This window comes from Sapajus apella, unplaced genomic scaffold (assembly GCF_009761245.1).
Source record: "Sapajus apella isolate SASKATOON/1434 unplaced genomic scaffold, GSC_monkey_1.0 scaffold28, whole genome shotgun sequence".
NCBI classification, from domain to species: domain Eukaryota; kingdom Metazoa; phylum Chordata; class Mammalia; order Primates; family Cebidae; genus Sapajus; species Sapajus apella.
In genome coordinates, this window is record NW_022436968.1 from 13,117,516 (window position 1) to 13,189,604 (window position 72,089).

Consider the following 72,089-nt stretch of genomic DNA (forward strand, 5'->3'; position numbering starts at 1 on the left):
AGACATGACATTTGTAATTTGCTTAAGGTCATACAGTTATTTTATATATCTGTATCATATTCATCTTATTTATCTCCCATTGTGGTACTATGGGGTAATTTTCCTACTCTACAGACAAGGAAATTGAGTTTCAGAAGTAGTATGTTCTTAAAAGAATAATGGATTTGAAACTAGGTCCACCTCTTTAAAAACTTCTTGCAGTTTTCCCCATACCAAGTGAGATTCTAGCACATAATCTCTACTTTCCAAATTATATGAAAAGGATATCTTCATTTTTTCTCAAAGAATAAGAGGCAGTTGCCGAAGAGGGAGTAAGGTAACAAGTAATGTTAAAGAATTACCATTCTATTGCCCCGCAGTGTTTCCAGACTTATCTTTCCCTAACCCTTTCTAGACCTTATATGTATCCAAATTAAACTACCACAATTTGTAGACCGCACCCCAACCAGCCTCAGTTTCTTAGTTTAGTCACTTCTGTCCTAGAATTCTTTTCATCTTATTTCTGTTTGCTAAAAACCTATTCATCCTGGAAAGTCTACTTCATGAACCATTCCCCTTGCGTGGATACTCCTTATTTCCCCAAATTAGGTAAAACATTGCCCACTTCATATTCTCAAGTTCTTTGCTGGTCCTTGACCAACAAAGGTTCCATGCAACACGTAGGAAGCTTGTGCTGAAACATGCATGCTTCATAGCCTTGTTCTTCTAAGTGTCGGTTGTGGGACCTAAGAAAACTTACTCAAACTGTGAGCCTCAGTTTCCTTAATTACAGAGGGAAGAAAATAATTCCTACTGAGATAACATCTACCCTGCAGAGATGTTAATATGATTATGATACCTCCATCAGTGATAATGTGAAAAGAAAATGAATGTATTATTTCTCACTGTTAAAGATAAAGTTATAGATAACGTCCATAGTTGGTGTATTCATTCTTAGGTAATGTTTTGGCATTAAACATACCAGCTAGTCCAATAATACCCAAGCTTGAGTTCACTAAAGAAACAGAATATCTGAACTCTTATTCAGTGTCAAGCTTTCCCCATTCCCAGAATGGAGGCCCAAGGTGGAGTGGGGATGTGCCTGGTTTCTTAAGAATTTTGTAACTCTGCCTCCTCCTGCACCATAGCAGCCACAGCTCTGGCTTCTCCAAAGTCAGACTAAGGAAAGAAGGACCAGAGTAAGGAGCTGGGTTATGCAAAGGAGCTGATGAAATGTGGCTTTGGTGCTCTCTGGACTGCAGATCATTGCTAACTCTTGGTTGGACACTTTTGTTGCTCCTTCAGAGCGGCTCGCTAAAGATCTGCAATGCAGTTTCTTTGACCTTGGCAATGCCTTCTGGGCACCCGGTAACACACTATTTTTTCATGTATATAACCCACTGAGGTAGTTGTTTAAGAGTTTCTGTTTTCAGATAACCCCAAGTCAACTCACTTTTGCAGGGTTAGGAGAGGAGAGGGTCTCTTTTTATTTTTAACTTTTTTTTCTGGGAACCAATTTGAATGAAAGTGCAGCCTACTTCCAGTGTCGCAGTGGATTCCTTTTATATCTCTTGGCTTTAGACTTTTCAGACTTAAGTAAACACTACTGTCCATTTCCGTTAATTTCCAGGATACAGATATCAAAATCTCCTCAGAGTCCTCATGAAGCCCCACTCATTGGCTTGAAGAATCCTGCTAGTTCCATGAGGAGGGGGAGAGAAGACCATTTAAACTTCACACAAAAACCTTTGTTCTCCAAGTTTCCCCTCTCACACTAGCTGGGGTACATGACCATGCTGACAGAGCCATCTTGTTATCCCTTAGCAAATTATGCACAGGCAGTCTAGCACCCCACTTTAGCTTATGAGGCATTGGGTAGGAGGAGGGAATTATTCCTTGGAATCTATTATATTGTTCCTTATCTTTGTGCCTCATTTGAAAAACCTGCTGCACAGATAATGGACCTAAGGTGCAGCTGAACCATGAATGTGAACGTCATCAGGAACCAAGGATGCTTTTCTTTGTCTTTGCCTCTTTGGGGCCAAATACTACCTTAACTCTGCTCACAATCCATTCTGTTTCTCTGTGCACATATAAAAAATGGCCACCCCAAGTTTCTAGCATTATATTTTGGAATATATCTGGTTTGCTCCCACAAATCAGCAGAAACTGACTAGCTGGAATCCTGATTCATAATTTCTAAAGATGGTATTGTTTAAATGCAGTGAAAAAAAATCATAGATATGAAACGAATCCTGAAAGTGCGTAGAACAGGTAAGTGAGTCATAAGTGAGTTTACAGAAAGGCCCCTGCCCTGCTTCCAACCCAGGTGGGGAGAAGGGTGGGTTGGACAGTAAGCTGCATGATAAAAATGCTCAAATACCTCTTATGTATGGAGAGAAACAACTTTTCTTCACTCTTGGCCTGGAATTCTAATTGGAGGCAGCCTCAAAGAGTACTCCATATCCGACTAGGGTGGGCACCATATAGTGGAGATGGCATAGGGTTTATTTAAACACGGAAGACTTATCACAGTGCTTGTGTTCCAGTAACCCTTATTTTACTTAATAATGGCTCCAACATGCAAGAGTAGTGATGCTGGCTATTTGGATATGCCAAAGAGGAGCCATAAAGTGCATCCTTTAAGTGAAAAGGTAGAAGTTCTTGACTTAAAAAAACAAAGGCAAAAATTATATGCTAAAGTTGCTAAGATCTGCATTAAAAAGGAATCTTCCATCCATGAAAGTGGGAAGGAAAAGGAAATTTGTGCTCATTTTGCTGTCTCACTTCAAATTGTGAAAGTTATTAAAGTTATTACTGCATTGTGTGATAAGTGCATAGTTAAGTTGGAAAAGACATGAAATTTGTGTGCAGAAGACATGAACAGAAATGTGTTCTGATTGACAGCCATCAGGTTCTTTTCTATTCACAATTTTAGGCATCTACTAGGAGTCTTGGAATACATCCCCTGAGGACAAGGGGGAACTACTATATTAGGAAGAAAACCTTTAAAGTAGCCAGAGTTGAAGGGTAGGGAGTGGAATTCATATCATTTACATCTTATATCATTACATCTTGAGACATTCCTAGAGAGTAGTTATACCACTTCAGAACCTTGCATGAAACAATGGTGCCTTCATTTAGAAAGCATCTCTTTTAAACCTCCACAATACTCAAATTGGAATTAGAGGTCACACTATTCTAACTAATCTAAAGTCAAAAAGTCTCTTTTAGCATCTGGAACAATTTACACAAAAGTAACCTGTCACTAAACCATATGAGTATTCACAGATTTTTTTTTTTTAATTTAAAATTGAATAATGTTATTTCTTATGGGTAATTAAACTTTTTGCACTTTTAGAGTCTTTGATTTAATATTTTGTTTTTCTAAATGTTTTATTGGTTTATAATTGAATGATAGTGTTTGGCATTTATATTTTTATAAATTATGATTTATATTATGTAATATAGTCATAACTTTTGTATTTAAAATTCATTAAGCAGTTAGTTTCATTAACCATTTTATTTAAAGACTTCTGAATGCACTTTAAAAATTTTTTTAAATCAATGCTGGTTCACAATTTTGCATGAAATAATTGCCAAAATAATTGATATTATAATTGTACTGCCTTATTGGAATTATAATTCAGAAGAATCACCCTGTGCTTCTCAGTTTGAGAGAAAATATGATTAATTACATCAGCACATTAAAAGGGAAAATCCCAAAGTTGAAAACACACAAAATGTTGATTCTTTAAGGGTATATAGCTTTGTTTCAACTTACTATTTTCTATTAATTAAGGAATTAATATTTTCAAATTAAAATTTTCAACTTACTATTTTCTATTATTTATTATAATTCTGAAAAAGAAATTGTTAATTTGTAGAAAGCTGACAGAAATTCAAATAATTTTTGTTCAATAACATTTCAAATTAATTTTACACTATAGAGATAGAAATAGTTTTTTTCTGATAGAAAAGAGTAAAACCCAAGATTTTAAATTTTAGTGTAATGAACTTATTCCAGTATTTTTTCCAGTTATTATCATATTTCTGCTTGTCCTGTGCATTTTGCAATTAGCTTTACTATCCCTCTAGTTTCTTCAGTTATTAATTCAGTCTTTGACATTTGTTGATTTTATATTTGAGTCATGCTTTTAATTTTTTGAAATTTATGCTTTGATAAGCACCAAATACAAATGGATACAATGAGCAAGTTGAGTTTTAGAGAAATACAAAAATCTCATTTCTGCACATTCACTTCATAATGAATCAATTAAATACCCACCTCATTTGTGTTGTAGGATCAGTCAAACGGCATAGAATCAACAGATTGTCATCTTTTCGTACTATTCCTTGGGTTTCTGCCCCAACAGTGTCTAAACACTGGACACAGTCTCACTACCTGATCCCCGAGAAAAGTACTGTAGCCCATCCCTGACACCTCTATCCATGGTTTTGCCTTTTGCAATTTCAGTTACCTATGGTAAATGGTGATTCAAAACTATTAAATGGAAATCTCCAGAAATAATTAACAAGTTTTAAATTGTGTGCCATTCTGAGGAGCATGAGGAAATCTCAAGATGTCTCTCTCTGTCCTGCCCACCATGTGAACCTTTCCTTTGTACAGAGTATCCACTCTGTACGCTGCCTGCCAATTAGTCACTGATGTTGTCCGCTCCAGACATCCAACCATCAACATTGCCATGGCTCCATGATGCAAGATCACCCAAAAGCAGATGATCCAATTGTAGCCTAACTCTATGTCAGAGTGCCTACATCATTTATCTCATTTCATCTCATCACATAGGCATTTATCATCTCACGTCATCACAAGAAAGGTGAGTACAGTAAGATATTTGTGAGAGAGATCCCATTCACATAAATTTTATTGCAGTATATTGGCATAATTGTTCTATTTTATTATTAGTTATCATTGTTAACTTCTTACTTGCCTAATTTGTAAACCAAGCTTTAACATAGGTGTCTAAGTACAGGAAAAATCATAGCATATATGGGGGTCAGTACTATCTGGGATTTCAGGCATCCTCAAGACCTCTTGTATTATATCTCCCATGAATAAGGGGGGACAATGCTGTGCACAGATCTTTTTCAATGTATGCTGATCACTGATGATCATTTTAGGAAAGCAGTTGGACATTTAAAAAATAATGGTAAAACTACAAATGTAAGAAAGCCCCCAAAATTCTTTTGTCCCTTGTCTTTTATCTAGAGTCCCTAGCTTCCTTCTAATCCAGTGAAAGGAAGTTCTGTTAGATTGTTTACTTTTAAATGAACCTTGAAGTTCACAAAAGATTGTCCCTTCATCTCCCTGAGAACTATCTTAAACATAGGATGTGTGGTCTTCTCTCTACAGGAAGTTCTTTTTCTGTAAGAGTAATCTCAGTTGAACAGAGAGTGTCTCATCTGAGAATACCCAGCCTATACCATAACTGATTCTCCAGAGACCCTGCATATAAAGGTTGTTGCTGCTATCTGATAGGTGGTGGTTTTTCTCAAATAATAGTCAAAAGTTGAAGGTCAGAGTGGAGTGCTGTGGAGCGCCTAGTCTAGGACAGCAGCCTATTTTTCTTTGGTGTTGGAAAATCAGTTCTGCATCACATTCCTGAGGCAAGCAAGTGTAAGGCTTGGTCTTTGTCTTCTAAGTGGACTGAGAAAAATACTAGGAAAACAAACGTAAACTAATATGAAAAAATGTTATCCTGCCATAGTTAATCAGAAATAAAGCCCTGACATTCACTCTGTAATTCAGTACAAAAGTAGACTAATTAAATGATAAGGAGCTAAAAATTAAGATTCCACCATCAGTCAACATTAGGTCTTTAGTTAATAAATGGAGCAAATTGGGTTTGTTTCTTTGTAAGTAAATATCTTTGAATCCAGCAAAAGTGACTGGTTGTTCAAACAGTCGAAAGCCACTTATATAGAACATGCATAGAATTGTTAACTCACAGTGACAAATTCCACGTATGTCCCTGTGAAGCTTGGGAAACACAAACAAGGAAAGCTCATTCACATTTTTAGGTTTTCATAAACAAGGTTGACAAAGAAAAAGATGGGCTGCTGATGTTTTTCCATTTCATCTTATGAACATTTCACTCTGGAAATTATCACCAGAGCTAAGGTGTTTAGGTTTGCCATAATAAGACTGTTTCGTGAAGAATGTGGCTCGACTGGTACTTAGTTACTCTTGACACTGCAAATGCATGCTGAGCAGGGGAGACGTACTCCACACAGGGTCCGAGACAATTCCAAATATGTACCTCCTGCAACACCACCTTCCAGTTCGCAAATGCCAAATGCAAAAGGAAATGTTCCAGATGTATTTAGGCTCCAATTCACCTCCTCAAACTCAACATCACTGAAGTGAATAATAGAAAACACAGAATAATCCTTCATCACTATTCAAACAGGATTCTGTCAATATTTAATGTTTCTACCAACCACATTTGGTAAGATATGTGCTTCCTACTTTATTTTCCATGATCCTTGAACTGTTCCTAATCTAAGCAGTTAAAATGGTAACCTCTTTGATCTGAGATTTATGGTCAAAGATACTTATGTAATCTTTCAACTATACCATACTTAGTAAAACAATATAATCTCCATGATCACGGGAAAGAGTACTACTGTGGTAAACAAAAGCGTAACGTTGTTATCTGACAAAAGCAGCGCACATCTGTTCTGAAGCATTAGGCATAGTTCTAGCTGATGCATTTTAAGAAATACAAAATAGGCCGGGCGCGGTGTCTCAAGCCTGTAATCCCAGCACTTTGGGATGCCGAGGCGGGTGGATCATGAGGTCAAGAGATCAAGACCATCCTGGTCAACATGGTGAAACCCCGTCTCTACTAAAACTACAAAAAATTAGCTGGGCATGGTGGCGCGTGCCTGTAGTCCCAGCTACTCAGGAGGCTGAGGCAGGAGAATTGCCTGAACCGAGGACACGGAGGTTGCGGTGAGCCGAGATCGGGCCATTGCACTCCAGCCTGGGTAGCAAGAGCGAAGCTCCGTCTCAAAAAAAAAAAAAAAAAAAAAGAAATACAAAATAAAGCCAGAAAATAGATACAGAGGAATCATAAACTGTAAAGGGGATGTTGATAATAGGTAGTGGTTTGGAAGAAACTACATTCTGAGAGAAAAAAAAAGTCTAGTGTTTTTCAATCTCAATCAGAGTGACAGTTTATTTGAAGACCTTAAAACCTGCCAAAGTAATGAATTGGAAGCAACACCTTGTTCCTCAAATCCCAGTCATATTAGAAATAAGAAATGCTGTTTGAAGACAGAAACATAAAGATTTAAGACACATAAAGGAGAATGTTTTACCCAAGCAAGGTAACGCATAATCTGATGCTACACAACAGTAGCGTGAGTTGGCCTGCTTCCAAACTCTAAACATTTGAAGATCCAAAGCCTTCTTTGTTTTATATTGTTTCCTCTACCTTCAGTTCAAGTTAATAAATTCTTTAAAAATCCTTGTAGATTTCATACATATCAATTAATAATCAACTCCATTAGACAAAAACCAAATTTGCAAAGTTCTTCAAGTTAAGCCCTTATCTATTTGGGTCTTCTTGAGACTGCTATGGGAATATAACCTTAGGAGTCTTGGGCACTTGGACACCCAATTATCTAACAGAGAAGAGGTGGAGAGGCAGCCTTAAGATTCTTAAAAATACTTTTTTCTGTTTGAAATGTTTTGTGAGACACCCTTTCAAACCTTTTTTAAGTATTAACAAAAATCTTATAGATCCACCCTTGATTTTATCTTTTCCAGAGCCATTTTTAATTTAGTACTTGTTTTTAAAGGATCTGAGTATAAGACACAATTGTATTTCAAACCTGGCAAATTCTGACTCTTTTATATTTAAAGGTTATTTTTAGCTCATCTCTCTTGTCTCACGTTTTATCATAGGTGATAAAAAAATCAGGTGGCATTTTGAATATTCTGCCTGGAAATCTTAACTAGATCTTTGAGTTTAACAGTTACAGTTCCACTTTGCCACATTACCACAAATGATTATGTTAGCAAATTCTGTGCCATCATCCAACAAGGATTCCCTTTTTCTTTAGCTTCCAATACCATTGTCCTCACTTTCCTTTAAACCTTCACTGAGAGCCTCCTCAAGGCCTTTCAGGTTGCCACTAACCCTCTGCTTAAGAGCCTTTGGCTTTCACTAGGTATCTCTTCAAAGCCATTCTGGCTTCTTCCCGCAGTCCAGACCCAAAGCCAATGCCAAATATAGGGTTTTGTTATGGCAGCATCCTACTTCTAGATACCAAAATTTGTAACAGGTATGGGCAGATAAAGTATCCTGAAATCTTAGTGTCTTGAAGCAACAACAATCATTCATTTTATTCATGAATCCTCAATTCAGGCAGTGCTTAACAGGAACAACCTGTTTCAACTCAACATGATATCACCTGGGGTGGCTTGACTAGCAGTGGAAAATCTACATTCATAATAACTTTCTCATGTGATTGGCAATTTGGTGCTGTCTGTTGGCTGGGAGATCCCCCAGGGCCAAAGGCCAGAAGCTTCTGTCTTCCCAAACATTTTCCCAGTATTTTCCATCTAGTTCAACTTCATTTAACAAATATTTATAGAACACTTACTACATGCCAAACACTGTGCTAGGTATATGATAGTATGTAAGGCATGTTTCTGTCTTATTATAATTGGGAAGACTAAATGGTTAATTGAAATATAGTGTAAGAATGAAAAAAAATTAAAAGATAAGTACTACACACATATGAAAATAAATAGAATTGAACCACTGACACAATGTACAAAAATTAACTCAAAATGGATAAAAGACATACATTTAAGAGCTAAAATTACAAAGTTCTTAGACAATAAAGTAAGTGTAAATCTTAATGACCTGGGCTAAGCAATGGTTTCTTAGCTATGACACCAAGACCAGGCCTCTTCCCAGGCTTCTTAGTCTTTCTGACAGCATGGTGGCTGGGTTCCAAGACCAAGAATTCAGAGAATCAGATAAAAGTGCATGCCATTTTTTATGTTTTAACCTTGAAAGTCACAGGTCATTACCTTCACCACACTCTTATGTTCAAAGCAGTCACAGAAAGCAACTGGTTGCAAGAGGAGAAAGATATAGACTGCGGTTCTCAAATGAGGAAATTGCAAACTTTTAGAAGACTATTTGGGATAGAAGATATTTTTGGACCCATCTTTAAAAAATATAATCTGCCACATTAAGTAAACAAAGACTTGCATAGATACAGTAATTTATAGGATATATTTTTTATCACTGATGTCAAAATTATGGAAAAGAATTAAACACTTCATAATATAGCTCTTTTTCCTCTCTGACAGTAAACAAAATATATCTAGATAGATTATAGAGCTGAGTTTGGAAATCCTTATGTTCATAAAGTGGACATACTCTTATAAAACATTATCATACTAAAATTTAAATGATTACATATCTCAATTAGAATAACCTGTTGTTTTTAATAACGGGGGAAAAGTCAATATTTTTCATCTGGTTCAACTCCGTTTAACAAATATTTATAGAACACTCACTACATGCCAAACACTATGCTAGCAATATGATAGCATATAAGGCATGTTTCTGTCTTATTATAATTGGGAAGACTAACTGTTTAATTTCAGTATAGTATAAGAATAAAAAAATTAAAATATATGTATTACACACACATGAAAATAAATAGAATTAAACCAGTAGCTGACACCATGTACAAAAACTAACTCAAAATGAATAAAAGACATAAATTTAAGAGCTAAAATTACAAAATTCTTAAGACAATAGAGTAAGAGTAAATCTTTATGACCTGGGCTAAGCAATGGTTTCTTAGCTATAACACCAAAATGCAGAAGCAACAAAAGACAAAAATAGGTCAATTAAATTTCATCCAAACTAAAAGCTTTCATGTTTCAAAGCACGCCATCAAGAAGGTGAAAAGACAACCCACGAAATAGGAGAGAAATGTTTCAAATCCTATATTTAAGGAACTTGCACCTAGAAAATTTAAAGACTTCACATAACTCAATAATAGGAAGACAAATAACTCACTTTAAAAACAATGGTTAAAAGATCTACATTTCTCTGAAGAAGATATATAAATGGCCAATAAATGCACGAAAAGATGCTCACCATCTTTTAGAGAAATGCACTTGAAAACCACAATGAGCTACCACCTCACACCTACTAGGATGGCTAGACTTAAAAAATGACTTTTACAAGTTTAGCAAGGATGTAGAAATACCTAACCCTATATGCCACTGGTGGAGATGTAAAGCTGTTCAGTCACTTTAGAAGACAACCCTCAAAACGTTAAACATAGAGTTAGTTACCATATGACCCAGCAAATCCACTCCTAGCTGTCTACACAAAAGGAATGAAAACAGATGTTTTTAGAAAAATTGCACATAAATATTCATAGCAGCATTATTTATAATAGACAAAAAACGAAAAGGACCCAAATGTCTACCAGCTGATACATAAATAAACAAAATGAGGGCATATCCATATAATGTGGGCATATCAATATAAGGAAATATTATTTGGCAATAAAAAGAACAAAGTACTGAGGCATGCTACAACATGATAAGCTGTGCAAACATTATGCTAAGTGAAGAAGCCAGTCACAAAAGTCACACGTGGTATGATTCCATTTATGTAAAATGTCCAGAATAGACAAGTCTATAGAGACAGAAAGCAGATTAGTAGCTACCTAGGGCTACGGTGGGTGTGGGTTGAGGAGAAATAAGGAGTGACTTGTAGTGGGTACTGGGAGTTTTAGAAGGTAATAAAATGGTTTAAAATTAATCGTGATGATGGTTGCAGAACTCTATAAACATACTAAAGACCATCGATTTGTATGTATTATTAAATGGGTGAATTTTATGATATGTGGATTGTAATTTCAGTAAAGCTAATATGCGTCTAAACACACATATGCACACTTTATGCACATACACACATTTAAGTGTATGTACCAGGTACATTGGAAGCACAGACAAAGTGGTGATTTCTGCTTGGTGGGTCACAAAAAGCTTCATGGAAAAATTGATGTTTGAAGTATGGGTGGCATTGGAGAAAAAGGAAAGGACTTTCAAGCAGAGAGGGCAAAACTAGCAAATACAGGGACGCATAGAGCAGCATGGTTGAGCATGGCTGAAGCACAGCTGCATATCGAGGGCTTCAAGAAATGAGGCTTGGAGAAAGGAAAGGGATGCATTTGGCTGGGCGCAGTGGCTCACACCTGTAATCTCAGCACTTTGGGAGGCTGAGGAGGGTGGATTGCTTAAGCCCAAAAGTTTGAGACCAGTCTGGGCAACATAATGAGACACTGTCTCAACAAAAATAATACAAAAATTAGCTGTGTGTTTTGACATGGCTGTAGTCCCAGCTACCTGGGAGTCTGAGATGGATGGATTACCTGAGTCTGGGAGGTCAAGGCATCAGTGAGCTGTGATTGCACCACTGCACTCCAGCCTGGAAACAGAGTGAGACCCTGTCTCAATAAAAAGGAAAAAAAAGAAAGGGATGCATTTGGACTTTAACTTGAAAAGAATGAGACATCCATGGATGACTCTGAGCAATAAGAGTGAGGAGGTGACAGGATCATATTTGCGTTTAGAACAATCACTCTAACAAAATGGAAAAATACGGACTAGAGGCAAACTCTGGTAGGCAGAAAGGCCCAGGTGGGAAATAATGCCGTAATTCGAGGAAGAAGTAAGAGGGTGGAAACTAAGACATTAATAGTAGAGACAATTGGATATGAAAGAATTATTATACAATCTCAGGATTTGGTGAAAAGAAGCCAAGTACCTGGCATATAATAGACAATAAATATTTGCTTAGTGGAATTGGATCTTAGTGGAACTTTTACTTAGCTATTTCAACAGGAGGAAAATGTAAAAAGTAACCTAAAATGGCTGATGCTTCAGATGGCATGATCTTTGTATATAATATCTTTTTGAAGCGAAAGAAATGATGTACAGTATAATCTATAAATGTACTTTCATGTACTTAGAGTCTGTAGAGAGGGGCTCAAGTATACAAAACCACTCACACATTTCTTCTCGAGGAGAAGCCAAATATATATTTTAGTAACAAAATAACCACCAAACCAGGGGGTTTTTATGGATGTTGTGAAGCTTTCTTTATAGGTGTTTATAGATCAGCACTGTTAATTAAAAGCCTCTTTATTTTTAAGGGGATAGCTATGAAGTTTCTCACCATCAACCATAAAAATAGATGGACCAAGAAGAAGCACTTGCTGCATACAGAACGTTTTTCTAGCTTTGTACCAGAATATTTTGGAGATGCCTAAATGTTCCTTGTTTGAATAAGAAACAAAAAGTTGGCAGTGGCTGTCACTCCTCCTCTTCTTTTTCTTGCTTGTAATGACATGCCAACTTCATGAAATACAGATGTCCATACTTCCTGGCTCTCTGTCTCTTAAGATACACAAGTCATAGTTAAGTAAATGTTCCTCCCTCAGCAATCACCTGACCCAGAGCTGTGCATTCTTCCCTCTAGCAGGAAGATGCTGCCTGTTCCACGGTAGTGTCTTAAAAATTGTTGTCCAAATTTTCTGCACTATCTAGCCATTGAATATTTATTCAACTTTAGATTGTATGTCTTTCAGAGCTAAATCAAGTTGAAAATCACTTGGCTATCAAACATCCATTAGAATTCTAATATTCTGAAGAGGAGAACCTTTCAAAATTAAATATTACAATGACCTCTGGATAGAGTATATTTTATTTGTAATGTTTCTATGTTGATAACAAATGAAACCATTTAATTCTGAGTGCTAGCAAGTATAAATGGCTTAATTTGTCAGAAAGTTTGTTCTCAACTTTAAAAAAACTCATCTTCACCAGCTTAGAAAATTTTAAAAGGCTCTTTTCTATAGTTTGCATTTCAAAAGAATATTTCCCAAATAAAAAAAAAAACCACAAAACCGAATAAAAACAAAATGCCCATACATATATGTATACATTCACACATGCAAACACACACACAACACATACTCTGATAACTGCCCATTCCTCGCTGAGAATCACTATGCTAGAAGGTTTTTAAAAGCTCAGTTCAATTGTTTGTTAATTAATTTTTAAAAATAAGAAACAGAGAACAGAAACAAGATAATCCTGAGAGTGTTCGTATAAAGACATTGTTATTTAAAAAAAAAATACTAAAGGGCTACAAGTAACCAAACTAAAAATGCCAGTTTTCTGAAGCCCCAAATCCTTTAAGTAAATAATACAAGATGATGTATTTCATCATTGGCAACTACTGTAATTAATGATGCCAATTAATGGTGCCAACTAAGTGTATGCTTCAAAATAGTTGGAGAGACTTCTGAAAAATATATCTCCCATTGAACTTTTCCTAAATTAAATAAAGATTAGGCAGGACTAATTACACGATTTTTACATGTAATGGTTTAACATAAAGTTGGAATAAAATTAACTGTATTTTCACCCATGTTTGACTCAGATAACCAATACAGTGTGTTATCTTGATATTTTAATATACTGCTAGATATTTTGTATTTTTCTTCTATTATTATCTCTTGCTAATAGCTAATATTTGTGGAACTCTTACCATATACTAGGCAGCTAACTAAATATTCTTGTGGTGTTACACCTTGTTAATCTCCCCCAATAAACCAAAGAGGTAGCTACAATTGTTACTTCTTATTTTACAGGAAGGTGAGAGTTAGGTATGAAAGTGGCAGTGCTAGGTCTGGAATTGAGGCCTATCTGCCTCTAAATTGAACCCCTCAATGTTTATATTTTTCCACTCCCTTCAGTTATGTATATTTTCAACAATATTTTTTTTAAAACAAAGTAAACACAGATGTCTTTAGTGTTTAGCAAGCTCAGTACAGAGACTCAAACACAACCTAAACTCTCAAGGGAATTTCTTGAAGGAAAAGAAGAAAAGAGCAGAAAGATAATGCTGAAATTGAGACCACGCTATTAAAAAAAAAATACATATTTCCTGAGAGTGCCAGTGGTTAGAATTTTTTTATCATAGACAAATTTTTCTCATGAAAAGGTCTAAATTTAGGCTAATGCTAATTCTCCCAGCTGCCTCTTCCTCTTTTCCCTTTGCTTTTGTTATTAACTGGAAAATATAAGTATTTTAGAGAAACTTGTTTTGCAGCCAGCTTTGCCATAATGCAGCTAATCCATTAACCAAGAAATAATATAAATGGACTGTTAGGCACAAATTCAAAACCTTTAGGAGGTTAACCCTGTTTGGGAAAAATAGCTCTAAAATCCTGAGTAATGATCACAACTGTATACTATAATCCATGTACACTTTCTGATGATGAATTAAGTTTCCTACAATGCTTCTATGCCCCTCTAAAAATAATTTCTGCCATACGATGTATCCAGAATCCAGGGAATTATGGGCCATTTCATTCATTTCCCCTTCCTATTTCTGTTTCCTATAGAGCAGAACGGACCAACCAAAGACATCTAGAGAATTAATACCTACTCTAAAAAATGGTTTAGGAATATACCTAATGGAATCATAATGTTATTTGCGTTTTGCTTTCAGCTTTTTATACAATTGAAAAACAATAATAACAATAAGTTATATCAAAATAAAAACTCACTTTTGTGAATTTTGAAAGATGACTCAAATGCTAGTAAAATTAGGAAATTAGTAAATGGTATAATCAGGTCATTTAAAAATTAATTTTGTCATTTCCTTATACTCAATAGTTGTTTATTAAATGTTGGTCGAATAAGTAATTGTGGCAAGATTTCAAAATAGAAAAATAAAAATATGAATGCTCAATATTTGTCATTAAAATGCATGTCTGTTTCTAAAAGGCAGTGGGGGGACAGTTTGGGTCCACACTCTGTTCCTACTATGATTCAACCAAGGTAGATCTAGATGAGTTTATTTAAGTGGGGGCATTTTAGCAGACAGCAAGAGAGCTTTCCAGTGTTAGAGAAAAAAAGAAGATAGGACAGCAAAATGTCTGTCTCAAGCACTTCCACCCACAAGTTCCATAGGGGTGTGCCTGAAAGCAAAAACGACCAAAGATTCTTTCACAAGGGATTCATGTGAGAAAGCTGGGTTATAAGCAGTGCTGCTATGCTACCAATGTAGTGAGGGGTGATTCAGCAAGAGAAGCACTCTCTCTGCTTCCATACAGTTGCAGTGTGCTATCATCCTAACCTAGGCCAATTGATGACCCCAGTGCAAGAGCAGGGGAGCACTGGAACCCTCAATAGAGAGAGCAAGAGAAGAGTAAAGGAGTTAGAATTGACCTATTAGGACTGTCGTGAAGATGTATGAATAACTCTCTGGGAGCCCCAATATTAATGGATGAGATTTAGGAGAGGAAACTATCTTTCAGCACATGATGGAAAAAAAGAAAAATATATCAGTAGTCATTAATGCATTCCCATTTGTCATCACAGACTAAAGAAGACTGGGTGAACACATCATTTTATTGTAATGTCTTTATCTTACAGACATCAATAGGTTAATAACAACATAAGTCCTTTTTGACTAAACATAAATCAAGACATTCACAACTGAGATTCAACTGATGACCCTGGTGATTCTACCAAGAACAGTCTCTGCCCAGAGACAGAGTTCTAAAGATATTTGTGAATCTACTCATCAGATATCTGCTTTATAACACTTCAGAGGCTTTTTTTGTTGTTTTTTTTCACCTTGCACTGCTGAAATTATTTGAGATGTACTGAAACAAAACCATGAATCATCAGTACATGGATTTACTAAACAATGAACTAAATTTACTAAACAATTTACTAAACAATTAACTCAGGAACACAAATAACAAATTAGTGTGTTGTGCAGAGGTGAAATATGACTCTCTCCGAAAGGAATGATAAGCTCCTTCAGACTCCAATGGCTATAAATAAATTCCATATCGCAGACCCGATCTCTTTCTGCAGCATCTCTAGACTAATTCTTCATTGGGTCTCATTCTGGTTCTTGACTGGTTGACTCTCGAAGCATTCAGACAGTCTCTGCATTTTCTCAATATCCAGTCTACACAATATAAGGACCTATTACCCATTGCCATCAACAGCAATCAGCATTTTTGTTTTTTCTTTTACTGTGATCATTGTTGTCACACAGCCTTCCTTGGCCATTGTATAATTCCACAATGCCATAGGTGGGCCCTCTTTTGGTCTCTTTTCTATGTGCTTTGCTTACATTTGTTCTTCATTTTGAATTTTGGCTATAATGAAAAGTCTTTTGAAGTGGCCTCTAAGATGACATCCCCTTGGAGATTAAAATACTTTTCCTGCTTAACAAATTCCTTCCTGTGAAGCATCTAGCAGACAGGTAGTTAAGACCTACTATCCTAAGTCCTTGCTACTCAAGTGCAGTTCGTGGCAGCACCATCAACCTCACCTAGGAGCTTCTTGAAATGCAGAAATTAAATCTTTATTGTGCTGCAAAGAACACAATAGGTTGAAAAGGTCAGTCCTGGATCTGTAAGTTCATGTTCCATCTTTCCCATTTAATGCTTCAACTTGTCAACTCATCTACCTGTCACTTATCTTTACCGATCACCACTATCACCATAACAGCTAACACTTATTTGAGCTGTGCCAAGTGCTGTGCTAAGTTCATTTACATTCTTCGCTAACAACTGAGAAATAGGCACAAATACCACCACTACTGAGTGAGCAAATAAGCTCGTTGTTCACAAAAATTTAGTCTTTCTCCTTTGGGTGTGCAAAAAAAAAAAACCCTTGTGAGGAAAACAGACTCTTTGTCTGATATGCATTATCTTTTAATATATTTGTAACTCTCTGCTGAGCACTGACATTTTGTATGCAAGTCGTTACTTATGATTTATGACAGTATTACTTATTACACTGACACTCTGTATGTAGACTGTTACTCAATATGAGTAATAGAACATCGATTGTGGAAATGAGAACAAAAGAGAAAAGGCCTCATTCAATAGCAATAAATAGAAAAAACTGTATAGGAGTTATTAATTAGATATGACATTTTAACATTTAGAATGCAATTAGAATAAATGCTAATTAAATGTTTTCAATATGAATAAGATTCTAAGTCATGCTTCAAAACATAGACCCTCAGCTTCAATTAAAAGGTGATAGAATGTTTCCTCTTCCCACTTCCTAGAAGTGCTGTAATTTCCTTCTTTCCAGGAGAGGAAAAATTCTAAGAGAACATATACTTCAGTTTTGCTTAATTCCTTCCTTAAGACCACAGTCCCATTTGTACAGGTGAAGAACATGGGCAATACAGCATTTCTCCAGAAACTGCCCCAACTTACTTTCTCTTTACATTCTTTTATATACACTTCACTGCATTCTCATTTTCCTCTGGAAAGGCTGAACATGGCCAGCTGAGCAAATATTCCTAACCGAGATAATGCACTCTTAAATGTACTGAAATTCAACTGAATATATTTAGAGGAAAAGTACTTCATATCTGAAATGTACTTCAAAATCTGCCTATTTTTCTCATGGTGTATCATTCACAGCAAATCCAAACACGAAAATCACCATTTCAAGATTCTTTCTCTTCTGGGCTTTGCGCAAGCTCTTAGCACAATACGTACAAACTATGAACTTGGCATTAAAAAAAATTGCTTTCAATATGTACACAGTAATTCAAACTCAATCTATGTATTCTTCATAACTTTTGCTAATGTTCTTGACTACCTGAATCCCAGCCTTTGCATTTCCCATTACTTAAGACTTTACTCAAATCACATCCTTGGTAGACTTCTCTGACCACCCAGACTATAGTCTCTCAAATTATTTTAATTACTCTTTGATACTTCTAAACCTACCCATAAATTAAAAGATGCCTTCACTTTCTTTTTTTTAGACCTTTTCATTTTTCATTTCCACATAGCAGCCAGCACAGTAGCTTGAATATGATAGTTTTCAAATATTAAGTCTACAATAAAATGGGGAGAAGGAACTAAAACTCTGATAGTTGTTGAGATTCCTTTCATTCATATACTATGTAGGTAATTTGAGCACTGTCTCAGCCTATTATCACAACTGTTATATTTCTAATTTTGATTATCAAAATCTGGGTATCTTGTATTGTCAAAAATGAACTAAAAGTGACTTCAAAATTGAATAGTTAAAATAATTGATTACTATATATTAATTTGGTTGACAGATGTTATTACTGCTTTTATTGAACAGTTAAATAATATTTTAATATCTATTATTTGTATTTTAATAGCATATTTTTAAAGAGAAGTTTTATTTGTCCTCAGATGGTAATTATTATGACCACAGAACTAGAGAAGCCAAAGAGGCCTCAATTGTTCCCTCTTTCCAGGGTGGTCTACTCCTAAACTGCATCTTTTAAAGCATCATAGACACTTCCCTAGGAAAAGACAGTATCACCCTATTGGGTTACAAGGTGCAATTCTTTTGGACCTCATTTATTACCTATCAAATCTAATTCAAAATTTTCATGTTGCAGTTTAAGAAACCACTAAAAACATTTTAGGCAAAATAAATACTTTATTGTTTTAATTTTTTTTTAAAGAAATCAGCCTTTGTGTGATATTTCAAACATTTACAAGCCTTTTAGATTCTTTCAAAGAACACTGTTAACAACTCAACCACTTTTGATTAATATATCACACACAAAGAAACACAATAGGAGTTGAAAAATTATAATTGCTAGACGAATAATTCTAATAACATTTGGTGGTTACTTTACACATTTATTTAACACATATAAAACCGAATAGGAAAACATTTTCCTTTTTTTTTTCCATAAAAACAAATAGCTTTCACTGGTTAAAACTGAACTAAAATCATTTTATGTATGGAAGAGAACAAATCTAAATTACTTCCATTTTGAAAAAACAAACACCAGCTTATTCATTTCTATTCATTCAAGTCATGGGTTCCATTATTTGGATGATACTCTACTATTTAGTCTAAAAGACAGAAGAAGAAACATCTCCATATAATAAAGAAGTCTGGACAATGCAAAAACTGAAAGTACATAGTGTTTAACATAAGGCACATTTCGAAAAGAAAAATACTACATAAGAAATGATAAAATTACATTTGTCTTGAGTAAAGCAACAAGGCTTACAGTGTAAGAACATTAAGTAGTTGCAAGTAACCTCATATAATTCTATCCTACTGCTATTAGTAACCTCTTTAAGAATTAAGAGCAATTTTTTTTTTTTTTAAACAACAGAACAGTTTTTCTTCTTGGTAGTGACATTAAGTAACAGCAGTGGAGGGAAAAATTGGTTGCTTCAAGCTCTCAAAAAATGAATCAGTTATTGCACAGTAAATACCTCATAGAGGTCAGTGTTTTAAGAAGCTAGTATGAAGAAATATGTTATTTATATGTTGGATAAGTCTGGAAGTCTTCAAGTTTTATAATTAATTCTAATAGGGAATCAAATGAAAAATATTGACATACAAATAAATATTAGGCTTTTCAAACTGCTACAGTTTTTGATAGTTTAGAAAAGAAATAGCAAAGTGCCTAAGTTTCTATGTATGTTTTTTTAAAAGATACACTTGAAGAAATACACATTGTACACTGTATACAGCAGCCCAGTTCAGCAGCAAGTATCTTCTAAAGCACAAGTAACACCTCCACCAGTGCCTATCATTGGTAACTCCAGTATTACACAGCTAATAGGATCCATGCCAACCTTAAAAAAGAAAAGAGAAGTCAACTTTAAAGCTCTTTCAAATACTCTTATTAAAAGCTTCTTTAAAGGGGGATGAGAATTTTATGCAAATATAGATGCATACAAACATGATTATTCTGTAACCTCGATGCATCTTCCTGAGTTAATTCTTTTATCTGTGGCTTTAAAAAGTTAATTCCTATTAATTGCTTTATGACATAATTTATTAAAATACTTTCCAATTTCCTATACCTAAAATTGTATATTATACCTTTCAAAGTACATTTGTTTCTCATGTTTTATTCAATGAGTATTTTAGTTCTATTAAAAGTATTATTCTGCTCAACTGTATTATTTCTTTTTGCATTCACCAAGAATTATTATTCATATATATTATATAAAATGAAATTGGAGCTAAAGCAGGGGGATCACTTGAGGCTTGGAGTTCAAGACTAGCATGGGCAGCACGGCAAGACCTCATCTCTATAAAAAGTTTTTTTTAATGTAATTAGAGCTATGAGATAAAATGAAAGTAATTCATTTTACTAAGTAAGAAACGTAAGACAGTTTTTTGAAATAAATAATTATTAGAAATAAATCTATGGGATATGTTTCTTTAAAAGATAAAAATAATTAGGAAAGATACTTAGACATTGTGATTAATTCACAAAATCTTGTTCTTTAAAACTGTACATTTGAAATACTATTAAAATCAAAATAAGGTTCAGGTTTGAAGGTTCAATTCCAGGATTTGTTACTATAATGAAATTTTAGTAAAATGACCCAATATAAGCAATTCTTGAAGATTTGTATTAAGGGATTTGACTTATAGTTCAAATAGGCTTGGGTGAAGTTTTCACACTGTAAAATAACATATTACATACTTTCTAAAACTCAAAATTTAACTAGAGAGCCAGACCTGCATACTAACAAAACAAAGAATAAAATACCAATTACTAATTTACATTAGCTCAACGAAGAAATTCAGAAAAACTTACCTATAATTTGTTTAACGATTATCTTGCTTAGAATTAGATGCTTTACTTGAAGATACTGCTGCCAAAAGTCCACTTACAATTTCCCGTCTGATTTCCCCAACGATAGACTCTTTAATCTAGATTGGAAAAACAATAAATAAAAATTTACCAACATGAATGTAATCCATTTTTTCCTTTTTTTTTTTTTTTAAAAAAAAAACAAATAGCATTCAATTTCTTAATTTCACCTTCATGTGAATCTCCCTGTAATACAGAGAGAAAGTGGGGAATTGAGTCCATCTATCCTCCAGCCCAGATCAGACTCTGAGGGCTGGTCTAGAATTATTCAGCTAACTAGATTACCAGTATCACAATTCATAAGGTGAGGATATTAGAAAATGTTATTTCATAAATTAAAAAACTTGTAGTAAATAAAGACTTTACTTCACGTCAAAAAGATAATCTGGAAGGACTTCTTAAATGCTTTTAGTATTGTCTACCTTTGTAAGGTAATCAGCAGATACACAAGTCTTCTCATTGCTGAGAAAATCCTTTAGAGGAAAAATAACATACAGGTATACTGCCTGTTTATACCAACTGACAGCAAAGTATCTAAAGACAGTATATATTGTTCTAACGTAATACATACATTTTAAATGGGAAAAAGAAATTATTTAGTAAAATTTATTTTAAAACATGAAAAATATCCTCAAAACAACCATACTCTAAAAAGTAACTTTTTCTTTAGTTGCATGGTATGATTGCCACCTGTCTCCAGCTTTTGTTTACCATATACACATAGGTTATGAGGATATACATCTCATTTTATTGTTGGAAAAGGCAAATAGACCTGAGGCAATGATAATTCCATCAGGATTTTCTTTTCCAGATGATGTCTAAACACTTACATAGATATGCCTATCTCTACGTTTTCTCTCTAATGACAAAGCATCACTTTTAAATAGCCCTTTGTGGAAGCTATAAATGTGTATTTCCTGAAATAAAATGATTATGTGTTTCCAAATAAGCATTCGAGATACTCTCAACAAGCTTTTAAAAATTTTACATTTCCAGTTTCCTGTCAGTCAAATTATTTCCTAAAATGTTCCTAAGTACATCTCAAACACATCTTAACTGAAATCTTTCCAAAAATGGCGCTGTATTTGTCCATCATGCAAGATTGGTACACAATACATAGTTATACATAGTTATTCAAAGAAACAAAACACACATTAGCTACCAACCAACCATCTGTACTAGAATATATTTAAATAATATAAGCTTTTCACTTTACCTTTTATCAGTATTTCTAAACTTCAAATATCAGAAGATTTTTGAAGCACATGGCACTTCAGATTTACTTTTCAAACAAGTATGGGTTAGATACAAGTATTATAAAAACCAGAATTTTAGTCACAATATATAAAAACAAATAAAATATACTGAATTAGAACCACTGCAAATCCATATGCACAAAACAATGAGTATAGTCTTTCCAGTCCTGCTACCAATGCAATATGGCCATCTTACTACATCTCATTATTCTTCATCATTAAAAAAACAAATTAGCCAACATGTATTCTTGACAAACCAAAAATGTGTGCCAACCTTTTTTGGGAGTACAGACATTACTGGAGTAAAGTGCTCTACTATCAAGCATGTCATAATTTCAATGGACACAAAATGAACACTGTTTCATAAAATATCTTATTTATTTATTAATTTTCTTGAGACAGAGTCTCCTTCTGTCGCCCAGACTGAAATGCAATGGCACAATCTCAGCTCACTGCAACCTCTGCCTCCCAGGTTCAGGCAATTCTCCTGCCTCAGCCTCCCGAGTGGCTGTGATTACCACCATACCCGGCTAATTTTTGTATTTTTAGCAGAGACAGGGTTTCGCCATGTTGGCCAGGTGGGTCTTGAACTCCTGACCTCAGTTAATCTGCCCGCCTCAACCTCCCAAAGTGTTGGGATTACAGGTGTGGACCACCGCACCCAGCCAGTTTCATAAAATATTAAGGAAAACTAATTTATTAATTCATTAATGGCATAAAAACAGAAAAAAAAATTGATAAATGAGAAACTAGTATGGGATAGAATTCCCAGAGAATGGCAGCTTTTACGTGGTATGTCACAAAAAGGAAAGAACAATTTCAGATGACAGTGGAGATAGTCCACTATCTTGCTACTTCTTCTTCTGTAGCAAGAAGTTGGTCTCAAATGAGAGGGGCACATAATGGAGCCTTAACTGCCAATACAGTTCCCTCTAGAGAGCGGAAGGGAATAAGAATAGGAATGGTGAGGTCAGATGGAAGGTGTACTGTGAGCTCCTTCAGTGAGCGGATCAGGTCTCATTTATCAGTGTATCTCAGCAGACAGTAAAGACGCAGTAAGTGTCTGAATGAATTGATGACAGAGTGAGAAAACACAAGAGCAAGAGACAATACGAGACACAAAAAGGAAGAGAAAGCAGAAAAACAAAAGGAGGCTATAGATAGAATAGCCCTGAAAATAACACAATATATTTAATAATTTATTGAAGGAAAAAATGTATGGACAGTAATTTAGTTCTAACGTCTCCCATGCTATGGAGAGGCTGGAAGGATTCAAAGTGAGAAAACTCCCCTGGGATGGATTGTAAAATTACCTTTATAAGCACAATTTCAAAAAAAAAAAAAAAAAAAAAAAAGCAGGCTAAATACAGACTACCTGAGATTGAGAAAGGCATACTCACTGATAAAACAAAAAGACTGAATTCAAGTCTGAAGTACGGGGCAACACATCCACTTACTGTGCTCTACTGAGTGCCTCCTAAGTGGCAGCTATTACAAATGATCCCTAAAAGAAGCTTCTGTAAGAACACATGAGTAAGCTATATATTTACCAAAATACATGGGTAAAACATCTCAGATGTTCGGTGGTAAAGATCCCAAAAGGCATGAACCAAGTCTATAAACTCCAATTAACAAAAGAACTCGCTAAACACAAAGCAATCTATGTTTACTCTTTGACACATAATTTTTGTTTGCTTCTGTGGGCATATATTCATTTATTCCATGAAGTAATCCTTTTATTTACACACATTTATACATTTTTAAAGCAACTGCAAACAGTTTCAGGCCACTATAACATACATCCCAGATGACTTGGGCAAATTTTAAGACAATATGTACTTTTTTCCTACTACGATACAATGTACATGCAGAAAAGAAATATCTTCAATATGACAAAAATTTAGCTATTTAATGAGCGTGTTAAATATTTGTCTGAAAACACGTTCAATGTTGTCCTTCAAAAAAAGGAATTCTACTGTATTAACACATTATAAATGATGAAAACATTTTTCTTAAAAACCTCACTTAATGGTACAATGAAAGAAACAAAGGCCTGACAGATACCACTGTTTTCATGCATCCATGAATGCGGTAAGAAAACTTTCCTCAAAGTGCCTGCCAAACATGCTTAATCCTCACCTGCAAAACTGTTCAACCCAAGATTAAATCCTGCCTTCCTGAATGGTGGCTTTGTTAATGGGATTAGGGGCTCAGAACTGCTAGGAAGACAGAATCTAATTTAATTTTCTTGGTAGCTGTACACCAAGATTTAAAAAAATTGGAATTTAGTACAATATGTAGTTAGGTAAAAAGGTTACCAATTTGAATGACTGGAATAAAAACCAACCTGAATTTTAAATACTTTATAAACAAACAGAAAAGCATTGTAACTAAGATAATATTAATATAAACTATTTTTTAAATTATAACTGGCATTAAACTAATTTATTAAATGTGCTTTTAAAGTACTTCAAAATAATTTGCTTTCTTAAGTACAACAATACTCCTCTTATGCCTTGTTTGATCTACACATATTTTGCTTGGTAAGTCCTTTGTAGACAGTAAGAGAATAAATGTTGAACCCAACTTACTTAAGCCTATGCTAAATTTAGAACTAAGTAGTTTCTAATTAATGGTTTAAATAACAAATTCTGAAAAATTCTTTGAACATTAGCCTTGCATGTTAGTTTAAATGTCTGCAAATTATAAAATCTTTCATATTTAATGAGAGGTTCTTTTAAATGATTACGTAATTCTCTAGGAACAAGGCAGCCTAATGGGAATAACTAAATTTTCTCTATGCTATGTTTTATAAGCTAAAGAATCAACATTCTAGTGTAAAATGAACACTTTTATTCTTAGGAAATCACCTACAGGACATATCAGGCCATTAAAACTTTAAATATGAGGATTCAAGTGTGCATTGAATGTAGTATTTGTGCTAAAAGAGCACATAAAGTTTTCAAAGAAAATTTTTGTACCAAAGCAAGCTAAGGGGAACAAAAACATCACATTTCTAGAATTTAAAAAAAGTTACCTTAAAACCTGCTTCCTGAGTAGGGTGAATGCTGAGTTTGCTAAACATTAGGCAGCCACAACCAACATACAAAAATGATTACATTTGTAGGAAAAATAAATTTAAAGAATTAAGACCTTTAAACTTTTAGTTGGTAGAGTCATATCATGAAAATAAATTACAGACATGAAGTCTTCTGCTGTAATACTTGTTTTGAAAATGTGATTTGTTTCAACATGATTGAAATATTAGAAAACTGTGTATACTACAAATTTCACATTGCCTTACGTACAATTTAATCCACAGAATAATATTAGGTAAACACAGATAACTGCACTGAGCTGTTTAAAAGGGAGCTTTTAAAATTATATATTCTATTCCTTCCTATTACCTGATCTCAGTGCTGAAAACATTTATTTTACTAATTTACTCAACCTTTGACCTTTCACTACTAACCTTCATATGTAATATTTTTTTGCAGTTCTTTTGGTCATCCAGAACTACGGTAATGCTTCAAGTTCTTATGCTGCTATCACCTAGGGCAAACCCTCTTTTCTTAGCATATTATGATTTTTGAATCAAAAACACCACACCAAATCAATCAAATTATTTATACTTACTAATATCACAATCATTTTCTCATATCAACTGAAATTACAAAAAGCATATATATAAAAGCATATATATGTAAAATATATATTTTACATATATATATTTTATATATATTATATATATATATTTTTTTATTTTTATTTTTTTTTCTGAGACAGAGTCTTGCTCTGTCACCTAGTCTGGACCACTGCAATCGTGCAATCTTGGCTCACTGCAACCTCTGCCTCCTCCTGGGTTCAAATGATTCTCCTGCCCCAGCCTCACAAGTAGCTGGGATTACAGGCATATACCGTGCCCAGCTATTAAAATGTAGCTTTTAGTTCTCGAAGAAACCTAAACTGTAATTCCTTTTGTAGATGTGGAAACAAGAGGTCCAGAGGGTATGTCTTATGTTTGAGTCCCACATACATCTTTATCACCACAGTGAACACAGAGAATTGTAATTATTTCACACTAGAGTATGAAATTTGCAGAAATGCCATTACCAAATGTATCTTAACAGACACAAACTCGATCAATAGGAAAGTTAATTTAAAAGCTCTGTGAAAATTACTGAATACAGTGAATCAACAGAACATCCTATAATAGTCAATCAAAATCTCCTCTAACACATATCTCCAAATAAATGAATTAAACACAGATTTTACCCACCTCCCGTATGACTTGCTGCAACTCATCTTGCTCCACATTTTTATGCATTTCCTCAGCAGCTGGCATTACTGGGAGTTTTCCATGCCCTTCTTCCACTTCAGTTTTAGGTCCTATAACCTCTGGGGCTTCTTCAGCTGCATCAACTTCCTCAGAACTTTCCAAATCTGGAGGAGTCTGTATAGAGCCTGTTCTAGAAGGAGCCGTTGGCGTTAGAGCCACCGATGCTCGGAACACTTTCTTCCTCGCCACTAATGGGGTTTTCGGTTTGCCCACTGAGGCAGTAGAAGGTACTCCAGTTTTTTTATTAGCGTGAGAGGGACCAGAACATACAGAAGACGATTCTGATGTTGCTTGGGAAAAAGCAGATTCTGAGCTTTCTCCAGGAGGAATTTCAAATCCCATTTCTCCAAGTCCTAGGCCCAATTCAGACTTCAGGTATGACTGTTCCTGTATCAATTCAGTGACCTGGAGTTTATAAAAAAATGTTATTTTTCTCTCTTGAAATTAAGATTGGTATCTAAAAAGAAAGTTAAAGTCCTGTAGTTGTTACTACTGCCCAAAATCACATAATTTGTAAAGACATAAACCTATTCCATTAACTTAGTAACTACTCAAATTTGTAAAAATAGTAAGTGAAATTTAAGTTCCTACTGAGATCAAGCAACAAAACCGGTAACCAGAATGCACAGTAGGATGAAATTTTACTTGTTACCACCAAGGCATCCAAATCACTTGTAAGGAAGAGTAACAAGTGAAAAATAGCTACTCATAGTGCTTTTGCCTCCAAATGAACCAGTCTGTCTAATACATAATAAAAGTCAGTTTCTGTTAAAAACTTAGTCATATTACAGTTCTAGCTACCTAAAGAACCCAGGATCATACCACAAAAGCACATTTCTCCTGAAGTGTAAATTAAACATCGAATTTTTTTAAAGACAAGGTCTTGCTCTGTCACCCAGGCTGGAGTGCAGGGGCACAATCAGAGCTCACTATAGACTTTAGCTCCTGGGCTCAAGTGATCCTCCCACCTTGGTCTTCTGAGTACCTGGGACTACAGGCACACATCACCATGCACGGCTAATTTTTACAGAGAAAGGGTCTCACTTTGTTTACTAGGCTGGTCTCAAACTCCTGGCTTGAAGCAATCCTCCCACCCCGGCCACCTAAATAAAGTGCTGGGATTATGGGCACGAGGCACTGTACATGCTTTTTATGGTCCATTACCTCAGAAAGATAAATCACTATTTCAAATAAGATGGCTTTCTAGTGGCTTAAGACACAGTGGACTTTCAAGAGTGCCAAACTCACTTCCAATCAACTATAATTTATCAAATTATGTATTTAAAACACACATACATTTCATCTAAATTAGGGAAACTATGTGTCTATGAAATGTTGTATTATTCCCTTCCCCAGTGATTTAAAAGGAAAGAAGCTTACTGGTTCCATTATATTCGATGGAGAAGGGCATGACAAGTTATCAGCGCTTCTACTGCCACACATTCCCTGAAAAGGTAAGAAAAACATATATATACACACACACACATATAGATACACACACATATATATTTATAATGCACATATATATTTTTTCAAATTGCAAGAGTTTCATAATAAAATTAATTGACTAATTAGTGCCTGGAAGCATCCCTTCATGTCACAAAGGTAAGTTACCTCAAGTGTCACAGATCCCATAAAATACATTATTGTGAGTTAAAACTGATACAATATGCACAGAGGATGTTCTAGTTCTCCACTATCACCAACACACACTTCTCAGAATGATAGATGAAAACCATGTTGAAAAGTACATTCATTAGCAATACAGATATTCTTATTCTATGCTATACATACATGTGTGTATACACAGGTTTACCCTACTTCATTTGTAGTACATACACACATAAGTGTATGTGTGCATATTCATCTTTTTCATTTTAACAACATCAAATACACTGTGAATTATTCTAATTCACTGTTTCAGCATCTTAAAGCAATATATTCTACAACTTCAAAGATATTCTCAAAAATAAAAATGCAACTGTTGAAGTTCAAATGTCATGGAAAGAAACATTAGAAGTATAAAAGGTGGTACAAAAAGTGTTTCTTTTTATTCTTTTGGATATATAGATCTATCTACATATATAGGAAAATATATATCTATCGATACATATATAAGAAAATATTTATGTACCACTTGATTCCTTTAAAAACAAATGGAAAAGAATACAAAATAAAGAAAAAGTTTAAACACATATTTATTTAATGGTAAGAAAGAAAAAAATGAGTAAAATATGTATTTGAGTTCTCTGCAGTTACATGCAGCTAGCAAAATTTACATTAGTCATATTTTAATTCACTGTCATTTTTCCTTTAGAAACCCTCAACTTTTGTATTAACCCTTATTTTTTCCAATTATTAAAATTTATCATTAAAACTTCTCCATATTTCTAAACATACTATTTATGACAATTATTACAAATTGTAAATTGTACATTCAACCAATATGTGGGAAAGCTCCTTAAAGAGTATGCATGCTTTTAATACCATTAAAATAAATGACTTGAAATGAAGGCACATGTCCTAAATTATTGGAACATTATAAATAAACCTTGGGTGAAAACTCTGACCACCCTCCAGGTAGCGTACCAGGAGTGCGGAGGAGCGGAAGGGTGAAGGCATGTGCACAGCACGAAGCTGCTCCTCCAGGCCCAGCAGGCGCTCCTCCAGCTGCAGTTCCAGGTCCTGAAGTTCCATTCGGACGGAATTTCTCAAGCCCTGGAGCTGATCAACTTCAAACCTATTGGTATGGTGAAGGGCACAAAGTTTGAAAAACGCAGTTGGAAGATTCCTAATCACAAATCTTTCAACAACTGCTATATGCTAACAGAAGGTGCTGACATCTCAGGTTCTGTAAATTAGTACAACATCAACTACAATAGGTGTACCCACGAGGACATCGGTCTTTCTTCCCTTGTCCTCTCACAAATACCTCAAACACAGGACCCTGAGGATACTGAAGGCATACAAGTTTACTTAGTAAAACACTATGTATGACTAATTTTATCTACACTGGTTCACAAAACAGATACAAAGTATACAGCAGTAGAATCAAAACCTAATTTCAAAAAACATAAGTTGAAAAGACTTTGAATGAAAAGCTTTTTGAGCTGTGCTAAGACAAAATGAACCTTTACCTTTCCTCATCAGTCATATGATGATAAACCACGCTTTGCTGACGCAGCATTGCCAATTCTAAATCCATCATTTGTGTTCTAAACAAATTCAGGCTCCGCCTCATTACCTGGAGCTCCTGAAAAGTATTCTAGAATGTAATAGAAGAAAATTACACTTCTAAATTCTACAAATTATTTTAGAAAACAAAGATGTAAGTAAGAACTTACTTCATAAAGAGGTAGAACAGATGACTTCTGAGTACTATATGGAGCAGCAGCAAGATCAGGTCCTCTCATCATAGGGTACTTAAAAAAAGTAAAAGTAGGATTAAAATCAATGTTAAAGTGACTACTTCCAAATTACTTAAGAGGTTAAAAATGCAGAATTTGGGGCATACATATTTTTTTCTTTAAGGCGCAAGGATCCAAAAATCCTTCATATTGTAAGCAGGAAAAAAGAAATCAGTCCTCAATGACATCTACTACTGCTAGCAGTTCCAAGTGTAAGCCAATCTATGTGGGAGGAGGAGGCGAAGGAACATACATAGTTCAGATCTATTTCTTTCAGGGCTTCCCTCTTACCTGGATTTAAAAAAAATCAAAATTCAAAAATGTAGAAGCCCTTGCAAATATCATCATGAGATTATAGTGACAAGTCCGCTGGAAAGAGTAGCATGCAATCATCATCGCCTTTCTTAGACATCTGAGCACTTCCTATATCCTACTATTTTAAGCAGTGAGATAAAAACATAAAAGGTACTCCAGCCTTCAGGTGTCCTCACAGTGTAAGGAAAAATAAAGGGAACTTTTAAAAAATTATAATACTGTAGAAGGAGTGCTATGATGGACACAAAAAAATTCAGATTACATGAACTTTCCAAAAGTGGTGACACTACTTGAACTGAGCCTTAACAGTAAGTAGGGCTTGATTATTCAAAGGAAAGCAAAGGCAGGGTGATTCAGGTTTAAAAAAAAAAAGTGGGGGGGTGGCTTGTAGTCTCAGCACTTTGGGAGGCCAAGGCAAGAGGATCACTTAAGCCCATGAGCTCAAGGCTGTAGGGAGCTGTGATCACACCACTGTCTCCAGCACTCCATGTGGGTGACAAACAGAAACTTCATCTTTTTATTTAAAACAAAACAAAACAAACTAAAAGACAGCATGTACAGATACCTAAGAAAACACAACTGTTTAGAGCCCTGTGCATAGTTCTCCAGGATGGGTGGAACACACAGCTAAAAAATGAGGCTGGACATGTCAGAGACCACATCACAGAAAGCTTCTGTCTTCTATTGTGAGGTGGGTGGGCATGGGGAGATTTACTAGCTGAGTTATTGCTGGGACATCCAGGAGAAAGAGACCACAGCTGAAGCAGAAGAACAAGGTGGTCTAGAAAGAAAGATGTACCACGAGGGTGCAGGTGGACAGGGCCCTGGAAATCCCCCGCTTGACATAATTATAGCTGCAAGGTTAAACATCTCTGTCACAGACAGAACAACATTTTCTAAGGAGGAACAAGAAACACCCACATTCTGGTTAAACAGAAAACTGTTTGGGGACAACTGTCATGAGGATAAAACCTACAGTTAAGAGAAGGTGTATCTCACTATAACTTGAGAAGTTACACCTTTGATTTTTACTTTCCAAGTGGCTCCTGTCTACCATGTCATGATGGTAGGAGATCTATTACATTCACTCTAGGCCTCCTGACTCCTTGTTGAATGCTCCCATTACTATATTACATTGCTATTTTCTTCAATCCCCCAGTTGTCTAAATATGATGTGTTCAGAGAGAATTTTCAAGAAAATGTAAAAGGCAAAACTGAAGACAACTCACTTATTTTCAAAGATTTTTTAAAAAAATTATTTCCAGTCCACTAACAAATATGAGAATGGTGACTTTAAAAGTGACAAGACACACAGAGCGTTTTAAATCAAATTCACACTTTACCTGATTTTTTTTTCTGGTCTGGAGTAGTTCCAGTCTTTGAGTCCAGTGGAAGCAGACTAACTCTGTGCACAGCATCGGGGGTCAGTAGGTGAAGGGAAAAGCTTAGTCAGAGAGCTACGAGCAGAACCAGGAGAACGTGGTCCCACAGAAGCCAACAGGGAGAAAACTTAGAAAAGGAAACGGTAGTCAACATGTTCAAACAGCAGAGAAAAAGAGAGAAAGTACTTTGAGAGGGAAGATTTCTTAATAATAGAAACAACTTGACCAAGATTGTAGACTAAAACAAAGACAATGGATGATAGACTAAAAATGGGAGGATAACTAATGAACAAAATCTCTCCTCTAGGAAAGGAGAGAGACTATGAGCAGAAATCGACTTTAATCAGAATTAGTTACAGCTTCTCTCTTGAAACAGGAGGGAAGGTAGAAAAGGAGGGGAAATGCAGGTAAGTTTGGGCATGTCAGAAAATAAAGCTGAGGTAGTTCACACCTGATGAGTCTTAGGTTCTCTGTGAATTAAGAAGTGCTCAGAGCAATAAAAGAAAAAAACTAATAAAAGATTTACTTTTTCCCATACCTGTGAAAGATTCTGCAGTGAGTTTCTAATATCGTGTAATACTCTTCGCAACTGCATTTCTATGGCTGAAGGAGGATTCACAGAGCACACTCGGTAAGGGTAGGTGGCATGTCTATGTGAGTAAGGACACCCAAAAGGGGAAGCGAAGGCACTACAGGTAACCCCTGATATGTTGGGCACACTGTGAGTGCTCAGAGTTCTTGTGTGCTCACACAGGGGCCTTTCTTGCCACTCAGAGTGGAAGGAGTGAAGGGAGCAGGTGGACTGAGACATTGGTGGTGGAGCAAGCCGTGAACAGGTAGGAGTCCTTCCATGATGGCAGTCCTCCATGCATGGTGCCTCATTCTGAGGGGCTTCTTCTTTCTTCACAGATGATGGAGGGATGAAAATGGTCGATTTAACTAAAGACTGACCATCATGTTCCATTACCCCTTTTTCCAATTCCTGCTTCTCTTCAGGTGTGTACTTATAGGTGAAGGAAGGTGGGCTGCATCTGGTCTCTTTTCCTGGAGATAATCGAACATTGACAGAGGACACAACCCTTACTGGGCTCAATAAGGTGGTTGGTAAAGACTGAGACCTTCTGAGAGGATAGCCAGCTTTTGCAAATAAGTACCTCTGTTTTAACACATCTTTTGATTTTAGCAGGCTACGCCCTATTCTTTGGTTAGACAGACTGCACACCTTCATTTGAGCTCTTTGCAAAGCTGTATTAACTCTGTCCACAGAAGAGGGAGGCCCCGTTTTATTTTCAGAGCTCATATCACTGCATTTAGCTTCAATAGAAGCCAATGATTTCGGAATATGGTGTGTGATGTACTGAGTAAATTCACATTCACTGCTTTTATCCACATCACTTTCAGCACTTGCTTCCCTCAGTAGCTCTACCGTCTCTGCGGGAAACAAACCCTCTTTCACTTCAGTAATTTCAGTAACATGATCCCCTGGACTACAGGTGGACTGTTTATTTCCTGGATTCTCAATGGTCTTGCACTGAGGGAAATCCTGGCTGCCTGATTTTCTTTTGTCAGCAACTGCTGCTGCCACCTTCTCTCTTCCCTTCTGAAGAGGGATGAGAGACTCCTTCTCTGATTCATTAAAATACGGCTGGTCTTGTGCTGCCTGTGTGGCAAGGTCTTCACCAAATGACGTCACTGTTGTCTCACTGTCACAACTATCAGCACTACTCCCCATGGCCTGCAAGGACTCCTGAACCTGTGAAAAGGAAACAGGTGGAACGATGAAGAAGAATCATTAACAAAATACCAAACCGACATGGTGCTTCTATAATTTCAATGTCTCCAGCACAGTTGTGGCCATGCTGCTGATCAAAATTGTTTTATTGCCCCTGAGTAGCAACCACAGTCCCCCTTCCCCTTTCTCTCAAAGATTATTTCAGAACTTCACTGTTTTCCTAAAATTCCCTTTCCAACAACCTCCCCCTTTCCTTTGAATACAACACACTGACTCACAGCGAAAATGGACAAACATTTCCTAACGTTCTGCCCCAACATCTATTAACTTCCTTGTATCTCTCTCCATCATTCCCCTTTCTCTCCAATCTGAAAGGAAGCCATTCTTTTTTTTCAAAGCGAAGCCCTCCAACCTGGGTTCCTAATCACATCCTCTCCAAGACCAGGGTATCTCTCCAGTTTCATCCCAGATTTTTCTGAGTCAATTCTTCTCTTATAGTTCCTTCCCTTAGCTGAACAACTTTCCCAAGTCATTCCATGTTATTATAAAAAGACAAAAAGACCCCTCACTCTGAAGCTATCATTCCTATTTGAAAAAGGGGCAACATTCCTATCTTTTCTTCCTTATCTTCTGAAAGTTTCTCCTTCGTCTCCCAGTGTTTCTGTCCACTTGATTATTCTTTCTCAGTGACCTTAGATATGCCTCTTTTCTGTTTACCCCTTAAATGCTATGTTCCTAAAGGCTCTTTTGGTGTTCATTTTCTTATCCCAATTTTCTTTAAAATATGCTTACAGATGTTTCAAATGCTTTTTGTGTACATTCTGTGTACTCTACATATAGACTATAAGCTTCTTAAGGATAAAGATGTACCTGTTCTCTGGGTCACCTCACACAGCCTAGCATAAAAATTAGTATAACACTCAGTAAGCTATGGGTCCACAATTGATATCAGTTATTAAAGAGGCAAAACAATTACTGTAAAATACTGAAACACAATGATGGTTTAAAAAAAAAAAAAAAAAAAAAAACAGACAAAACAGATCAATGATCACAATAACCTGTCTACTAGTAGTCCAAAAATTAAGGGTAAAAATAGATTAAAAAAAATATTCAGAGAGAAGAATTAATGAAATCTAAAGTTTATAGTCAAATGCTTAGATAACATCTACATGCCAGGAGTTTTTTTCTGTCATTTGAAAAATAAAGATTGCACAGACTCAGTATTAAAATATGTAGTTACTGAAAAATAACCTTAAAATGAGGAAGTTAATCATAGTGTCTATTAGAACAGAAAATTTTACCTGAAGATGATTAAGGGATGGGCAGTCTGTAGAATCTTCGGCAAAACCACTGCTATCAGAATGCTGACTTGCCGTACGTAATAGATGATCTATGAATAAAAAAACAATGGCTATAAAAAACTACTAAATAAGACTTTACTGAGAACAGTATTACTATAGATATGAGATTCCCAGCAGATATAAAATACACAATATTTGCTTCTTAGAAAAGTATGTATTACTTATGCAAAATTATAGCTTCAAAGTACAGGAGGAAATTCAAATTCAAACAGAAACTGTATCAGCTCTTCTATCAGAATCTCTCAGTATTCATTTGTTAATTAAGCTCTAAATCCCATCAATGTCTTATCCTTGGAGGAAAACTGGATGAAGTAAAAGATGGCTCTAATAAAAACAGAAGTCCCAAAGTAAACCATTTCCATTATGTAAATATGTAAAGATATTTAGGAGGTAAATTTAGAAGTTCAAATGGAGAGTACAGTATGTAAAGATTTCTATTATCTTTCCAATTTAAAAAATACAATTAAGGCCAGTAAATTAAATAATCTGAAATGCAAGCATACTTAAATGTCTCTGATGTTTTAAATGATGCAAATGTGTAAGGTATGAAACAATTCTTTCATAACAATTACATGAAACTCAACAAAATAGGTTCAACTACAACATAATATTGTTAATCTTAACAGAATATTTCTGCTCATTTTTCTGCCTCGAAATTCTAATCCTGGTTAGTATAACCTATAAATGTTTCACGTAACTAAAAAGGCCAACTAAGCATTACAAGTATGATCACATTCTATTCACACTACAACTACCACAATGGGAGAGACTGTACAGTTCTTACATTCACCAAGGGAGAAGCTTCAAGAGACAGCAAAGTTCTGCAGAACTTCAAAGCAAAAGACTAAAGTGTGTTTACCAAAACCAAACCATATTCATTTAAGATATGAACCACACAGAGAAAGGGCCAAATAATATAACTGATTAAAATCTAAAATCTATTAAAGTCTACTTGGTTTGAAAAATATCCCACTGTAGACTCAGTTTCCACGGCATAAATTTTTCCCATTAAAAATTTACAATACTTCTGTAATTTTTTTTTGGCTTTAACAAGACTGCAAAATGAAATATAAGGAATTATTCCATACCCTTGATAAGTCTAGGTAACCTGGAATACTTGTAAAACTGAACTGAAACTGAAACTAAGCTGTTACTACCAGTACTGATCAGGCATTATGTTACTTGTAAAATGATTAATGTCTTAGGTTATGGCAGTTATCACTATAATTATGTATTTTCATGTCTCTAAACTAGATTGTGAGTCTTCTGAAGGCAGAAACGATTCTTCTTTGTATCCCAGTACCTAGAATATGCTAACAATAAGTAATGTTTGCTGAGTGAGTCAATGATACCTATTTCCTTAAAACAAACGCAGTTATTTAAATGATTTAGAAGTGAAACTGCCTATCTGGCTGGGCAGGGGCAGGTGCCTGAGAGCGCATGAGAGCCAGAGTGAGCAGCTCTGACTGGCTCTTTCTGCTAAGGTCTGTTTTATCTGTAATAGATTACAGTCTATGCCAAGTTCACCTCACAGTTGTTAAGCCCTGTCTGAGTACACATACAGTTTAGGTCATAATGTATGTAGACTGCTTAGGCTTCAGAGCAGGTTTCGGGCAATGGGTTAAACGAGGAGGCCTGGGTTCAAATTCCTGCTGTGTTTCATCATCATAAGCAATAGCTTCTCTCCTCTGCAAAATGAGATAATAATTCTTCTATCTATCTCACAGGGCTACTTCAGAAACTAAGCAGAATGCAGGAGAGACTGTTTTATAAACCACAAATCACAATCTAGTTTCTTCAGTCAGACATTTCTGTTTCCAAAAATACAGTTGTCAACAGAAAAAGGTGGAACTAAAAAAAAGATTACATCTCTGTCCTGAAGATACAAGATATTATTTCTAATTAAAAACTAGGAAGTTAGAGGAAATATTAAAATGAGAAAAAAATCTGGAAATTTTGTCTAGTATCATCATAAAGAAACCAAACAACTGTCTGTCCATTCTCTGATAAAGTAAATATTGTATGTCTTTTTTAATAAGAAAAATGTTGGGACTTTTCTCAACGTATTTACTGAATGCTACCTTGTAACATTCATTAAGTCACTAAAGCTCTCTGGGCTTCACTATGTAAATCTTGGTCTGGATTTGAGATTAAGGTAATTTTAATTTCAAAATTCCTATTACTAAACTGCTATATGCATTTTTACAAAACTTCTGAAGTAAATATATTACCAGTGTTTCTAACTCTGCAGTTATGATCAAGCTAAGATACTTATATAGCATATAGGCTACTTTTTAAAATGATGAAAACACTATGTTGTTCTCTCTCCCCTCTCACACACACAAACACAAAGAACCATTTTACTGTTAATTTATAAAAATCTGACTGAGAAAAGGAAAAAACCCAGATATGAATATAAACCACATCCAATCATTCATACCACAGGAATCTCGCTCTTAAAACACTTTAAAGTAACTTTATTGTTTTCTTATCCTTCTTTTAATGCATGGCAAGCTGCTTTTTCCAATGTAGCCCGTCTACCCATCTAAAGAAAGGACTTCTTAATGACCATGATATCTTGGCTCAGAAGCACATACATACATTTATGAACTTACAAGGGGAAAAAAATTAAATAGTAAAGTTCATTTTAAGTCTAACTAGATCTGCAGGGACCTAGTGAGAGTGAAGCTCTTGTTTCTTAATACCGTACTGCAATAAAAGAAAAAAGTATATGCAAATTGTCTCCTGTGAAGTAATTTCAGAGACCAGGAGGCAACAGACATGTAATTTCCTATTCTAGGAACATACATAAAAATCTTTGTTTAAAAAAAAAAAAAAAAAAAACGGGTGGTTCAGCATGTGTAAAGTTTTAAAAATAAACAGTCCTACCTTCAGTGGTCATTTTCACTTCTTCCTCTTTCCCTTTCTCTAAAGCTCAAAAACTTAGTAAATTCAAAGATCGGACATTTTTTGTTGTTGTTGCAAGTTAAAAGTGAAAGGAATGGATTCAAAGGTTCTTTGGTCAATAATTAATAATTAAGAGAGGAACAATATCTACAGCCACTCACCTTTGATCCACAGTTTGAATTTAACTAGCTTTAACTATTGCTAAAAAAAAAAATGGGTGGTTTTTGCTAGAGGAATATTCATGTGTTATACCTAGTAGCTATATTTATATAATGAAACACCAAAGATAGATAATACCAGTATATTTTTCAATCGTAACAATGTAAAAGGTAGTACTAATCCATTGCTCTTTTGATCACTTCTCAACTAGCTCTTGCCCAAAGGTGAAAAATACTTACAGTACACAAGACTGTGTAATGAAGTCATTGCAGAAAAGCACACTAATTAGTTTATAAGCTCAAAAGTCTTCAAAAAATAACAAAAAACTTCTACAACCAAACAATAATGAATCATGTGTTCTTTATCTTTTTACACTCATAAATACTACAAATACTGATACATAAACCCCTTTTGCAAATCAACTAATACTTGATAATGTGCTTGAGAACTAGCAGATATTGGTCCACGTACCTCTTTTTGACTTCGTAAGACCCAGCTGGTAAGTGGCTGGAACATGAGGAGCTTCTCCCTCCGTACTTTGAACCTAAAGAAGAGTTTTAAGTAGTTAAAACTAAATGAATCTAAGACAAACTAACTTCTTGAATAACCACCTACTAAACAAATCAACCTAACTCAAGTGCACCAAAACATTATATATATTTAAACTTAAAGAAATCTGATCTCAAAATTATTAGAATGTTCCACAACTGAATTTTCTGGTCTATTTTCCAGTTAACAATAGCACTCAAGTTGGTAGCAAAGATAACTGATGGAAATGAGTGCATCAGATGTGCACTAGCTTCCATCATTTTACCCTGTAACAATTAGCTTTTCAATACTAAAGAACATCCTAGTCAAGTGTGAAAACTAGCCCAAACGGGTTTTTAACCTTAAATAAATTTTAATAACTACTTCATTTTAAAAAAATGTTGCTATTACATGAAAAACAGATCCATAAGAAAAAGTTCTCTAAATGTTAAACTTCAAAGTAGGGTAAATTCCAGGAGAAATTCTAATACACTCACTGCAGCACATCATGACCAACACACAGTTGAGGTAATTGTAAGTCTTGCATTTTTGAAAATGGAACACAGTGCTACCACTGCAGAATTACTAAATTCCCCCAAACTTTCTGGTATCAAAAATTGCTCATGTGTGAGACTGAAAAAATGTTCTTTCAAGACATAATTTGGGAGCTGTACATGGAAAAGCAGGTTTCATGACAGAACTAAAATAATCAAAGATATTAACCATAAATCCTCCCTGAAACACTGTTTAAAGAACGTATCAAACCCAGAAGTTGTCTTTTTGTGCTTTATTTTTCTATCTGCACAAGTACATAATTCAGGAATTTTCAGATTCCTAAATCGCCACCTCTACCCCACAAACACTCTGTCTATTCTAACAGTTAACTCTACGTCAACACTAAATACATGCGGAATGGTGAAGATGTGCAATATTTTCTGTCACTTCATTTTGTGATGATTGGTTCTTAAATAGTAAAGAATATCCTAGTACAGTATAGTAACTGGCCCAACATACGGGTTTTCAACCTTGAAAAAAAAATCAGAGTGCTAATAGCTAACATATTTTAGGAAAAACTGGTAGTTTTTAGTTAAGAAGCTACTCCATTATAAGAAATATTCCAAAGGAAGCCCAAAGGTTAAATATATTACCCAATTTAAAATTTGCTCTGATTTGTGTGGTATCTTTGCTCTATATAGCTCCATGAACCCAAGTTTGTGAATCTTTTGAAAACTGAAAGCACACTGCTCATGCAAAACCATCACCTGTAAATCACATAATATAAAATAGATTCCACTATTGTTATTATTTTAAAATTAGAATATATTCTTCAAAGCAGCAGACACATGTTCAACAGGAAAACCATTGTCTTGTATGCAAGGGAACAAAGTGCATTTTCTTTTTATATTCAACAAAACGTCTATTATTAGCTTCTATTCAGGCTAGATCTACTTCAAATAATTTTCTGTAAAGTAAATATCAACCAGATCAAAAAATTATTACAGAAATCCAAATGCCTCTTCATTTATGTTCTAGGAATTCTGGCTTAGGCACAGCATTAATACACCAAATCTCTCACTTTCAGATTAAAAAAAAAAATTAATCTAATTTATTTATTTTGAGACCCCATTATGAGACTGGCTAATTTTTACATTTTTGGTAGAGATGAGGTTTCACCATGTTGCCCAGGCTGTGGTCTCAAACTCCTGGGCTCAAGCGATCCACCTGCCTCAGACTTCCAGGTGCTGGGATTATAGGTGTGAGCCACCGCACCCAGGTGTTTACTTTTAAATATAGCATTATCACATATTCTATTTCCTTAGACTTATGAAATTAATCACAAAATAACATGACTTTAATAAACACCTATCTCAGTGTACCATCCTTCAAGATGCTACTCTGTGGCAAAAATAAATCTACTCTATCCTTTTACTACAAACTCCATAATTAACTGCAAGAAAGGAACACTTCAAAAAGCTGAGAGGGTCATATTTTACTAATAAAACTACTAAAGTTGGGATTCTTCTTCTTGTTTACCCAGCAAAATCAGAGAACTCACTTGCTGAAGAGAGAAACAGACATGCCAGTGATAATGGGTGAATTTCTTATTTTATTACTGGTCACAATTGTGGAAAAGAAGGCAGTCAAATTTGAGATGGGGTACACCACAGAGAATTATGAAGCAAATACAGAACACAGAACTTAGATTTACGCAACAGCTTTTCCCTATTCAATGGTTTCAAATGCTCCACAGAATTCTGGCCATTTTGCTCCAGGCAGCTTTTCATAATTAACCAGAATAGCCAAATAAAACTGAATTGCGTGATGGGTAACAGGTGTTCATTATACCATTTTCTCTAATATTCAGGTAAGTTTGAAACTTTTCATAATAAAACAGTTTCATAATTTTTTTCAAAAGCCACTAAACCAAAGTGATAAAATTGCTTGGTCTCAATGTTTTCGGATTTAAAGATGCATGAAAAACAACTTTAGAATAAACCACACATTTGGGTTACTTCATTTAAAAAAGTCTTCATGCAATAATGACTGTATCTTAATCAATGTTCAGCTAATATGACAGGCACCCACTTTGGTTTTTTTTTTTTTAAATGTACTTTTTGTTTCAGTGAACCACTTTGGTGTCTTAACTGTGACAGTCGGGGCTGTCACATTAGCCTCGACTAAGAGGGATCTTCTAGGTACAACGTGTATTGTATTCCACAGAACAGCAACATGTGTATGTTCTAACTCAAATAACCCTTTCTCTAAAGTTTAAAAAGACTGTATAGCTGTTGTCATTGTATAAACATTGTATATAAAAATGGTTTTCAAAGAAAATCAAAACTAGAGCTTTAGAAATTATAATTCTGTCTAATTTCTAATGACAGCTCAAAAAATGTCAAAGGAAACCATTATTTTTCCAAAGTCATAGCATGGTGCTGCACATCAGAGGATGAGTTCTTGTATGATGGCTGACCATACATCTGACCTTTAGCAAATTGTATGGTATAGTTAAAAGGAACCTGAATTCAAGTTTTATTCATGCCACTTACTGGCTAATGGCCTCTGACAATTATCTGCAATAATTATTCATTTTTTTTTCTCTTTTTTATTTTATTTTTTGAAACAAGGTATCGTTCTGTGCCCAGGCTGGAGTGCAGTGGTGGAATCATGGCTCACTACAGCCTCAACTGCCTGGGTTCCAGCAATTCTCCCACCTCAGCCTCCAGAGAAGCTGGGGCCACGGACATGCACCACCATGCCCAGCTAACTGTGAAACCATTTGTAGAGACAAGTCTTGCTATGTTGCCCAGGCTGGTCTCAAACTTCTGGGCTCAAGTGATCCTCCTGCCTCAGCCCCCACAAAGTGCTGGGATTACAGGTGCGAACCACCATGCCCAGCCTCAAAATTGAAATTAACTTTAATTGCAAAATTAAAATTAAAATTTCTACTTCACAGGTCCTTGGAGTGATCGAATGTGACTGTAAGTCAAAGTACTTTGAAACGGTAAAGTAGTAAGAATGTACAAGAGATCCTCCTCTGCCAACCTACACTGACACTCGCTGTGCTCCTTCCCCCTGTGATGCACTGATATCAAATGGAATATTATAGCCCTCAGAAAGATGATGAAGAACCACTTCTATAAAACAGTATCAAATGATGGAGAGGATGCTTCCTCATTTGTAAAGGGAAGAAACTAGTAAATGAATTAAAAGATCTCTTTTCGTACTAGTTTATGATTCTATAAATTACTTGCTAATGTTTATTTAAAAAATACTCTCGAGTTTTACACATACACAAAAAGTATCATTTATTTTTAATGTCAGGTAAATCTTTTTAAAATAAAAATTAACAGGTTTTTTAGGTAAGTATCACATAACAAAACAGCGGTTAATTGGACTTTGGAGTAGCAGACATCTGTACATGTCATATGTTAGAGTTTATATGCTAGGGCAGACTTATCTTAAAAAAACATACAGTTAAATTTGAAAGGCCAAAGGAACAACTTAACTATCTGTCAAATATCTGACTGATGTGGGATTAACTCAGACCAATAAACATAGAAAAATCCTAAAACCTAACAAGTAAAAATGAGTAGTGAGATATATTAGTTAAATCAATAATTAGTATGAAGGCAGGACTAGAAACAATTACTAACACATCAGTAGCTTAAAAAGATTATGTATATATGGTTATATTTAATTAAAAATTCATTTATAGGGCAAGAAGACCACACAATAAACTGCTTACAGAAATACAGAGATAAAAGGTCTTCTTCTTAAGAAGTTTTTCCTTTACACCTAAAAAGATGAACATCTGCTTGAGAAGAATCATTTTGGTTTAACTTGTCAATCATTCATACTACTAATCTATGGCTTCAGAGAGTTACCATGATGTATTCAAAATAAGCCATTCAAGAAGAACACAAGAATTAACGAAGCAAATCATTTGGAAGAATTAGAAATTCAAGATAGGGTTTTACAACTTTTTATAAATAGTTATAGGCTGGGCTCGGTGGCTCACACCTGTAATCCCAACACTTTGGGAGGCCAAGGTAGGTGGATCACGAGGTCAGGAGTTCGAGACTAGCATGGCCAACACAATGAAATCTCTTCCCTACTAAAAATACAAAAAATCAGCTGGCTGTGGTGGTGTGTGCCTGTAATCCCAGCTACTTGGGAGGCTGAGGCAGGTGAATTGCATGAACCCAGGAGGTGGAGGCTGCAGTGAGCCGAGATCGCACTTTTGCACTCCTGCCTGGGCGACAGAGAAAGACTCTGTCTCAAAAAAAAAAAAAAAAAAAATAAAAAAAAAAAAAAGAAAAGAAAAAAAATAGTTATAAACATTTATAACTATTTTAAATAGTCTACAAGACACTTTATAAGGTAAGTTGACTTTTAAGCGAAAGTAGTCTCTGGCCTTTTCTTTTTCTAACATAAGAAATAGAAACTCACATTGTACCATGCCAGGATCAGTCTCATCATCTATTTAGCGCTCTTTACACTTAAGTATTTTGTCTCTTTGCTGCTGGTGACTGTGGGATCTTACCTCCTGTCTCAGATGGATTAGGCAGCTTCATGCAGTCAACATGTCTACAACATTTTCTCCTTCCTAGCTTCCCAAAGCAGCTCATGCTCAGATAATCTTTCTGAGAACTGATTTACTGAGAGAGAGACAGCGCTCTAACTCGTATTTACTCATTGTTTTCACAGCAAGAAGGTTCCCAGCAGGAACCAAACCTCAGTGGAAACAGGCCCCAAAGAAAAATAGTAACAAACTACACTGAATAGGATCTAAAAGTCAGCTTCAACAAGATTGTTCTCTTTATTTGTCAATATGATTCAAATGCTTGGGAGAAGAGGAAATTAAAGTAACACATTATTTCCTTTCTTTATCCATTGTTCTACAAGCTCTGTTTAAAGTTCCCTAAGGGATGAAAACACAATTCCAGGAGGTTTTTATCCGTATTTTAAATGTATCTGAAGATACATTATTTTCTTTAAAATTCCCCATATTTACAATGTAGCTGTGGTCGACCATATATTTTTTTGGAAAAAAAAAAAATTCCATTATTTTTCAACCACCAATGCATGTAATCTTATGCTTCAAAAAAATGTTCACAAAATGCCACATTACTTTCTTCATTAACCTTTTTTTGCCAGTAGAGGGGGCAAAAAAACTCAGCCTATAATTAAAAATTAACTTGCCACAAAAGTACATCTAGCACTTCATGTAAGTGTTTTAAAAACTTTTTGTATATGCTATCTTAAAAAGTTTTAAAAACTAACAAACTATAGTTTAGACTTCAGGAGTTTCAGAAATTAAAAAGAAACTTCCTTGACTTCTTTGAAGAGTGACTTATTTGAAAATATGAGTGTTGTTCATTCAGAGTCACCAATATTAGATATGAAATTACCTAACATAATTTGTATAGATCTTTATGCCCTGCTATTGTATTAAACAAGGAAATTAACTGACATATATAATTATCATAGAAGAGGAGCCCTAATGGTAGGCAAAAATTTACACTTTAATTATGAGTGCTGGAACAAGTTTAGACCAGAACAAAGTCAAAAAGGAATCGGAGTGAAATAGAACTGAGGTTTTAATGTGGTCATCACAAAGTAGTCATCTTCCACACTCACTATGATGAGAAATAAACTACATCAGGAGGTAAACATAGAAAAAAAAATCTATCTATCTATCTATATAAAGAAATAAAAGGAAAAAAGCTCAAAAGAAAATGTAAAACATTCCAAGGTGCTGCTCCTACTCACTTTTTATTTCACTATTCAGTTGTAATTAAAGTATTAACCACAAAAAGGTACAAATCCGTATCATTAACTGAAATTTTGCAATAAATGAAAAATCTTCACTAATGTGGGAGAGAGAGACTCACCTAAGAGGACATTTATGAGCTGAATCAATCATCTCATTTTCTAATTCCCTAAAATAATGTGTGTAATGTCAACACTACTGTGAACTATTACTAAAACGAATCTAATGCAATAAATCACAAAAGACAAATTGCACATTACATAATTTATAGCCACAACTTTTCACCAGCACACATATGCCGCACTTTACTCGTGGAAAATGAGACCACTACTACATGCCTCACAGACTGCAATGAAGTACTTCAAGAGCCAAGAACAGTACCCAGCACAGGGTAGATGCCTGATAAACGTCAGTCTTCCTGCCCCAAGCTATATATAACTTCAACACAAAAGTATCATTTTCTACTATTCAGAAGCAGTTTTAGCTGTACCTCATTCAAAGTAAGTATCTTTATCTTGTCCAATCCAAAATTTATGTTAACTAGCAGGTATATCATCACTGGACACAAACAAAATAACCAAACGTTGGTCTTCTGGGCTTGCAGAAACCCTATTCAGTGGCCTTTCAAACCTCCTTGTTCAAGGGTCCCTATCCTCCCCATGCAGGTATGTAGTATCTTCATGTTCTTTCCAGTCATATACCAATACCTATCCCCAAAGCGTTCTTCACATATCCTTACCACTGAGATATGTTAAGAAAAGCCTGCCCAAAGGCACACAGCAATTCAGTGGCAGACAGAACTCACACCCCTGTTTGATTTCAAAGCATGTGTTTTTAACTATTATGCAATATTGCTTTGAATTTAAATATACTCTCTCAGGGCTTTCTTGAGCATCAAAATCTTACCCTTGAGAGAGAAAAGAGGTTAAGGCTCAAATATCAGCTAGTGGATGAGTATCTGGAGTTGCTGCTGAACTGTCCCATTACCTCGACATCACATAATCCTGAGACCAATTCCTGGTTTGTGAAACATAAACTTGCAAAGTCAAAATTAGGATAAATTTTTCTAGTGTAAATCTATTAGCTACCTCTCATTTTAAAAGCATTTTTGGTACCTTTTTTTTTTTTCTAGTTTGCAACTTGAAAACAGTTTTAGTAATTTTTTACTTACCTCTTCCATTTCGAAGGAGTCCTTCTGCTGTGTCATTATATTTCTTATGGACGGAATTGTCAGTGGTGCACATGGCTCTTTTTCAGGTGCAGATATATGCACACTTTTCGGCTCACTGCTATTTTCCAGCTCACTAAGGCTGGTTATGTTGAAATCACTACCTAATTTGGATTCTGTAATATCAGATTCCTCACCCAGCTTATTCTCATAACTTGGAGTTTCTTTACTTTGTTCATTTTCAGTTTCTTGGTTAAAATTACTATTTGCTTCATGAGAAATTCTATCACTATCAGCATTCTCCATAACAGTTGCTGAACTACCCGAGACTTCTTCTTTAACTGTAGCCAACATAGAAGATGACTCTTTCTTCTTTATAATTTTTTGAGACTTTTGATCATTTTTATTGCCACTTTCTTCAATCACTGAAACATTTAGAATCTTTCCCTTATCAGCTGCCGGAGCAGGGCTACTACCTTCTCCTTTCTCTGTTTTATCAACACATAAATTTAGTTTTGATAGTGTTTTCATTAAACGATTTGCAGTGTTACTTCGAGTTAAAGGTGGAGGTGAGTCTGTTTCCTTGTTAGAGGTCACTGAGGACATACTTCCAATTCTCTGCAGGGGAGTCCCAGAGACTTGTGAATATAAAGAAGAAAATGCATTGGCCACAGTAGTAAGCACTTCAATTTGACGAAAACGGCCTACCAAAAGAAAGAATATTATTTATATGTATGTTTATGTTTATATATACATATATACATGTATTAAATGTATATATTGTTCAGAATTTCAAAAATGTCACTCAGATCACAAAGATTATAAAACCCTATTTTTTCCTTATCTAACACTTAAACCTTCTCTACATTTATTGGGTGGGAAAGAGCAAGATTTTTACCCTAAGTACTAGCATTTATATTTTTAAAAAACAGAAATAAGCACAAAGCATAATGGCAACACTGAATAAAACAGAAAGAACTAGCTATTGGATCTACAGCTGTGATTCTATTCTTAACTTTGGAACTCCATTAAGACTCTTTCAAAATTCTCCTAAGAAAATAGTAAGGATATATTTTATACCTAATTTGCAGGGGGAGGGATTTATTAATCTCTTAAAACTAATCCATGAACAATGCAGGGAATCCTATTTTGGGAACTTTTGGCTAATAGAAAGAAAATAAGCAAAGATATGAGTTAAACTGATCAAATTAGCCAGACTAGTTCCTGAAATTGACTGACTTCATTTAAGAATAACAAGGCTCCTCCCCTACTTCTTTTCTTCTTGAGCAAAAGCAATCTGTAGATAAGGATAAGGTTCTGCAAGTAAGTTATGGTAAAACTTGAGTCAAGAATTGGGAGGAAGGGAAAAATAAGTGAACTAACCACCATAAATAGAGTAATAAAATAGCTTAAATTTTAATATGTAAAAATAGCTTTTGTGTTGATTAATCTCTTTACTTTCCAGTGCTATTCCTGAAATGAAGGCTTAGAATGAGATAATCTTGTTGTAGATGCTATAATTTAAGAAAATAATATGCTAACACTTAAAAACCTTACTTGTTAAAGCATAATTTGGGTTTTCTACTTCCATCCGTTGCATTTGAGCACTCAAAAATACTTTAATATCTATCCCTTTGGCAAAGGATGATGAATTAAAAAATCTGGAAGGAATTTTAGAAGCAATATCTGGTTCATCACGTCCAAATCCAAGATTGTAAAGAATTTCTTCAGGATCTTCCTCATAAAGTTCCAACAATTCTGAAACACTACAAAAAAAGGGGCAAAAAGGAAACATGAAAATATAAAATGATAGTCCACACATTATAAATAAATACATACTATTGATTTCCTGTGATAAAATCTTTTTTCTCAGCTCTTAAATCATTATTTATTTTACCATGTTTACACATGTGTACTAAGGAATAAACAGCTATTATAAAGGATTCATTGTCTCAAGTTGCTAGAATTGCAGAACAGAGCTAACCCCAAAGAACACATTCAGAGATTCCCTACATGAATCCTCACCTTATTTTTTTTGTCATTTTAAGAGATTTCCCGTAAAGCAGCTAAAACAACTAGAGGACAGATGATGGAGAATAAGGAATAAACAGATTAAAGAAGAAATGAAAAGGATCTGAGGGCCATTCTGTAAAACTTCAGCTTTTCTGCTATTCTTGTCCTAGGAGTGGCAACAGTGCTAGGAGGGACAATACAGGTAACAAGCTGACTTCAGAGAAGTGAGGGAGGAGCTTACTTTCAACTTCTCTCCAGCTACTTCCACTCAGGAAGTAGGAGGAGTAAGATACAGAGTGTATGGGTTACACAAAGGTAACTACTGTAATTCTATTGGGAATTAAATATTTAGTATCCCTTCTCTCTCATACCAGTGATAATCCAAGTTTTCTAAGACTCACTAAAGAAAACAGGAAAGTTGGAGATGGAACTTCAACAGAGAGACATTTCAATTTCTTTCAAAGAAAATGCTTAAATCTTAATAATATAACTTGGATAACAGTCTAAACTGGTTTCCACAGGCACATGTACTGATGTATTTTAATATACTCTGTGTGTGTATGTGTGTATGTGTGTGTGTGTCTGTGTGTGTCTTGAAAGAGCATCTCACTGTTACCCTGGTTGAAATGGAGTGGCATAATTACAGCTCACTAGGTACAAGTGATTCTCCCACTTTAGACTCCCAAGTGGCTGGGAGTACAGGTGGACCACACCACATCCAGCTAATTTTTGCATTTTTTGTGAAGACAGCATTTTGCCATATTGCTCAGGCTGGTCTTGAATTCCTGAGCTCAAGTAATCCACCCACCTTGGCCTTCCAAAGTGCTGGGATTACAAGTGTGAGCCACCGTGCCTGGCTATACTACATATTTGAAAAATCTTTGGTTTACTATGTTGAAAAAAATTCTGCTTAAATATCAAGCTGTAACTTAGAAAAATTTATTCTGATTTTTGTTAACTCAGAGTTAACTCAAGTCCTTAACAGAATGAATTTTGGTTCTCTGCAACTAGAAGTTACTCCAATATGGAGTTCCTCTTTCAGATTGTTGAGAGGGCTCAAAATACTCATTTATGGATTCCAGCAGCATTATAAACCTACTTGTTGCTTTTTTTCAATCTCAAAACAAAACAAAACAAAACAAGAAAAAGAAGCTCCTATCAGTTGCGCTGCTCCAGGAAACACTCTTCTTGTGTAGTTTATGATTTCATTCTATCAAGGTCAAATCCAAGATTGAAAAAAATGGTAAGAGTAGGTACCTCATCTGTAACACAATGTAATTCCAATAATTTCAGAATAAGTTACCTTGAGACTGTCCCACTACTTTTCCCAGATCCAGTGGAATTCATACTTCTCCCTTTCTGATGAAACTGTAGTCTTCTCTCTTTGGCCAAGATATTATTGCTATACAAAAAATAAGATTATATAAAACTTTATTTTCATTAATGGTCTTCATTTTTTAAAAGGAATAGAACAAAAGAGCTACATACCAGTTTTCAATTTGAGCATCACTTTCATGGAGGTGGTTGGCTACAAATAAGAATAAACGTTGAGCACAATTGTTAGTAGGACTATACTATGATACAATTATCAAAAAATCAAATTACCTACAATATTACAATTAAATGCCTAATATATTAAACACTTATCTTGGTCCATTACATCTGCAGTATGAAAAGTGATATACAGATAGATAAGAACAGGGCCAAGAGCTTTTGAAGGGCTGTTTTGGCAACATAAAACTAAATGCTCTCCTTAGCACTTAAAATAAAAAAAAATGTATAGGTAACCAATTAAGTTTCTTTAACCGGTTAAAAATAAGTAATGAGGAAGTTATGTAGCATATATGTGGTGCTAATTATTACATTTAAAAGCTATTAATGAAGAATATCTTAAGAGAAAAACATGATTTAAGTGTGGCAATAGTATACGTCAATTTCTAATGTGGATTTTTTTAAGGTTATAACTGATTTTTCACACATACAACTTAAAAACTACTTATTTCAACATAAATTTTCTTTTAAAAATTGCCTTTCAACTTTATAATAGAACTTTAAAGTTCTAAACAGATAAGTGTTAATGTTTAGAGTTAAATTTACATCATTTAACCTTTATAGACAAATATAAAGAAATTTAATTATAAACATATCCATTTCAGCATACTTCAATCGCTTTTCATTTCTGACCTGTAAAGTCATGCTATTTTGTTTCTTTGCACCTCCACCAGAAAGGTGCCTCACTCATAGCACTCAGTAATTATTTAATTAATGGAAATATCCTTGAAATAATTTTCAGTAAAACAACATAATAGCTTTACTCTTTTATAAGACTCCTTTTTAGGTTCTGGTTTTCCAAAAAAAATCATTCAATATTATCAAACTACCAAGGCAAATATCAAAACTACTAGTTACAATAATATTAAAGTACATTTTAATAAGGGATTGACAACATGTTCCATTGTACTGACTGGAAAGCAGTAACTTTAAGCTCTTTATAGAGTCTGAAAATGTACAAACAGAAATAATAAAAACTAATATATTCACGTTTCAGAGTTTTAAATATTAGAAGGTTCTAAATAAGTAATTTACCTTACAGATGCATTTAAAGAGCAAAAAACCAAGGGTATTAAATTCAATGTTTAAATTCACTATTCATCAACTTATAACTTTTAAAGATTTTTTAAAATCCTTGCTTTTTTAAAAAAAAAAAAGTACACATAAATAACTGAACTATACAGCTATGAATAATCTATTCAGTTTGATCAATGAGCTACAAAATATCTTTTAAAATAACAATAATTTAAAATCTTTAATTGTATATATGATAAAGCTTTATTACAAATCTACTGGAAAACATTATATAACCTGTAAAAATGTTTTAAATAGCACAACACACTTTTTAAAATCTAATGCTTTCTGGAATAAACACCAGCATCATTTCTAATAAAATTCTATTAACTCTGCTATTTTGTCTTTCTCCTTTAATCTTCTAAAAATCAGAAAAAAGGGGAAAAGGCAGGAGATACTTCAATACAAAGAGAAAGACAAGCTGCAGCTGTAAGTATGACATAAGTCTATTTTGTGCTAAAAATAAGCTTCAATTTCGTTTTCCCATGTGTAAATATTTAAGCGTCTTTCCTTCTACAGGACAATTCTTCCCTCAGTTATATTACCATAGTTTGTTACAAACTGTTCCTTTAAGCATTTAGTCCAAGAAAGACAGATGAACACTTCACAATGGTTTTTCAGAGTCATCCCTATATGTATCCTACAGACTATGACTAGTTACTAACATAGAAAGGTAATGCGAAATGTGCCTGAGCCATTTTCAAGACCTTTAAATTTAGCTTGAGGATCATAAACCTGAAAGCGTTGAACTTTCTCATTTTTTTAAATTTGAAAACTATATAAAAACACAGTTCTTCCAAACAAACATACCTTCAGCTCCCAATGACAAATCATCTTCAAAACTTCCTCCATTTCTCACAAGCACACCTGAAAGTAACATTTGAAAACTCATCCTGGTATTCTTTTCCTCCTGATTCTCATATAAAAACACTGCTTTAGTTAAAACAAATTCACCAAGCAAAATATCTTATACGGTAAAACGTTTCAGACTTGAATGTACTCAGACATTATTCTGATTATATAACTGCAAGAAGCAGGTAAAAGCTTTTATTTTAACATAAAGAAACCACATTTCCAGCAACATAAAGTTCTCAGAAGCCAATCTAAAGGCTGTTTCAAACTTAGATTTTTGAAGATGTTCAATTAGACTACATACCAAGAGTTTCATGGAAAAGCAGATCCTGGAGCAAATATTCTTCTTACCCATCTTATATAAAGTCAGGAGCTGGATTTTCCTGACACTGTAAATGCTTTTTATATGCCTTGCCTCTACCTGCACACGCTTGTTGTACTTTGAACTTTAGAATTCTGTTTTGAACAGGTGGTAAAATTTCAGGTGTGGCAATTTCAGTTAATGTAAGCAAAGAAATGCTGCACTAAAATTGACTCAACTTTTGTTCACTCAATAAGTATTTTCCTTATATTTGCATAACATATTTTTATAATTAATTAGTCTTTATAATATCTAACTGGACAATAAAGATGTAAGTTTCACCTTGTGAAAAGGCTAGGCAATTTGCTTAAACTCACTACTGTTTTACAGTTTATAACAAAGTTTCTCCCTTTGGCTTCTAGCTCCGAACAGCATATATTACAACCATGAATATCACTTTCACAACTCATATATATACTTTTACCCAGAGAACAAAGAAGTAGAACTGTCATTAAGAACAGATTTAGAAAGGCAACCTTCTCTTACCCTTGAGTGTATTGCTGCTTTGTTCATCCAGTGAGGCTCCCAAAGGTGTACTGAAACCATATAAACATACTAGCCTTAGTCTTGTGAAAGGCTGTCTGGAAAGTTGTCATTACACAGCCTTACTTAAAGAGTTCTAGCTAAATAAGCTTCTAATCACAGTTAAAACTCTCCCCCTAAAACAGACAAGGAATGCAAGTGGGTTACATAAGTAATATTCCCTAACTAAGCAAATACCTATCATCAAGTCAGTTCAGCAGGAATGATTTAATCATGTCTGATGTGCCAATAATTAGGAGCAAGAATGGCAATGACAAATGATGTGAACTGGCATTTTTCTTTGCAAAAAAGAGAGAGAATGACTGACAAGAAAAGCGTTAAGAAAATGTCTGTTGCTCTCAACCCCCTCCATCAAAAAAGAAAACACGATTAGAAGAATACAAATCTTCAGTCATAGATAACTTTAACTTAATAAAATTAAAAAGTAAAGAATAGTTGGAAATAAGGCTCAACACTTTCCTTAAACCTCATCTGTTAATCTATCACTAGCATTTCAAAGTATCACCTAGTGCCTCCCTTACCCCAACTATCTTTTTCTTTATATAAATGTAGAGGCTTATGATTTGCTTTGTTTTCAAGCTAAAAAATACATATATTCTTCATTTTACTTTGAAAATTACTAAAAAGTTGACTTAAGAATCATCATTAAGATTAGCCATTGCTAAAGTTTTTTCATTCTTGTAGTTCAAATACAGATGACAGAAATATCTTTTTTTCAAATACAAAAATAAACACAATTCTCTCAAAACTAAGTTACAGTAAGAAACACGTTGTTTTATTTTGGAAGGTCTGTTTTGTGATACAAACCTTTCTTCAGTAACAATTCATATCTGTTAAAAATTCACGAGACATGGGATCAATCATGAAAATATCAGTTTCAAAGAAACGTTACTGAAATGCTGATTAAATGTTAGAACTTTCCACAAGCACACAAGCAATGGCAGCTCTTTAAAAATCAGTGCTTTTGAAATGTAAAAGAAATCACAAGCAATTACCATAAATATATTAATAAAATCTTTAAGCTGATTTTTGTATATATTTTAATAAAATTCTAATGAATGTCTTTAAGAAACCATTCTTCCCTGAAGGCTACTTTCTTAGAAGTAAACATTGTTTTACTTTGTCCACAGATGTCTTTACTGGTCTATGCACTACAGAAAATGGCAAATAAGCAGAATAACAGGAATTCTCCTTCAAAAATAAATATCTCACTTTTATATTTGCTCCCTTCCAAATTCTATCAAAATCTCTATCATTTCTTAATTGTTAATTCAATAAGTTTTTATTTAGTTCCCCCCCCCCCCCCAAATGGTTATCAAAATAGACTCCCCTTAAGAAAAGAAAACATGGTATCTTTATTCAGGATATGGACCGCACTAAAAAACAAAGACTATCTGAGAACTTATCAAGTGGGTAAAGTACTATGGTCAGGCCATTTGTACATAATAAACAAAATACATAGATGACCAACTCTGGGAAGAAACTTGAGTTGTTATTTAAGATAAAAATACAGTTGCAACATATCCTAAGTCAAAGCTGTGATAATACAGCCAGCGTTAAAAGACTACTTGTTCTAGCTTTCCTGGATACAAATGAATGCCACTCTTGTGTAAATATGTGCAATTTTAAGAACAAGAAAGAAATCCATGAGAGAAAGGGCAGCAGACTACAGAATCTGCCCATATAAATCAGTATTGGCAACAAAACTTCTGAAATTGTCAGGGATTGACTGTGTCCTGGGGAAAGTCAACATTCGCCTACTGCATTTATCTCAAAAAAGATGCACTTATTTACTGTTTACTTGATACGATCTCTTACACAATTTTAAGTCCTATACCTCATTAAAATATAGCGTAATTCTCTTGTTCCTAATTTTTAAAATTCTCTTGAATATGCACTTGAATTTAAACAATGAAACACTATAAATGTATTTGTAATGCTAAGCCTATTTTAAGAAACCTAAAGTAAGCCAATACTGTATTTACGGGAGGCTTTAAAAGACTTGAGTAAAAGTAACAAAACAACTTCTTAGACACATTTCTAAGAGGAAACTTGAAAGATACTGGTATCATCAGATCTCTCCCAAAAGGTCCTGAACATGTATATTTAAATTTCAAACGTTTAAATTGTAGACTATTTTGGTATTTGACAATTAAATGAAACAGTAGTATATTAATACAATTTCTTGATCCATACTTTGAGTGGAGTACCTAATATCTAAGGTTTCTCTGAAAACCAGGAGATTGATTTACAGCTAGATTCTAAATATGGGGTACAAGGACTTCAAGCAGTGTATTTATTTGCCTCTGTGCATCTTTAAAGAGAAGTTACTCCATATATTTCACAATGTTTCAGAAGGGTCTATGCCTCTTTCAATAAAGGGTACGAGTTCTGTAATGAAGAGTGTTCAATAGGTTCCACTTGATTAATCAAAACAGGGCATTAATATCATGGTAGCCAATATTCTGTGTTTAGAGGCAAACTGGCATATATTAAGAATCACTTTCCACAACAAAACAAAACAAACGATCCTAACTCTAGCACTTGAAGAAAATATTAAGAAAGCCTAAACTGGGAAGGCAAAAATATGCCCAACAGCAAACACCAACGAAAGTTTAAACGCTACATTCTTGATTAGCACATTTTGCTGTAGTCAGATTTACTTGCAATGTGATTCATCTCCTCTGTATTTTATCAAACATTTTTGTACCAGTTGCCAAAGCATGTAATTAAACAGATTTATGCAGTCTGAATGCTTTTAAAGTTCTATTCCCTGAGAATTCCAGTGCCATCTGACAATTCCATGTTCAAGAGGTAAACTACAAGTAAAAAGTTAGCTAGTTTTAATAGCTCCCCAAACAGAAATAAAATTAAAGCCCATTTAGTGTAGTTGGGTAAATTAAACTCGTCTAAAACACATTTGAAAGGAAAATGATTCCGTGCCAGTTGTACAGATGTCAAAACTAAAGCAAAATAAAATACCCTGTGAAATGTGAGAATTCTTTCAAATAAAAACAGAACAAACAATATGGCATGATTATCTGTTTTGGATTTCTGATCTCTGATGCTGACACCATTCACGGGCAGCTGAAGCCCTAACTGTAAAGTCAACACGGTTACCAAATAATCAGCGGTCACAGCACTTCCATTTCTAATCACTTAGAGGAGGAAGCTATCCGCCGGCTCACTTTCCGGTTTGTATCTTACAACGGTCGCGGGACCCACAGGGACGCGGCCCGAGTGGCTCTGCTCGAGCGTCCAGTCCGCACGGATCTCCCCCGGGACGCGGGCAGCAGGGGGAGCACTCACCGGCAGTCCTTGAGCCATATCGCGATCTTCTCGTTGGGCACGTTTCCTGGAGGGGTAGAGCGAGGGGACAGCACGTTACGGACCAGGAGCCCTCCGACGGCGGGGTCACCCTGGACCCTCCCAAATAGGAAAATCTACCACGGCAAATGCAGCCTAAGCGACACGTCTCAGTGTCCCTTGGCAGAGAAATGGGATGGCACCCAGTGGTCTCTGTTGACGCTGGGAACGCCTCGTCCAGCGCGCGCGTTTCAAGGTCGGAAGTGTCCCCTCTCCCCTCGGCCTACAGTGCCCGAGGCTCTCCCAGAACGTACGGCAGAAGCCAGGGCGCACGAGACTCTCCCCAGCCCGCCAGCCTCCCACCGCAGCCCGGCGGGGCGCACCGACCTCTTCCCGCCGGGGCCGGTAGCTGTGCGCCGGGGAGGTCCTCCTCCTCGTCCTCGTCCTCGTCCTGCGTCGTCGCTTCTGTGGACAGATCCTCCGTCTCCGACGCTTGCCAGGAGCTGCGGCACTTGGCCCAGGCCTTCCTCCTGCGACTCGCCACTTGCCACTCCAGTTCCTCCTCCGCCTCCGCCGACCCGGTCAGGGGCCGGTCCATGGCCGCACGGGGGGCTCCGCTACCCCAGCCGGACCCTGCGCGAGACGCGGCGGCGGCGGGGACCCCCGCCCTTGCTGTCAGCGCCCGGCCGGGCAGGGGGCCCCGGGGAGCTGGAGCGGGCGCTCGAGGAGGAGGAGGAGGAGGAGGGGACAGGGAGGGAGGGAGGGAAGGAAGGGGAGGGAAGGGGCGGAGGGCCGGCGCTTCACATGAAGCCGGCGGGGCGCGGCGCGGGAGCGCGAGTGGCCCGAGGGAGCGCGGCTGGGAGCCGAGCGCCGGCAAGCTCCCTGCTCCCCACCCCCAGCCTGACGCTCCCCGAGCTGGCCGGCCGCTGCGCGTCTGCGCGCCTTCCCTCGGAGGTGGCCCACGCCCCCTTCCGGCCGGGGGCGCGCGGGGCGCGGCGGGGCGGGGCGCGCCCAGCGCCGAGCCGAGCGGGCCAGCCCACTCTTGCTGCCCGCGGAATGGGAGAGATTTGTTTGTTAATAATCTTTCCTTCTCTCAACTCCTCCTCCCTCACCCAAAAATAGAAAGAAAGTGGGGAGGCCAAGTCTCAAAAAACGCCCCCGCGAGAAAACAAGTGTCTGCTTGGGCGCCCTGAAACGTAGAGTTGGAAGAATCGCCTGAATATAGACTATTTAGTGTCCAAGGAATTGGGGTAAGGACGGAAAGAGAGGTGCTTGATTGGTGCTGCCAAAATGTCAAAACTGCGAAAGACCAGGCTTCCTGGAGTGCTACTTTCACACTTAAAGTTATTTATTGTGGTTGTGTTATGAATGAAAATGAATTGTGAAAGGATATTTAAGCTGGAAATTTCACACTGAGGTTGGACTTAACGTGAGGGAGAATAGAGGAAAGAATAATTGGGACTATGTGGAGATAGTTGCTTGGATTTTGGTGAGACAGCATGCTACAAGAAACAAATGATGTCAGGGTTCAGAACTGTTTCTAAAGCCAGCTTCGACATTCCCTTTTCTTATGTTTAAATTCTCATTAGCAAAGAGCCTCAAATTCTATCCAAAATGGGACACAATGTGAAGGGCATATCAGGCAACAATGTCCCCCTAGATGTTACATCTAAACTGTACATCTAAGTAAGGCTTCCAGTATTTTATTGTACTTGGCTATGAGCTGGAGAACAAGTTAGAACACTTTTTAAAATATTAACCTGATTGAAAAGAATATTTTGCATAGACGTAATATTTTAAGGAAGGAATTATTTTTTATTTGAAGTTAAATTCAAGAGCATAGTAAAATTCCTAATGGAAGCATTCGAATTACAAGGTAACTAGGTGCATTGTCATTGATAGCTACCGGAAACCATAACTTTTGGAGAATTTGGAATGAAGAATGCTCTGAAGATGAAATAGTGCCTAGTTTTTGTCCAGGCATTTACACATAAGTCATAGACTACTAAAATAGCACACTGATTTTCCTGCCTTCATTCTTTCCTATCTCCTTTCTAGTGCATTGCTCCAGATTTACAATTCCCAGGACATCCCTCTCTTGTCTGAACCAAAGTCAGCAACTTCTAATGGTTTATTAATATCCCCAAGATCAAATCCAAAATCCAGACTAGCTTTCCAGAACCATCAAAATATTCTGCTGAGCCTTAAATATGTATTGCCAAATTTCAGGGGAGTTAGAACAGTGATGCTAATACCTCTATGGCTTGAAATTTCACTACTAGCAAATCTTTTCTTTGAAACTATAGGACTTCTCAGCCTTCCAAGGTCTTGTAGTAGGATGCCGCTAACAGTTTAATGGCTCTCCGAAATAGGCCAGAGTCTCGCTGCCTGTGTGGAAAATGAAAAAAAGTGAAAAAAGAAGCTACCTAGGAAGAGGCATTGAAAGGGCCGATCAAGTGGCACCACATACGCTGCCTTCACAAGTTTTATCCAGGGTTCTCATGTATCTCACCCTGTCCCTCTGCTGCTCCCAGCTTCAATTCTATCATATGTAATCGCTGTTGCCTACTCTGTCTTTGCTTCTTAAATCATTCCTGTTCTTTCTATCCAGCACCTTCATGACTTTACAAATCTAGCTAAGCCAAAACTTTTTGACTCCTCCATTCCACCACTTCTGGTCACATCTCTCCCACAGGGACCTGACATACAACAGCATGTCTACATCATTTATTTGAGGACTGAATTGTACAGTAAATAATATGACTGGCCCTGGAAGGTATGTTTGGCTTACTAGCCAGATTGTAAACTGTGAGAGACGACAGAACATTCTTCAGCATTCTTCTTGCACCCCTTACACTTTTAAATGCTGATCCCACAAGGGATAATGAGTCTTCTTGAGGTAGTTTCTGTTTTTTTATGTTCTTCAAAGAGACACTTAAATTGATTTTTTATTTGCTTTATATTATTTCTATAATGCTTATATTTAATTTAATTTTGCAGTTGTTTAAATACACTTTCAGATGACAACAATAAATAATTATCATGACAGGCAATAATGAACTGTAGTTTTAAAAAAGTCAAACAACCAGAGTCAAATAATAAGGGGGAAAAAATACAAGCAGGTAACAGAATATATACATTATGAGTCTCCAGTAGCTCAAATGTATGTTTTCTTCTACATGGCATTTTGTAATGGAATATGTTAATGGCATAGAATTATAGAGAAGGAAATCCTTGAAATAGCATGCTATTGCCTTGAAAAGTAAGGTTTTTTTCATTGTTTTGTCAACTTTTACAGAGTTTTTAAAAATGCCCAATGTATTTCATTTATTCTATAATGAATACTTCCCATGAGGAAAGTCTACATGTTTGCTTCTTCAAGGATTTTTTTCCAAACAAGTGCTATATTATAGATCAACTGCAAATACATATTGCAAAGGGCTACGGAGTATTGTCTGAATCACTGATGCTTGCAAGGTGGAAAAAGAAATAAATTTACATTAAATGTGGATAATTCCATCCAGCATGACATAGTGGAAACAATGTGGTCTTTGGTGTTAGACTGAAGTTTGAAATGTTTCCCTCTTTTTCTAGCTGTATGGTATAAGGCAAGACAGGTAATATCCCTGGGCCATGACTTTTCTCGTCTTTGAAATAGCAATCATGATAACTACCTTCCCAAATTGATGTGAATCTCACATGAAATAATGTAGGTGCTCAGTATAGCTATTAGAATTATTATGTTGCAGAAAGCAAAAATAAATCAATTTCATATGTGGGAATAATTCTCATACTAGTAAATGGCATCTAGCATTATGTTTGTGCAGGTGTATTTAAAAATTGGCATAAGTTCAGGAAAGGACAGAAAACATACTTTGGTTAAATCAGGCAGTTTTATATGAAAAAGCTTAAATCATAAGGGAAACATTGTTCTTGGTTTAATTACTCTAGATATTTAAAATTATAAAACAAGATTTACTATTGAGTAGGCTAAGCCATTTTGGTTCTAGTTACGGTATTGTTTCTTCAATAATATTTACATAATCAAAAATTTTATTTTGTGCATCAAAATCTTAATTATCTAGAATCTGATTAGAGAGTGGTAGAGGTGCAATTATTTCTTCAAATTCTTACCTTTGGTTAAGACAAAAGGGGGCTCAGAGGTATAAGGTAAGTAGAATTTCAGGTTAAATGAACAGAGTAGCATTTTATATTTTAATAGTATTGCCTGGATTAAAAAAAATTCTATGTAAAATAAGAATGGAAAACACTTCATATTATATCCACCCCCTTCCTCCACCCCAGCGCAGTCACAATGAATGTTAAAGACTTGTGAAGTCTTCAAAACTTGTTTTTTTTTAAATTATTTTTTTAAATCCAATAGTTCTAAAATTCATTTCAACAGGAAATCTTTTTGGCCCCTCAATGTATCCATTAACATTTCCAGGGATTTGCAACAGCATAAAAAAGAAAAAAAGAAAAATAATAAATAAGAGTAAACACTTAATTTTCAGAGACTTATTTACAAATCATGTAATTGAACTATGAGGAACGCTGGTTAGTCTGAATGAAATGGGGTCATTGATATATTCCTCTATTATTGAAGCCATTATTAATTATTAGAGTATTTCTGACTATAGTATTTCTGGTTATTGTATCTTATGTTAAGGCAATAAAATTGCATGTTTAAAGCCTATAAACCTTTCGATTGTTCTTAGAGTTCTTCCACATTATCAAAAATCCAAGGATTTTTAGATTAGTTACTTTTCCTCATAAGGAAGCATTAACATGTAGAATAGTCCATTATTTTGATTTCTCTTATTTTCCCAAGTACATATAAGGAGGAGAAGCAGATGTTAATACCACTAGAATTTTGCCTTGCAAGTTATTTATACAATCTGGGAAGTTATCAGTTTACATACTTTCTGATTTTGTACATGTTAAAGGCTTGTCAGATTTATCACACATTCTCAGATCACCATTTATTCAGTTTGCCACATAATGCTAAGTTTATTCTTTTCTCAGTGAAATCTTGTGGCCAGTTTGTTTTCTTTTTAGTGGCTCAATTCTCTGGTGTTTCTGAGCAACAGGTACAAATGGCTCATCCATTCTTAATCAACAATGAAGTGAAGCAAGATTATGTAACAGAATAGACTATTTGGTCTGTTTCACAAATTCATAAAACAACTCAAAGGAGGTTTTGAAAACCTTTTTACTGAACATAGTTACACATGAATTACAAACATTTTGCTTTCTATCTGTGAAGCCTAATTCTCAAGTTTGAATCAATCCTTTTACATTTTCTTCTCAGCCCTGTCCTAAAATGTTGCTTTCAAAAGTTATCTGACGGTTTGAATCATAAAAGCTTTTAAAAAGATATATCTGTCCATATCAAATGCACAGTCTATACCTATGCCAGATGATATTAAGAATTTTTCTACAATACGTTACTGAACAGGAGGATCTCATTAGTGAGTTTCCCAGTGTTAGCACTGTCCTATTATGTAGTCAGTTTCTCTTCAATATTTAAGATTATATTCTAGCTTTTTTGTTTATGTATATGATTACTTTCTCTTTGGAGCCATTTAGAATTTAAAAAGAAATTACAGCTCACTCTGCATATATTTGAAATTATATATTTTCATATAAATCTCTCTGTCTATATTTTATGCAGACCAGGAAAAGGAAGGCTCATGACTAGATGAACCATCCATCTATCTAATACTGACGTATTTTTGAGAGCTTTCAATGGTACGCACCTTATAACGGTTCTTTAGCATACACACACACACACACGTCTTTGAAAAAAGAAATAAGTGTGGTATGTGCCTGAACCTGAATAAATATAGACTCTACCGGCCTCTCCCAGCACGTTTCCCTTCTCTAATCTCCCTTCTGCAGCTCCTTTATGCCCATCTCAGGACAAAGACAATCTGCATTCAGAACAGGACCGTTTACAAGTTGAATGGAGTTATTTTGGGTGAGTCATTGAAAACACAGTACAAAACCTTTCCTCACTCACCAGAAATGCATTTTAAAAATAAAGCCAAAGCGAACAAGACTTGGCAAGTTTGAGGGTGGACAAAATGGGGAGAGAACAGGTCTTCTGCCAGACTCAGATAGGATTCTGGTAAACCAGTTTTGGCTATTTCTTTACATTGAACTCCACCAAATCCCATCACCAACTAAAAAATACTAGCTTAAGCAGGTAGGACTTCAAAACAAAGACTCTCCATTTAACACTGTGATGGTAAGCAGACATATAAGAGCTTAGCAACAGTTTAAGCCCCCCTTTATGTCTCTAATTCAGAAACTATAAAATATACATATTTAATAACCCCATTCTTTTTGTTAAAGTAATATTTGACTAATAGCGACTTCAGGCCATTAGAAAATGTTATATAAATGCAATATGCAATCCTTTCAAATTGCTTTTAAAACAGGTCTCAGAGTTAATCAAATAAAATACAAAAGGAGACAGAGCTATGGAGACAGAAAATAATAAGCTAGTTTTTAAGAAACTTTAAAAATTGAATTATTATAATTAATACAAGTCTATACCATGGCTTATTGAATTTTAGATATTTAACACACAGGTTATTACAGACTTATGTATCCATGTAGATTCTTACTTGTCTATGGAACTTATGACTTATCCTGTATCCTGCATATAACTTTCTAGCAGAAATACAAGTGATTACTTTTCTACAACCTGCTACAGATCAGTTGAGGCTCACATCTCATGAATGGAAAGAAACCTAGAATCATTAAGAAGAAATTCTTAAACACATAATGGGAACATAGGACACTTGCTATAAAACTTGGGAGTCCTCAAATACTTTAACGTAGGTTGACCCAGAAGATTATTGTGAGTCAATTAACAGGTGCTATAGAGGGTCCTACAGTTAGAAGTGTTGCCTGTTTACAAATGGTCCACCCTGAGGTTGTGGGAACAAGCCAGTTACTACTCATTTAATTATGCAAGTAATCTCCTTGAACTCCCTTGCAAATGATCAGTTTCCATAAGGCAGGCTGACGGTTGTTGGTAAAGGGAATGAAAACTGTTTGTAAGTTAATGTGACTATGGAAGTACAGGGTCATAATAAACAGACAGATATTTCCTGCTGTAATTAACAGCAAAGCAAGTACTCTGGTTTCCTACATTTTGGGGACTTTTTTTTCCTTCCCTTTTCTTTTATGGTTAAGTAATTGTTTTTAAATTATAAAATAACTTATACAGCCTTCAAAAATTCTCTCACCAATCTAGGAATTATTTTATCTCATTTATTTTTATTTAATGTAATCTACATATGATCAAAAACTAAGGGGACTTAATATTTATTGATAGGAACTCAAAATAAGAGCTTCTCCATAATCTTGTTTCAAAACAAACTGAAAAGTGAAGCAAATTTTCATCAAAATGTCTTTGGGACAAGTAAATTTATTATAGCTATTAGGTAGCGTATTTGGCTTGGATTACATTAGTATTAAAGAACTAAAGCTTTGTGTATTAATAGACTGTTATTAAATAAAAGAACCACAGGGTAAAGGTCAGCACACAGGTTGTTTTTGCTTAATTGTTAAAGATCCCCTGAGCCCACGTCTTTCCAATTATTTTTAAACAAGCCAACTCAAGTTGGCACCTTAAAATCCTTTAAATACTGTAATTACAATACTACTGATAATCAGTTTGGAGAAGTACTACTAGAAGAGCAGTTATTTCAGTGGAGCCAAGTAAATAACAGTGTTAGAAATGGATGTTTTTGCCTGAGCACTTCCATCGTGTCAGACGTGGTATTTTGGGCTGGATTTACACTGTCTCATTTAATAAAAAAACTACATGTGTTTGTATTATTCTCACTTTATACATAAGAAAACTGAGCCTCTGAAACGTTAAAGCTACTAAGTGGCAGAGAAGAACCAGGACTTTACCCCTAAAGCCCATTGCTGCCACCTCCCATGTGCAACTGTCTCATAGTATTTCAAGCCCACTGTTAGAGAAGTATTAGCAGTCACTTAATCTCATCATACTGAAAGGATTCTTTACTTATAGCTGATGGGCAGAGTGTCAGTGTGACCCATAAGTGAATGGAATCTTAGGAACGGGGTTGGCCTCCTACAACTCCATTTTATGGCCCCTTACAACTCCATTTTACAGAGAAGGAAAACTGAGCTTGAAACTTTAAGCAGCCTGCCTGAGGTCAGCCAACTAGTTAGTGAGAGAATTAGGAGCAAGAATCCACATCATCAGTTCAGTGTGCTTCCCACTCCACCACACAATACTTTCATCAGGAAGGTGTGGGCAGCAATTAGTCATATGCCACATAACAACGTCTTGTTCAATGATGGACTCGTATAATGGTGGTCCCTAAGATTATAATATGGAAGTTTAACTGTACCTTTTCAATGTTTACATATACAAATACTTGCCTCTAAGTTACTATTGCCTACAGTATCCAGTAGAGTAACATACTGTACACGTTTGTAGCCTCAGAGCAATAGACTTTTATCATCTAGGTTTGTATAAGAACCCCCTATGATTTTCACACAAAGGCAAAATCGCCTAAGGATACATCTGCAGAACATATCCCAGTCACTAAATGATGCACAATTATATAAAAATGTCAACACCTTAACGTGAACATACTAGTGTATATCATAAACGTTTCTCTCATATATATATATATTTTTTTTACAGAAACCTGATAAGAACAAAGACATTGCAGATAAAATGAATACATTTTAAAGCATTAATCTAGAAATAAATGGTATTATAAACCAAAATCATTTATACCAAGCACATACTCTCAGAATATGTTCAACAATCACTCAAAATGTTTTTTAGGAAACTTAGGAATATCTGTTGGTTTGCGATCAGCAAAGTTCTGGTTAAATGCAAGTAGGACATGTCTCTACTTTCTCCTTGACAAATTAAAAGAAATTAGGAACCTTGTATAAGCATTTTCACACGGGTCCAAATCTAGCTATGAACTGATGGGATGCCAACATGAACATAGTTCTGCTCACTGGATATATGTCATTTATATTTTTCATTTTTCGCTCATTCATTCAACAAATGTTTATTGAATATGCCAGATACTGTGAAGGCTCTGTGTTACGATAATGACCAAAACAGGCTTGTGCTGCCATTCCTTCCTACAATGAAAGCCTTTTGGAGTGCTCATCTCATTCTTCCTCCTCCTTTTCTTCCTCTTCTTCATTCCTTCACCTTTTTCCTTTCCTGTTACTTTCTGATTTTGCCTTTTCTCTTCCTAATATGAAACAGCTAGTTTGTGCTTTTTGTATTACCATAAATTATGTTCCAACCTTTAGTGTGGCTCATATAGTAGAAGGAAAAAGTCGTGAGTAAAAATGTTCATTCTAGTCTTATTTATATAACAAAAATCAAAATAAATAAGAGAAGGTGTAGTTACATTATGATATAGATGCTCTATAAAATATTTAGTAGCCATTAAAAAATAAATTTTGCAGACAACCTAGCAGTATAGTATGATATGTCAGCTTTTGAATATCATTTGAAAGATTCCTTCCTACTGTACTCTTTCCAGGCCCCTGACTATACTAGTTAAATCACATGTGATGGCCTTTGGAGTAGCTCTGACCAGATTTTAAACCAGAAGAAATATCATTTTCTGCTAGACCTCAGATAGCCATTTTAAAGATGGTAGGGGTGAGGGGTGGCATGGTGTGGCTGTGGTTAAGGGAGGAGTGAACTAACTCTGATGTAGCCTATTATGCTTGTGCCCACAGTGGAAATGTAGGTAAAATTTACCCCAGATTTTCCACGCAGTACTATGCAATACCACAAGCCTTTATTCATAAGTTGGTTCTTTGAAAAATCTTCCACTTCATGTAGAGATATAGCCATTTAAGAGTCAAGTAATCATCCTGTTCCCCTCTGGGAATCTCTGGAAGGCACTGCACTAGAGCTGCACCATTCCCGTCAGATGATTATATCTGCCTTGAGATATGTATAGTGTTTTTAAAATATGTTTAAAATGTCACCATGTATCTAAAGTTACATGCATTTCAGCAGAGAAAATGTATGTGTGAGATAAATCAAACCTAGGTTGTAGTCAGAAGGATGTTCCTTTCATATGAACAAGTTATCTGAACAGCCCTACAAACATAAAGCCAAGATTTTTAAAACTGCTTTTATCTTAACACACCTTCTCAAATGCTCAAAAAATGGAAAAATAAAGATTTTAGCATCCAAGTTTCTTACCAGTATGCATTATTAACATTCCTCAGTGAAGCTGATACTTCAGGTCCAAAATTTATAGCGCTATCTAGCCACATTTCTGGAGAAGACTCAAGACTGGCAATAGAACCTCTATGAACCTGAGTATGTTATTCAGCTTGTGTTTTAGCCCTCTTAGGATGACATCCTGTTCTCCACAAGAGAAAAAAGCCTAAGACTGTAACATCTCTGCCCAGCCGCATTCTTAGAAGGCTTCCTTAAAGGGAACCATAATCAGAAAGTGAGGATTTCTGCTTCTCAACCTAAACTCTGGCCTTCCGAGGAAGCATCAACTGCCAGATATAAAAACCTGGAGTTTTAAGATTTGATGTAGGAAATATTAAAACCATTTAAAACTCTATGTTTAAGAAAAACAATATTCAGAACATTTTTCTAAAGGATAGCAATTCAGCTACTATTATAAGAGGTGAGTGCCTTAATAGTATTAAATGATTTTCCAGAAGGTGGTTTTTACAAAAGTCATTCTTTGACTTGTGCAATGGCACTTGCCTGTTCTGATTATCAACATGAGCAAAGACATGAAATAAAATTACTATCTCTAAGAAGGAATCTATCTACCTGAACGTTGATGGTATGTCACCCTGTATTCTCTTTAGGAGGACCTCGAGAAATTTCTTTTGACAATATTTGTTCCAAGAATGAGCGAAATTACCAGGACATTTTTTTTTTACATCACATGGATACTGGGTATTGGATAACAAAGTTTCTGTTTTCACATTGACTGCTGGAGAAATTGAGACCCAAATGTGGAGCTCATCTAATGAGTAGGTCATCATGGTAGACATCTTAAACCTTACTCATATATCTTTTTTGGTCCCCATCCTTGTTTTATTCTTTCTTCTTTTCTCAAAATAATATTTTGTTACTTTTGATGTTCCTTTTTTTGCAAAGTGACAAGGAATAGCTAAATAACATATGAGAAAATTATGCTAAATTTTCTATTTACCATACAAATGTGTATATTCATAGAAGAATGTTAGAAGAGAAAAGAACAAATACGTTCTGTTGAATGGCAAACTATGGCTGGCTTTTTTTCTTTTTCAAACTTTTTGAAATTGTATTTGCAATTTAGGGGTGAAAAGTTATTTGAACTTTGAAAGCTCTAGTTACTTATTCCAAAAGCAGAAAGAATGTGCAGAAGTATGTGCATCACTCCATGCAATGTTTGATTATACTAATCAAATGGGGAACTGTCATAAATTGTGTGGAAAATCTGTAGTAAATTTTACCCACATCTGCACTGTGGGCACCAGCATAATAGGCTACATCAGAGTTGGTGCACTCCTCCCTTAACCACAGCCACACCATGCCACTCCTCACCCCTACTATCTTTAAAATGGCTAAGTGAGGGCTAGCAGAAAGTGATGTTTCCTCTGGTCATAGCTACTCCAAAGGCTGTCACCACATGTGATTGAACTACTGTAGTTAGGGGCCTGGAAAGAATACAATAGAATTGAAGTGAATCAAACAATATTGAAAACATGACATATCATACTATAGTGCTAGAATGTACAGAAGCATGCACATAATTTCATGTAGTGTTTGATTATACTAAGACAAGTGGCAAACTGTCATAAGTTGAGGTTGGAATGGTAGGTGAGAACCAGGTTCCAAGATCTTAGTGCACTATTCTAAGGGATTGTTTTATTGCCAGTAGGAAGTAGAAAGCAGCCTTCAGTTTGTAACTAAAGTGTTTTATAGAAAGATAATTAGCAACTGAATAATTGAAGGAGTAGGACAAGGGAAGTCCTCAGACAAGAGAACTAGTTAGGAAGCTTATTAGCATGGAGAAGGAGGGAGGTTGATAAAGACTCAGTGGAGACAGAAGCTGCAGTGAGATTTGACAGATTAAAATAGGTGATGAATGACCCCTAAGATTTGTTTTCTCCTTTAGGTCAATGGGTAGGTAGTCATGTAATTCTACATGCTAGACAATTTACAAGGATTGGGTATTTGGGGTTAATTTGTTTGATAGTAAGGAGAATAAAATAGAAGAAGGAAAATTAGTTAATTACTGGACATATTTGTTATGATGTGCTTATAATACATGCAGATGGAAATGTAGCCCCAGGCATTCAGAAATGCCACTCAGAGATGAAACTCTGGGTAAAAGTTTGGTTTAAATATATATAGAGAGAGAAATTAAGGAGTCATAAGCATATAGATGGAATCTATATATATATTTATATTTATATATATACAGAGAGAGAGAGAGAGTGTGTGTGTGTGTTTTGAACCATTAATGCCAGAAGCCATGTTTCTATATGTTCTTGGTCAGCCCTATTCCTATTTTCCAAGTAAGCTATTCCAAACCTACTGAGGCAATAATCATCAATGACCTCTAAAACACCAAATCCAGTGGATTTTATAATTATTCTTATAGCTTTTGGTAGGATTGACTACTTATCTAATTTCTTTCTTGACCTTACATTTTCTGATTCTCCTATTCTCTTTCTCCTCCATTGGCTGTTATTCTTCTACTAGCTTTATTGTTCCGTTTCTGAGAAGAGCTCTCTCTCACGTTCATATACTCTTCCTGGATAAGGAGAGAGTGGTAGGAGGTAAGCAAGGGAGAAGAGAACCACTTGAAAAAACAGAGATCATTTGGGATATTTAGCAGAGGGATGCCATGATCTGACTTACATTGTAAAAGACTCAAAATACTGTGTGTGAAATAGACTAATGGGGTAGAGATAGAGGTAGAGAAAAAAGAGAATTATGAAATAAACTAGGATTGTACCAGAGTGGGAGTTATGGAAATGATGATAGCTGATGAGGATTACGAAGATAAAGTCAATAGGATTTGTTTATCCTTGCAAGGTGGTATGTCAAAGAAAGAAAAAGGAAAACAAGGAATTTTTTTTTAGATGACCAACTAGAAGACTAGAGTAAGAAGAGATGGTGACGACTTCCGGTGGAGCAGCTTTAGGGGAAACAAAAGTTTGTTGACTGTTAAGTTTGAAAAGCCTGTTAGATATTCAAGTAGTGATACTGATACTGATTAAGCACTTGGATACAAATACAGAGTTATGAGCAAAATTTTGGACTGGAATATATATTAAGGAGTCATAAGCATATAGAGGGTATCTAAAGCTGAAAACTAGTTGGGGCCACCGGGGTTGAGGGGGGTGTTGGTGAAGAATGAAAAGAAGAGATGTCCAAGGATCTTGTATACTCCACAATTTAGAGGCAGATAAATGAGAAGATCCCAGCAAAGGAGGCTGAGAAACATCAACTAGTTAGGTAGGAAGAGAACCAAGAGAAAGTGGTGTCCAGAAGGTGACTGTACAAAAAGGTTTTGAAGAGAAGGAAATGATCAACTCCACCATCTTCCTGAGAAGTTAAAATGTGCACTGAGAATTAACCTCTGGATTTGGCAATATAGAGATGTTATTGCTGACTTTAACAATAATTGTGGTGAAATCATGAAGAAGGATGCCTTGATTAGAGTGGGAATCTGTTGGCTGGTTCCTTTTAGGAGAGAGAAATAGGAAATAGCAGTGGTATTCAAAATAAAACAATTAATTGGCTAACATAGAACAAAAGAGCAGGAAAGTCATTATACAAATATGTGGCTATTCAGAATCACAGATGTCTATGCTTGGCTGAGCCTGAGAAAAAAGCAAAATTCTAAAGTTTTGACACTTCTGAGTTAATTACCAGTTAATTGTAGTGTTAGGCCTTCTTACAAGTACTATAATTTCTCATTAATACAGTAATGAGAGAGGTAAATGTAGACATGCATATATATATATATATATATATGTGTGTGTATGTGTATACACACATATATACATACACAAACACATATATACACATATATGATAAAAGGAAGGATAGAAATAGGAAAATAGCTAAAAGAAATGTATGATTGAAAAATGATTTTTTTATTTGTCACGGATACATGGGAATAACATGCTTATTAGCAAAAGACAGGAAGAAAGAAAGAAGGAAAGAAAGAAAAAGAAAAATTAGATATTTGAAAAGATAAGATCTTGAGAAGAGGAGAAAAATTAATCTTAGAAGGTTATTTCTTTCTCTTAGATGGAAAGGAGGTATAAATGCACCAGTGTACTTAAAATTTCAGGGGGAGATAATATAAAGGCATTCACACCTAATGTCCCATATGTACTGTAAGAACTAGGCCAGATAATCTGCTGAAGTGATGGAGCCTGAGCTATTTGGATAATTTAAAAGGGTAAAGATTTTGAATAGCTGTTATTCAATATGGAAATAAAACTACAAGGGAGAAGTCAAATATTCATTTATTCAACAGTTAAGCACCTGTAAAGATTAGCTCGCTTGCTCATAGTAACATACCTGTGAGATGCGTTCAATTATTATTCTCCTTTTGCAGATGAAAATCAGGCACAAAGTGGTCATTGCTATTTTCTCAAAGGCAGACAGCTAGTAAGTGGAGGAGCCAGGAACTGAGCTTCATGCTCTGAACCATTTTGCAATGCTACCTCCTAATATTTCAGCATTTGAAAAGGCTCACCTGGCAGTGATATGACTTTATTTAGCAGGTTTAGGTATATAGGTGTTGAATTTCAAAAGACAAATGTTTAAGATTCATCCAAGATAGGAATTTAGAGGTTGAGTGTGATAGAAGTTTGAAATATGAAGGAAAATGAGGGCTTAGTTGTTGAGATAATCCACAGAATGCAGACTAGTTGGAAGAGAGAGGGCAGGAGGGAAGCATGCGGGCTTGTAGAAGGGCTTAAAGACTTGATTCTTTGCTATTTTCCTAAGGTTTTAAATTCCTTATGAGGTCAGTGGGCCACTTTGATAGAAGTGAGGGGCAGCAAGATAGTTGAAAGGGGCAGGAGCTCAGATTGTAACAACATGATGTTGAAGTGTAATTGTGGGAGGTGAAGAATTGCTGGATGACTAGGTAGCACTGGGGTGTGGCACTGGCAGAACACTGAAGTCCAAAGGCATTAAAGGCCCTTGTAGAAGAGGAGGTCAAGAAATGATGAGTCTAGGGTGTTGGGTGGGGCATCCCTATAAATACTGAAGTCACGTATGAATCACTCAGGATGAGACAGGAAGGGGTGGAGAAAAGCACTTCAGAGACCAGTGGATTGCAATGAGTCTGATGAGAGAATGATCAAAGACAGAGTAAGTTAAGAGACCAGATAGCCATGATGAACAGACTGCAGACGGCAGTCATACAGGCCACTCTTTCTTTTAGCCACCTACCTCTCTGAGCATGTTGGGGAAGCCAAAAGTGCTGTGCCACTGAGGTGCCCAAACTGGCAGCATTCCTGAAGAGCTTTTTAAAGGGGCTGAACATTTGAAATGATAAAAGGCTTAAATTACCCCAGAGGTCCAACACATTAGCAAAGTAAATATTAACACAGTCATATGAATATAGCAATATTAACACAGATTAGTTTGTCTAGCCCATTTAAAACCATTATCACTTAAGTACAAATAGAGGCCTGAAGATAAAAACACATTTTAAAAGGAGGATTAGTGGAAGCAGGAAGGGAACATGGAAAATTGAGGTGGAATTTGGATAGGATAATGTGAACAGCTAACATAAGGGAGAAGAAAAGAATGGTGAACATAGAAAACTACTTACTATGTGCCTCGGAAATATTGAGAGAAAGGGGAAACTGCAAATGAGCCATCTCCTTCCCTCATTTCAGTCTCAGTAAAAATTATTTCAGATTTAGTGGTAATGCAATTTCTCAGCTGTAACAGAGTCTCAAAATAAAGTATACATTTTCACAGAAGAAAAATAAAGGCCAGAAACTTCTGCATAAATATGACAGTCGATAACTTTCTGTCCTTGAATCAGAAGGCAGGGTAAATTACATCCTGTTACAGAACTACTTACTTAATATTGGCGGAAACTATGTTTTAGTCAACAAAAAATCAGATTTGCCTTGGTGATTTATATTGTTGGTTAGCTATCAAACCACCACTCCTCCACTTTCTTCTTTATCAAAAGAATCACTTTTATGCCAGTGGATATTGGCATCTGCACATAATACTAAGAGCTATGGCAGCCATCCTGTGACCACGAGAAAGGCTAGCCTGAGAAGATAAACCAATATGCTGATAAGGTTCCCAGATTTGGAAAACAGAAATGCAGGGCATCCAGTTAAATACCTATTTCAAATAACAAATAGTATTGCATGGGATGTGCCTTTTAAAATATGCATTGTTTTTCCAAAATTAAGATTTCAGTGATGTATGTACTGTATTTAATCTGGCAATTCTAGATGCTAGGGATAAAAAACGAGAAAGAAAGACTCTAACTCAAAGAATAAGTAATTGAGTTGCTGTATTAGCCAAATCTGGGACTGTCTAACTCAAAACATTTTCATTAATATTGGGCAAATTTTCTTTGCTGTCAAGCCAGTTCTTTCTGCATTTACTGTTACTTACAGCCCTAAGTGTACTTACTCCTAGAGTTCTATCATCTTTCACATTGAGTATGATAATAACATATCATTCGTCCCTAAGTATCAGCTTAGAAATTCTAGTTCGTATTTTCAAAAAGTCTCTGTGAAGGCTGTTCAATATAAGA

General features: G+C 35.5%; 1 protein-coding gene across 3 annotated transcripts; it reads right to left on the reverse strand.

The window, feature by feature from the left end:
- Window positions 1–18,795: 18,795 nt before the first annotated feature.
- ITPRID2 (ITPR interacting domain containing 2) lies at window positions 18,796–56,210 on the reverse strand. 3 transcript variants are annotated; one of them, XM_032292758.1, is made up of 18 exons: window positions 55,654–56,210; window positions 55,270–55,315; window positions 51,904–51,953; window positions 51,015–51,071; window positions 49,068–49,107; window positions 48,883–48,981; window positions 47,124–47,332; window positions 45,570–46,270; window positions 38,065–38,137; window positions 34,468–34,556; window positions 31,973–33,187; window positions 29,675–29,752; window positions 29,468–29,595; window positions 28,920–29,070; window positions 27,711–27,776; window positions 26,271–26,735; window positions 20,679–20,794; window positions 18,796–19,701 (listed from the first exon to the last, which is right to left on the reverse strand). In XM_032292758.1, exons 1-17 carry the CDS (start codon window positions 55,862–55,864, stop codon window positions 20,690–20,692), a joined length of 3,783 nt encoding a protein of 1,260 aa, XP_032148649.1. In that variant the 5' UTR covers window positions 55,865–56,210; the 3' UTR covers window positions 18,796–19,701; window positions 20,679–20,689. The 3 variants fall into 3 exon arrangements, with proteins under 3 accessions (XP_032148649.1, XP_032148651.1, XP_032148650.1); XM_032292760.1 differs by lacking the exon at window positions 20,679–20,794; XM_032292759.1 differs by lacking the exons at window positions 51,904–51,953; window positions 55,270–55,315; window positions 55,654–56,210 and adding an exon at window positions 51,361–51,839 and having other exon boundaries at window positions 19,225–19,701.
- Window positions 56,211–72,089: the final 15,879 nt, after the last annotated feature.

Coding starts and splice junctions, on each gene's coding strand:
- ITPRID2 (XM_032292758.1), bottom strand. CDS start 55,864: ATGGACCGGCCCCTGACCGGGTCGGCGGAGGCGGAGGAGGAACTGGAG. Junction 48,982..49,067: donor GATGCTCAAATTGAAAACTG/GTATGTAGCTCT, acceptor TTTTTTGTATAG/CAATAATATCTTGGCCAAAG. Junction 38,138..45,569: donor ACTCCTTCGAAATGGAAGAG/GTAAGTAAAAAA, acceptor ACTCTTCTTTAG/GTTCAAAGTACGGAGGGAGA.